The sequence below is a fragment of the Podarcis bocagei genome (assembly GCF_964188305.1).
Source record: "Podarcis bocagei genome assembly, chromosome: 2".
Classification (NCBI taxonomy): domain Eukaryota; kingdom Metazoa; phylum Chordata; class Lepidosauria; order Squamata; family Lacertidae; genus Podarcis; species Podarcis bocagei.
The window spans coordinates 79,417,315-79,489,403 of NC_138126.1; the positions used below are offsets into that span (position 1 = coordinate 79,417,315).

The 72,089-nt window shown below is 42.0% G+C and overlaps 2 protein-coding genes across 9 annotated transcripts; one reads left to right on the forward strand and one right to left on the reverse strand.

The window, feature by feature from the left end:
- Nucleotides 1-10,054: 10,054 nt before the first annotated feature.
- On the reverse strand, nt 10,055-36,720 carry SFXN1 (sideroflexin 1). Of its 6 annotated transcripts, none has more exons than XM_081180130.1 (11): nt 36,609-36,720; nt 28,764-28,940; nt 26,996-27,166; nt 26,100-26,198; nt 23,086-23,161; nt 21,700-21,785; nt 20,811-20,938; nt 20,316-20,365; nt 14,724-14,773; nt 13,269-13,316; nt 10,055-11,240 (listed from the first exon to the last, which is right to left on the reverse strand). In XM_081180130.1, the coding sequence occupies exons 2-11, from the start codon at nt 28,925-28,927 to the stop codon at nt 11,144-11,146; spliced, it is 969 nt and encodes a 322-aa protein (XP_081036256.1). In that variant the 5' UTR covers nt 28,928-28,940; nt 36,609-36,720; the 3' UTR covers nt 10,055-11,143. The 6 variants fall into 6 exon arrangements, 5 of the variants coding, with proteins under 5 accessions (XP_081036256.1, XP_081036254.1, XP_081036253.1 ...); XM_081180128.1 differs by lacking the exon at nt 36,609-36,720 and adding an exon at nt 36,047-36,153; XM_081180127.1 differs by lacking the exon at nt 36,609-36,720 and adding an exon at nt 35,985-36,117.
- Nucleotides 36,721-55,618: 18,898 nt separating this feature from the next.
- On the forward strand, nt 55,619-61,514 carry DRD1 (dopamine receptor D1). 3 transcript variants are annotated; one of them, XM_081184824.1, is made up of 3 exons: nt 55,619-55,752; nt 56,449-57,355; nt 57,465-61,514. In XM_081184824.1, the coding sequence occupies exon 3, from the start codon at nt 58,112-58,114 to the stop codon at nt 59,468-59,470; it is 1,359 nt and encodes a 452-aa protein (XP_081040950.1). In that variant the 5' UTR covers nt 55,619-55,752; nt 56,449-57,355; nt 57,465-58,111; the 3' UTR covers nt 59,471-61,514. The 3 variants fall into 3 exon arrangements, with proteins under 3 accessions (XP_081040950.1, XP_081040951.1, XP_081040952.1); XM_081184825.1 differs by having other exon boundaries at nt 55,625-55,665; XM_081184826.1 differs by lacking the exon at nt 55,619-55,752 and adding an exon at nt 55,852-55,957.
- The last annotated feature ends 10,575 nt before the right edge of the window (nt 61,515-72,089 follow it).

The window sequence follows — 72,089 nt, forward strand, 5'->3', positions numbered from 1 at the left end:
TATACCAGCCTTTAATGGGACGGCCCTTTAAATTATTTATTTTGGTTCTGGGCAAGTTGTATGCCTCAGTTTTATTTTGGTATCTCTTGGACGACTTCATTCGCCACAAAATATTTCCCTGCATGAAATTATAAGATGGGCAGGACAGCACTGTAAAAGAAGTGCAAAGCCAAATTGTTTTTATCTGAAGTGTACACTTGCAATGAATAATTCAAGAGCTCAGAGGCTTTGGAAAGCTGGAAAAGTGGGTGGTTAGAGGTGCCTAATTAATTTCTTTCTCTCTCTCTCTCTCTTATGTGCTTTCCTATGCTGCCACTGCCGTAACCTTGACCGCCCGCTGCATCAGAATGCCCTTGGTGCTGCTTGGTGTTGGTAAGGAATTTGAAGACCAAAATGACCAAATTAAAACTTGCCCTCAAAATTCTTCTTCTGAAGCCCCCTGCCCCAACTTTCAAGGCAAAGCCAAAACCAGTAATAATGGCACACAGCCTGCACTGGCAGCAAGGGGACAACAGGAAGGCTTTTCATAATACTATCGTCCCACTGTGTATCTAATTGCAGTGTCAAGAAGGAGCCAGCAAAATCGGCAAGAGCAGTGAAGTGCTGCCCAGAGAAGAGCAACAATGGAATGTCAGAACACTGGAAACTGCTTTGTAGCAAATCAAACCATTGGTCTGGGATTTGTCTACTCTGACTGACAGCTGCTCTCCAGGGTTTCAGACAACAGTCTCCCCTGGCCCTATCTGGAGACACTAGAGCAGGCATAGGCAAACCCATCACTTCAGATGTTTTGGGACTACAACTCCCATGATCCCTAGCTAACAGGACCAGTGGTAAGGGATGATGGGAATTGTAGTCCCAAAACATCTGGAGGGCTGAGTTTGCCTATGCCTGCACTAGAGCTTGAATGTGGGGTCTTCTACTTTCAAGACAGAAGCTCTACCATTTAGCTATGGATTTTCCCCATCTTGTCTCATCTAGCAAGTGCTATTTCTTAGGTACGGATATTTTTTCAGGGCTGGTTCATGCACTAGGTCTTTCCCAAAGAAGTGACACTTTCCCTCAGTATATATATATATATTAGACTGTTGGGTCTTTTTAGCTGTGGCCCCATATTTGAGGAATTCCCTCTCTAGGGGCCACATATAGACCTACTTTGCTGCCTTTTGAACAGACCTTGGAGACCTTATTTTAAGCAACTTTTAATTAGTAACTGTGGGCCTCTATTTATTTTAAACTGCTGATGTTTCAGTGCTTCAGTGTAGCATTTGACTCAGAGGAAATCAGCTTCCCATGTTCTCAATTGCCTGCCTATTATATATTTGGAATATGTAGGACTAACATTAACTCTTGCATTTTAAAATAGCGTGGAAATAAAAGAACACATAATTAGGTACCTTCAGCTAATTGAATGAACTTCAGCACTATCTCCTATTTGGAATACGACAGATCCTTTCCCTGCCCTGAATTTAACAACGAAGGGTATTTTAAGCACTCAGATGTAAAACATTATTGAAAACGAAGCCTTTACAAGCATCTTCCATCAACACCAAAGTATCCCAGCCTCCTTGTGCTCCCCCTTTCTTTCCATTCCAGCTGGTCATTGCAAGAACTCTGTAACTAAGGAATCATGTCTGAATTTGGTGCCCCCCCTTTCTGTCCCAATCCCTTTCCCCTTTTGTGTCATGTCTCTTAAATTTTAAGCCTAAGGGCTGGGGCTGCCTTATCAATGACATTTTTTTCTCTAGGGCAGGATAAAACAAATAACCCACTCCCCAGGTTTGCAAGGCAAAGTGACTTAGCCCTTAAATATAAACCCATATGCTTTTACGAGTCTGAGCTTTTGCTGGGCACATAAAGAATCAATGATAAAGGAAACTTCAGGGTCATGTGACTTTCAGGCTACCAAAAAAGCCAACACAGCTTTAAAAGGCATTTTATTAAACAAAATAGGCTAATAAAAATGATGCTACACGTAATCATTTAGGTTTATGTATTCCCTTTCATTGAAGCTATTATAGTGATAAATATCAGTTATGGGTTTTTTAAATTATTATTGATCCTCTAAGCTGTTTTGCTTTTTTCATTATGGGAGTTCATTTAACTTACCTACTAATACACCCTAACCAGACTTTATAGATGTGGTCTCCTTACTTCATTGTGTTTTAGATGCACAAAAACATCAGGAAGGTATTTTATTCTCCTTACACTTTGAGCATAGCTGTCAACTTTTCCCTTTTCTTGCGAGGAATCCTATTCGGAATAAGGGAATTTCCCTTTAAAAAAGGGAAACATTGACAGCTATGCTAATGAGGCCTCCCACCGCCGGTGCCCTTCCACCGTTTGGCTTCCATTCGTAGACTAAGGTAATGTTCACAAACCAGAACACTACTTCCAGTTTTGCGGAGTTCGTAAACCGAATAGTTCATAAACAGGGCTGTTCAGAAACTGAGGTACCACTGCATAAGCTAAGCAAGCTATAGTTTAGGGCCCCAATGTCTTGGGGGCCCCCCAAAAAATTAAAGGAAAAAACCCTGGGTGTATATTTCCAAAATATAAGATAAAAACCAAATAAAATAAAACTACATACAGTGAATGGCTTTAGATACCTATTAGGTCCATAAATTACCATATAGCATATATTCAACACGAAAAACAGTGACAATTTGTTGTTGACAAAGGACAGCTGGACATATAAAGGGCCTCATAACCTTCAGTCACTAAGGGCCTCATCAAACCTAAATCTGGCCCTGGGTTGGGGTAATGTAAAGTAAGGGGTTTTTTGGGGGGGGGCAGGGTGTGAAGGGAGAGAGCTTGGCCAGGTGTGAGGGGGGCGGTTGGCAAAGCATTTGGTAGTGGCTGGTAGGCTGCATTTGTGGGCAATGCAAACAGTTTGAGCTGCCCCTAGTGGAACATATTTCTCATAGGTGTCACCATTCTTTCTTATTCTTATTATTCAGAATATCACCTCAATAAAGTCATGCAAATGCAGAATGGCTGGATTGCGTACGTTGTCAAGCAGGTCATTTCTCCATCTGGTGAACATCAAGCACAGCCTTGTGAATCACTGGGCTTGTTAATGCAGTGTCAGAGATGTTTCTGTAATGCTATTAAATTAAATCATTTGCCCTTTGAGGAAATGGCTATTGTAATTTTGGAAACTATAAAGAAACAGAAAATCAAACTAATGGGAGAGAAAACTGAAAATGACTCTCAGGGGGAAAGCTTCTAATTTTTTGGTTGGTATGCACAGTTTAAAATGGTAATGACCCAAGTCAGTTATTGCCTTTGTTATGAAGTTTCCATGCCATATAGGATGAGTCTTTCTCTGTATGCCCGCTGCAGGCCTGGCACACAGGAAGGGCAGTTGCTTGCATGGCAACAGTTGTAGGTAACAGCTGGTTTTGGGAGCCCGGAACCTGATGAGAAGCTTTGCATGAGAATCTAATCTATCCCCCAATGATCATCTGCATTTTATATAATTCTGTTCTCATAGAAGACCAGATGATGCTGAAAAATGTCTTCAGACTCGGGTTTAGTATTATTCAAAGGGGCTAAACAGCATGAGCCTGTAGTATATGCATGCCTGTTTTTGCTGAACTGACGTTTCCTTAAGGTACAATAAAGTGGGCTCTAAATCTTCCTCTTCATCAAAAAAGCTAAAGTGGTCTTCAGGTTAAGAACAGTTTCAGGTTAAGAACGGACCTCCGGAATGAATTAAGTGCTTAACCCGAGGTACCACTGTAGTAGAATTAAACTAAGTCTTGAAAAGCTGAAAGAATAAGTGGGACATGTATTAATCTCTCAACTTCCTTTCAGCTGTATGTAATTTTCAAGGATGAAAAAAGCTACCCCCCCCCCCATTTCCAGGACTAACCTGAAACTGTGAAGCTCCTTTGTTGTTTTTGCTATGGACTGCTGCATGTTGCTTAAGTGATCTAGTTAACGTTACAGTATTGAATTGTGGTTGTTTGTATGTTATTGTAATTTTTTTTGCAATATTAGTAAGAAATTGTTACCATGTTATTGTTTCGCTATATTGTTATGCAAGAGTTTTTATGTTTTATCGTTTAAAATGTATTACTGCTTTCTTCATTGTATGCCACTTCAGTGTGGTTTTTGTGTGTGGAAAAGTGAAGTAAAAATGAAGGAAGGAAGGAATGTGATACAGTTACCACACATACGCATCAGTACATGCAGAGGACTGTTTTGCACAATTCCATCCTCTCAAAATGCAGGGGATAAAATTAAATGAATTAAGCTTGCATCCATGTGTAAGTTTCATACTACCTTGTGGGGGTGGGTCTGCAGTACCCATTTTTCCATGAAGCTTCTCGGATTCACATATTGGGTGAGCATGAGATTTGGTCCTCCAAAGAGAGCAGTGATGAACACTTGGGAGTATTATTTCCTTATAACAGAAAACCAGAAAGGGGAGGTGCTGCCACCTAGTGCCCTTACTGAAGAAGAGCACCATGCCTTAAATGTACAGTGGTACAGTGGTACCTCGCAAGACGAATGCCTCGCAAGACAAAAAACTCGCTAGATGAAAGGGTTTTTTGTTTTTTGAGCTGCTTCGCAAGACGATTTCCCCTATGGGCTTGCTTCGCAAGACGGAAACGTCTTGCAGGTTTGTTTCATTTTTCTTAACACCTTTAATACAGTTGTGACTTGACTTCGAGGAGCAACTCATAGAATGCGGTGTGGTAGCCTTTTTTGAGGTTTTTAAAGACTTTGGTGATTTTTGAAGCTTTTCCAAAACTTTCCTGACACTGTGCTTCGCAAGACAAAAAGAATTGCAAGATGACAAAACTCACGGAACGAATTAATTTCGTCTTGCGAGGCACCACTGTCTGTATAGTTTAAGCTATGGTTTTCCCAGTAGTGATGTATGGAAGTGAGAGCTGGACCATAAAGAAGGCTGATCACCGAATAATTGATGCCTTTGAATTATGGTGCTGGAGGAGACTCTTGAGAGTCCCATGGACTGCAAGAAGATCAAACCTATCCATTCTTAAGGAAATCAGCCCTGAGTGCTCACTGGAAGGGACAGATCGTGAAGCTGAGGCTCCAATACTTTGCCCACCTCATGAGAAGAGAAGACTCCCTGGAAAAGACCCTGATGTTGGGAAAGATTCAGGGCACAAGGAGAAGGGGACGACAGAGGACGAGATGGTTGGACAGTGTTCTCGAAGCTAACAGCACAAGTTTGACCAAACTGCAGGAGGCAGTGGAAGACAGGAGTGCCTGGCGTGCTCTGGTCCATGGGGTCACGAAGAGTCGGACATGACTGAACGACTAAACAAACAAAACCTCGGGTTACATACGCTTCAGGTTATAAACTCCGCTACCCCAGAAATAGTACCTCAGGTTAAGAACTTTGCTTCAGAATGAGAACAGAAATTCTGCTCCGGCGGCACGGCAGCAGCAGGAGGCCCCATTAGCTAAAGTGGTGCTTCAGGTTAAGAACAGTTTCAGGTTAAGAATGGACCTCCGAAACGAATTGAGTACTTAACCCGAGGTACCACTGTACTGTATTCCACATGACAACAAGCCTGAAATAGTAAGTTTCACCAAAGATTTGTGACTTACAATGCGTCTGCACAAATAAAAAATAAGCAGGAAAAGTGACCCCTCTCGTCTCTTTATCCCCTCCCCTGCTTCTCCACCTCCCATAGCTTGCCTGTAGGAACACAGAAGTGCTGCACTATATTCATGAATTATCACACCATGACACTTTTCTTCCTGCCCTAGTTCCTTCTCTTCCCAGGGACTGCATTCATTCCCACTCTGACTTGTGAGCAGAAGAAATTGATTTCCCCCCCTCACCCTTCAATGGGAGGAAAAATGGATTTGAAAGTTGGTTTAATGAGAAAAAAGTGCAGGGGGCTTTATGTTTTGTAGTCCTCCTTCTCCCACAGCAGAGAGAAAGTGATTGTCAAGGCTAGAGATTCCTCTGCTCTAAACTGATGTTGGCAAACAGATGAGTTGCACCCTGACCCATTATCTTCATTTGCTTTGTTTTAGGTAAAAGAATGTGTTTCTGGCATTCAGTGGAATGTGCTGGGGTGGGAGAGATACCTATGCCCAGATGACTTGTTTATTGAGCATTCATCCTGATTTGTTTGTGGGGAGGTTAGATGAAGTTGTGTCAAGGAAATGCTATCCCATCTTTTACAGTGCATCTTCCTATTACTTTTCTTATTGGAAAAAAGCCCAGTCCTTGGGGAAGCAGGCTTCTTGTGCAAGACCTGCCAGTCAACTGGAACTGCACCACTCGAATTTGCTGGTATGTGACTGAATGCCACCTAAAAGCACCAATGTTCTGGAAATGCAGAGAGAGAACACTCCACTTTTGAAGCTCCTATAGAAGAGATTGGAATTCTGAACTGGGCCAGGAGTCTGGAATCAAAATGAATCCCCACCTCAAATTAAGGAGGAGTAAAATGGATGCTATTGTACTTGCGTATTATATAAATTGTCTCTTGTCCACTTAAAACTTTTACACAAGCAGAGGTTTGATCATTTTTCTGCTGAAACCATTAAGGGGGAAACTACAATTCATTCTCAGGCATGCAATACACTTTTTTTTTTACACTTAGTTTGTATCTGGTTGGAAGAAACCATCTAATACACAAGAATATCCCTGTGAGCATAAACATTGCCCTCCTAAAGTTTGTTTCAAACAGAGACCACCACCATTCATGCCAGTCACTGCTTTTAATATTTCATCCAGCATACTTTTAAAATAGTATAATAAATTCCATCAACACTGGCAAGACAATGTGTTAATACTAACATCAAAAATGTTCTTCAGTCACAATGTAATCCAGAATCATTTTCCAAATGTAGAAATATAACTTGGCAGTTTTCCTAGGCATACGACTTTATTGCACTTTATTGGAATTATTTTTTTAAAAAATCTATTTTTACAAGATCAGTGTAAATTGGCTGATCGTAATACTATTTTGTTCTGCTTAATACCACCAAGAAACATGCCACAGTTATTAAACCTGTTTAATTAAAAAAAAAATACACTGCATAATACGTTTGTGTGAATATGCATGTACTTCCATGGGGCAAAAGAATCCTCCTTTATCCTGGTTAAATCTATCAATAAAACTATTTGGGTTGTATCCAACTAAATCATTATGTGCACAGAATGACTTCTGTTGGCACAACAGAACTCCCCCCCCCCAGGTGTCTCCTGCACCCCCGAATGTACTCTGGAGATTTAGGGTGTGCATGTGAGAAAACAGGGAGGGAAGATTCTCCTGCACTCACAAAGTGTGTTCCTCACATGCAGTGATTTAACTGGATACAACTCTGTGCTGCAGAATGTTATTCCATGTACGCCACTCATGAATACCTAGTTTCCCCAGAAACATGGAGGCTACACAAAACGGATCAAACAACTAAAGAGAAGAGCTACTGGAAAGTTTCAGATTTTTGTTTTAAAATTAAAGCAGTTTAAAAGGGGGACCAAAATTGTTATTTTCTATGATTTCTTGGCTGAGAAACACCTTAGCTTGCAATTCATTCAAGAACGGTGTTTAACTGAAGTGCACATTTCTTCTCCCATAGAATTATTTATTGCCATTATTTTTTTCAGAATTCACCAGGAAAACCAGGTCAGTGCAACCTAAGTCAAAGTCCGAAGCCTCTTTGCTGGATGACAAATCCCTAGTTAACTCAGTGGGACTTACTTCTAAGTAGATGTGATACAACCAGGCTGCTAGATCATTTTAAAAAGATTGCGTCTAGAGTGGCACAATTTCACAAGGCAGAGTTGCAACCAGCCTGTACTATCCTTTGATCGTACAGAAGAATTGCCCCTTGTCCCTAACCGCTTTGAAATGGGTGCAAACGCAGTTCCCTGTGGCCACCAGGTCACAGGAGCAGTCTGTCCTCTGTCACATCACTCCTGTTTGAAGGCAAATGATTTGTCACACTATCCTTTTCCAAACTAGTGCTGATGTGTGTCAACAATGGGGAAAGTGCAAGGTCTAAGTAAGCAGCATGAGGTATTTGGCAATACTGAAAAGAAATCGAGGCAAAAAGGTTGTTTAAAAACAATACCCAAATCACACTTTCCCCAGTGTTTCCAATCTCTCTGCATTCAGGTGCTCATTTCCACATGAAATAGCTGTGCTGAAGGAATTTCCCAATTTCAAAAAATTGGGAGCATGGGTGAGTAACCTGTGGCTCTGCATGTGTTGCTGATATCCAACTCCCAGCAGCCCCAGCCAGCAGCATCAATGGTCAAGGATGATGGTAACTGTAGTCCAGCAACATCTGGCGAACCAAGCATTAGTCACCCTTGTTCTAGAGCAGTAGTTCCCCAACTTGGGTCTCCAGCTGCTTTTGGGCCACAATTCCCATCATCCCTGACTACTGGTCTTGCTAGCTAGGGATGATGGGAGTTGTAGCCCCAAACCGGCTGGAGACCCAAGCTGGGGAAACACTGGTATAGAGTACACAGTCAGCTTAGTTCATCAGGGGCTTCAGCCAGGCTTGTTGACCTTCTCAGTACTGTCCCATATGAGCTGAGAGTGAAATTTACTATATACCAGATGCTTTCATTCTTTCTGTAGGGAAGACTGGTAGTGCTTGCTAAGCTGCCTTTCAGGAAAGCTTGTCTCCTGTTATTGATCCTTTCACTGAGAAAGTCATGATAAGCTTCTAAGCAACCCCAGGCCTTACCGGAAAACAGCTTGAAAACCACAGACTTTACTCTGCAAATCCCACTGTTGGTGGGTCTTTCAAAGCAAAACGTTCAGATCAAGCATTAGATCTCCTTCTCCTTTCAGTTCAAAGATGAACATCACCTGCAGCTAAACAAGACTCGGACGTATGGCATGTTTCAATTCTATGTTGTGTCTAACACATCTAGACAATAGTTACCATATAAAGTTACTACCACATTGGTAGGACAACACTCACTGATTGTGTATTATTTTGAACATGGACAAAGGCCAGGGTCTATGCTGGCTAACAATTTTGCTGAGTACAGAGGTAGATCTATTGATACCAGTACAAAGGGGTCTTCACTGTGACATTAAAATTGGTTTACCATACAAGAAAAGATAAGTAGTAGCAATGAAGTAGGTATGTCAGGCATACTGAAATTACAGTGAAATGCTGATGATTGGTGAACAGAGTATTAGAACCTGGGTTCAAATCTTAATTCAGACATAGTCTTGGCCAGGTGGCTTTTGGGGGGTGGGCAGAAAGGTTTGGTCTGCCCTGGTTTCCAGAAATAATAGCAGCCTACCCCTCACAGGATCACACTATAAATAAGGATTGCAAAACATAATCAATAAGCAGTGGATTAAAAGTGCCATAAAACAATGTCTGTGCTTCTTAAAACAGTTGACCAACAACCACCAATATTATAAAGTGACACAACTCATTTGGGGTGGAAAATAGGGCACTCTTGCCATTGTTTTTAGCAGCATAGTGTTTTCATGTGACTGGACTTAAAATATTGTATCAAGAATGTGATTGTCAGATATGAAAAAATAAGGCTAGGAAATAGAGAACTAATACACCCCCAGCTCTGGGGGAAACATGTCAGTTAAGGCAAATGAAACTCATAAATGTAATGCAGAAACCCAGTCCCTTGATTTCCCCAAGAATTTTCCCCAAGAATTTGGCAACTGCCACTAATTAAGCAGCACAAATTAAGTTTGGCAGCCATTAGGATCCTGCCCGACGCTGCAGTATGCCAGGCACCATGACTAACAGTGAATTCACACGTTGAACAGGGTGGTTTTATCTGTACCCAGAGACAAAATAAAAAAATTCCTTCCAGTAGCACCTTAAAGACCAACTAAGTTAGTTCTTGGTATGAGCTTTCGTGTGCATGCACACTTCTTCAGATACCTGAAGAAGATACCTTCTGAAGAAGAAGATACCTTCTGAAGGTATCTGAAGAAGTGTGCATGCACACGAAAGCTCATACCAAGAACTAACTTAGTTGGTCTTTAAGGTGCTACTGGAAGGAATTTTTTTATTTAGACTATGGCAGACCAACACGACTACCTATCTGTAACTGTACCCAGAGAGTTAGCATAGTATACAAACTTTATATGCACACGTTTTAACATGTGACACATTTACCCCTAATGAGAGGACTGCACCATGTACCCTGCGCAACACTTGGATAGCCTCCAATGCAATTTGGAGGAATTTGGTGAGTTTGCACCATCTGTGGGAACTTTGCACACTATAAGAGGCTATGTTTTCTGTGATTACCAGTTTCCTTTCACTGTATTAGTTAGGTGATTTCAGAAGTGATGGGGGAAGATAGCTTTCCTTTGCTCTACATCATTCAAGTTCCCCCACCCATCACACTTCTCCAACCCATCCCCAAATACATGTTACATAACTTTGATAAGGCAACTTATGAATCCAGTATTAAATGCAAACCACACATTCACACTCTGGGCCTTTGAGGAAAGGAATCTGATGGAGAATTACCACCTGAACTGTAGGTATAAATACAATAGCAAAGATGAACTTGCTCTTTGCTTTCCTGTAAGGTAGGGTTGCCATATTTCAAGAGGTAAAAATTCAGACACAAAAAGTTGTTGCGCTTTTTAAGGGTTGAAGCCAGAGCCTGGGTCGTTCACACCGGAGCCTGAACAAGAGCCGCCCGTGCACATTTTTTAAAAACAAAAAAAAAATCCAGGACATTTTCTTTAAAATGTAAAATCCCCCCAGATGGACATGGAAGACCCCCCAAAAGAGGACATGTCCTGGAATTCCCAGACGTATGGCAACCCTACTGCAGGGCAAAATTGAGAAAGGCAGCAAATCTAAAATAGCATTCTGTGATCTCCTTCTGTCTGCAACATTTTCCAAAGGAATCTTATCTTTAGCTTCTTGAGAGTAGTTAATGGGAACTGTTTTAAATATTGGCAGCAGAAAAACAAAGTGGACAGCGAAGTAATGGCATCGACAGCAATTTGAGGCCATAATTAGGAAAATTATATTGCAATGCTTAAATAACCTCAGTGCTAAAAAAAAAAGTGTAAAATTGAAATAATACACTAGGACCGAGTTGTCTTCAACAAGGCTTTCTCACAATTTAAAATAAGTTCACCTAATTGTCATTGAGAGATATTTTGTCTTCTACAAATTATAACCCTTTGTTAAAATACACACGCTCCAATTCAGGGTTGCTCTTTTGGATCTTGGCTTGTAATTCTGGCTCCAGACGAGTTACAGACATGGAACTGAGCAAAAGAAAAAATAGAAGAGACGTCACATACAACCCATGATCAAATTTCATACATGCAAGTGGTGAAGCTTTATGATGATGATTTTTTTTAAAAAATTGTATCAAATATGGTTTTGTACTAAGGGTGCTTCATTATCAATTCTCAAAGTGTTTTCTTGCACTTCAAGAAAACCCTGTTCAACCCTGTTCAAGAAAACCCCCTGTTCAACATTATGAGCCACAGAAGAAGATTTTCAAGTTTTTGCTTAGCTGTTTTGCTTGGCTAAAGTTAACTGGTGAGGTATGTTAATGTGTCAGCCAGGAAAATGCACTTTACATGAACCATTAAGCTTTCATATTATAAATTACCGGTAAACTTGGCCTAACAGTTTGTGTATCACCAACAGGTCTTTAAAACCGATTGGTAACATTTTAATTGCATTCACTCTTAATAATAAAAAACAGTTTAGCATGTGTGAAAACAAAGGCATGCAGTTAAAATCAAAAACTGTGTCACAGAACTCTTTAACATGTCAACACCAGAGAATACCCACCTAAGCGTGATAAATTCTGATCCCTTTCAAGCTAAGCCTGGAACTGCTTTGGCTATATGCAACTCATAGGCCTTTTTGAAGCCAAGAGGGAAAATTATGTTAACAATCAAACTGCTTTGAGTTAAATCAGCATTCATGTGCCAGAAGAGAAGCAGCAGGGGGATTTCTGGTTCCGCGAAAGAACCTTGATCAATCTATGAAATGAAGTTGATATTTATTGATCCCAGGAAATGGGAGTCAAACTTTGTTTATGTAGCTTTCTTTAGAGCTCAATGCAGAAGCAAACATATCCCTTATACAAGGTGGCACAAAGGACCACAGTGTTGCAACAGGGAACACCAAAGCTGTTCATCTTCAACAGAAAGACGTTCCAGGTGCCTCTGTAAGGTTTTCCCCCCATGATCCTATACTGGCTTGCAGGATAAAGCACTTCAGTGTGAAGAAGCTCTTAGGGAATCTATGGCATCCTTCCCCACAGCAGCCCATTAGTAATCTGGCTGAATGACTGTAAAGCATAACCCCAGTGGGGAGCTATAGAAAACAACCAAGAAAATGCCTGTGGTGATGAGAAAGAAAGCAGGAAGATTGCTGCGCTTCCTCTCCTGGGCTTCCTCTGGGTGGTGAAGAGGGAGTGATGATTATATAAGCAACACCACCAACCACTAGGTGGTGGTGTTCCCTGCACATAGTCCTTAGTTAAGGTTTTATGTATTGCCTGTTGTTGCATTGTCTTGGATCTGTTTCTCTAAAGAACAGACCTGTGTTGGAGGTCTGTGCTGTTGATTTAACTGGCAGTATTTTATTCTAAGCTGGTACGGCAGTAACCGGGGTGAGTTTGAGACCACCAATCTACATAGGAGCAAGGTAACCACCCTCTGCTGAAAGTCTCACTCCTAAGTAAAAGGAGTTGAAGAGGCATCAGACTGGTTTCTCATTGGTTGGGAAACAGCAGCAGCATCTTCCCCACATAGTCATGAATGAGAAAGTGTTTCAAGACAGAATCAGGGCTCCCCCCCCCCTCCCAGCCGGAACTCAGTTCCAGGTGGGCGCCATTGTCATTATAAGAGAACAAGGGAGGTGCTCATGGTGAGTTCTGGCACTGCTTTTTCTAGAAAAATAGCACTGTTAGTAACTACAAGTGAATGGGGTGAAGGCGAGGAAAATGAACGTGAGAAAGATCTAATCTTATTATGCCAGGCAGGATTAGAACAGAAATGCTACCTAACCTGCTTCCTCAGAGCTAGGCAATAGCAGACTTTGGGCTGGGAACCTATCCTAAGAATAAGGTCATTTTGAAAATTTCTTACTTCCTTAAATTTCTTACTTACTTAAAAAAAAGGGGGGGTTATGTTCTGACTTCTGGAATGTCTCTCTCTAAATGATGATGACTCCTTGTTTTCTAAAATTTTTGCAATGTGCTCAGCGTAATCTTACCTCTCACCATAGCCCAAAGTACCGGTAATTTTTTTAATATTAAAAACACACATTACCTTTTTTGTGGAAATAATGCACAGCACAGAGGTGTTGCGAACACCAAACTGGAAAAGACAAACATCAAGTTAGGTTATTTGGGGTAACTGTCCTCAAAGTACGAACTGGCCTCTTTCAAATGTGCAGCACCTTAAAATCCTAACTCTGGACGTCAATATTAAAAGCACAGATATTGCAGAAAAAGATTTCATGGGCTAAAGGTCCACTTCATCAGATGCATGGAACTCCCCCTTGTTTCTGTCCTTGGTTCCTGCATCACTTTATTTATGTGCTACATTCAATTTATTTACTGTTCAACAGAGCTGATAGTAATGAACACGGTTCTGATCTGGGAGGCTTGAAAAGGAACCACAGGGAGACTGGTGAAGGGTTCTGTGAGTCTCCTCCCTGCCCAGTTTGAGTTCCAAAACTTGGAGGTTTAAATGGGGAACAGGAGAAGGCTCACAAAGCCTTTTCCAAGTCCTACCATATTGGGGACTTTAAAGGAAAGGCAGGAGACAGCCCTATGCTCTCATTTGAGCCCCTGGAGAAGACGATGTCTTAAACCTTATTGAAGTAGCTGAAGTGTGTGCAAGCTGTTTCCATGGGTGCTTTTGCACAGGCCAGTAATCCCCACACAGCTGATGAAAGCCTGTCCTCCCACCTATCAGCTGACCTCCATACTATGACATGCCTTCCCTTCCCTGGGCTTATATGGCCCCCTGTTCCTCCCCTTTGGTTTGCTCTGTATCTTCCCCAACCAAGACGAAGTCAGCCTATTCCAGAGGCTCCAGGTCTGCTTTTGTTTGCATTGCTCCCCCAGTAGCTGCTTTGGGAAAAGGTTATCATAGCACTTTCTCCAAGTTATTTGCCTTAGTCTTAAAGAGAGGCTTTGATGGCCTCATTGTGCCAAAGTCAAAACTACACACTATGCTTAATGTGTAGCATGCAGGCATTGTCTCTGCTGAACCAGATCAAAGGCACATCTAGTCCAGCATTTGGTCCTCAAAGCAGTGGCATAGCGTGGGGGGTGCAGGGGGGCCGGCCGCACTGGGCGCAACATCTGGGGGTTAGGGTTAGGGGGCGCAAATTACTTGCCTTGCCCCGGGTGCTGACAACCCACGCTACGCCACTGCCTCAAAGATATCAATATCAGATGCCTCTGTGAAGCCACTAGCTTTTCTTTAATTGATTACAGCTGGACCTGGTGGGTTGTTTTTGGATGGGCTCATAGGTGGGGAGGGAAAGGACAATCCTATTCTTTCCACATGTTGTGATCTCAATAGCAATTGCCCCTCCCACCATTGCTGGAATTAAAGAAAACACAAGATACACAGCCATACTGCACACATGAAGCGCAATGTGCAATTCCCCACCTAGGGTTCAAAATCAGCATTTTTCACAGAAGGAAACATTGTTATGATAACCACAACCATATCACCATGAATTCATTTTTATTTATTTTTTTTACTCACCAGAAGCCAACTAAACCCACTTGAATGGGGGCACTCATCCATGGAAACCTCTGCGTTTTAAAAAAAAAATGTTACATGATGAAATGAGATATTTCCTCTCACCACATATGTACTATTCAAGTTCTTGGGTCCAAACCTTTTCAAAGCACATGGACTCTGAAAATTTATGCAAAATGGAGAAGGCATGCTTGAACACACACCTAACTACTATGGGTTCTACAAACATTCCCAGCCTTAGAGTCAGGTGTTATAGCCTCCAAGGTCAATAGCCACCCGCACACCCCGACTCTGCTGACTTGTCCATGTGTTCTTAGCAGCAGGACAGATTTCTAAAAGTAGGGCAGTATTATAATATCAGACACACAGAGTGTTTAAGGGATGAAAACAGCCCTTTCCTGCAATTAGATGAATTACTTTTGTAAAATTCCACTGAAAGCACTGCCATTGCTATAGGGGAAAAGGCTTGGGCCTTCAGGTTTTGAAAATGTTCATTGCTGTTATCCATTAAAACCCTGGGATGGGTGCTTTAGAGGTATATATATAGTTGTAGTAAAAATACACACATCAGGAAGTACTGACGAATCAGTCAGACAATGTGAGCAATGTTAGGACTTTCTACAACAGGTGATCCCATATTGCATTTGTTGAATAATGCAAAAGGATTAATTCCAATGTATATTTTAAAGTTGCACCGAATTTCTTTTTTAAAGAATTGCAAGTGCCACTTAAAGAGAAATTGGGGCACGGGTTGCATTCTGGGGTATTTCTCTATAAGCAAGAGTAATACAATCCTACCCCTACCCTCACTTTGGGGAAAAAACTTTTTAAAACTTCATAAAAACTGATAGACAAGCCTCCCCTTTTCCCATTACCAGCTGTTGTTCCTGTGTCAGTAAGGAACAGCTATTCTTTGGGAATTATTATAACATCTAAAAAACCCCAATGCATTGTTTCACAGCATACAAATCCTATGTACAGTTTATTGTCACATCATCAAGCAAAACTAGTCTTGCAACAATTAATCATTTAAGGGATATTATAAAGATGCTGTGTTAAGACTTCTACCAGAAAGTAAATGCTAATGAAACCAAACCACAGCAAGCCTCTTCTATATTGAATTTGCTTCTGTTACTAAAAACAATCATTCATTTTCATATATGGTATCATAAACAGGATGAAGATTAAAAGTAAAATAGTTAATTGGTTAGAATTACAATGGATGTGTGCAATTATGATTTTCAAGTAAAAAGCATTTGATAAACTGCTATTGTATTAAGGATCAGAATGAAGTGTTAAATAGTTGGAAATAAGCAGCAAATGTGGAACTATAGATTTTGTGCTTTAGATATGAGGTAAAGAGGCAGGGAAAATATTCTGTGCATATTTACTCAGAAGTAAGACCCACTATGTTCACTGGGGCTTACTCCTAGGGAACTAATGTAGATGAACAAGCCTTTAGGATCGGAGTGACTATATTGAACTGCTCGTCAGTTCCCAGATTAGACATATACAAGGATCTTTAACAATGCCTAAATGTATCACACCCACAGATGTGGACAACTAAGGTTACTGGGGCTTTCTCTGCACTGCAGGAATCCAAAGCCACAAAGTAGCTGCCTGTGAATCAGGTAGTCAAGGAACAAATGGCAGCTTTAAACTTCAAGGATGGTGCGGTATGTAATGATGCAGCGCTTACACCTCTCTGGAAACTGAGCAGATGGCAGAACTCCAGCCAGCCAAAGGACTCCTATTTACTTCTTATTGTGCCACAGTTTATGATCAGCCAGACACCAACAGATGCCACCCAATGGAATCATAACAAAAGGGCAGAGGATAGAACTCTGCACTGGAGATGTTCTAACACCGAATGCAAGATGACATTGTATTTCTCAAAGCTGTTGTTCGGAAATATTTCGTTTTTTGTACGATGAAGAGCTTTGTGTAGGGGTGCCTCTTGAACACAAGGGCATTCTAAAGTTTGTTTTAAGTTTGTTGTTACACAGAATCATGAGAAACAATAGCAGGCAGTCTCCTTTTCTAAGCATTTGCATTGGGGCTCATAGCACCATTCAAGTCAGCTACCGTTTTCAGATAGAGCAGGCACACAAAAACATTCCTATATGTGGGAACAAGAGGAGCCACTGATGCGCAACAGACACATGGATGTTTAAATGTATTTCTCAGTTGCATGGGGCCGGCTTATACTAGCCGGAAACCTTTTCTCAAATTTGGTGAGCTTGTAGCACTTAGCTTCCCACAACTGTGAGAACTGGAGCATCTGCGTGGGTGCTGTAAATGGGGCCAAAATTACTCTGTCTTAAGACTCAGGTCTAACCAGGAACATTGGCACCTGTCTTTTAGCAAGTTGGATCACATTGCCTATGCTGATTGGTAGTAACTTTCATGGACTCCAGACAGTAGTCTCTTTCAGTGTCAGTTTGCTGGAGATTGAATCTGGGACATTCTTCATGAAAACAGACACTCTGCAGCTGAACTATGGCCCCACCTCCTATTACTACCTTTAATGAGATAAAGTCAGCATGAAATGGCTTTTCTGCTTGTTCCTTCCTCTGTTCCCCAGCTGAGGACAAAAGCAAGTGCTGCCAGGCTGCTGCTCAAATTAAAATCACGTATTTTTCTCAAACTTGCAGTGATTAAAATGCCTGGCATGTTTGGGGCTGCTGTCATTTCTTTCTACTATGCTGCAGCCAACTCCTCGTGCTCCATATTCACCACTGCTCTCAGGTGAACTGTCTGCTTTTATTTGGGGAGTCACATTTGGAAAGTTTCAGCCATTTCCATGACTCAGCAAGATTCACTGCAGTTATATTTAAGGCATTATGTAGTGAAGAACAGCTAGAAGGACAGCCACCTGGAGCTAGAAACATATAACACCGGTCTTGAAAGACCTACATTGGCTCCCAGTACGTTTCCGAGCACAATTCAAAGGGTTGGTGCTGACCTTTAAAGCCCTAAACGGCCTCGGCCCAGTAAACCTGAAGGAGCGTCTCCATCCCCATCACCCAACCCGGACACTTAGGTCCAGCTCCAAGGGCCTTTGGGCAGTTCCCTCACTGCGAGAAGTGAGGTTGCAGGGAACCAGGCAGAGGGCCTTCTTGGTAGTGGCACCTGCCCTGTGGAACGCCCTCCCATCAGATGTCAAGGAAATAAACAACTATCTGACTTTTAGAAGACATCTGAAGGCAGCCCTGTTTAGAGAAGCTTTTAATGTTTGAAGTTTTACTGTGTTTTTAATATTCTGTGGGGAGCCAGCCAGAGTGGATGGGGAAATTCAGCCAGATGGATGGGGTATAAATAATAAATTACTATTATTATTATTAGAAAGGAAGGCAATGTTTCTGTGGCAGGATTCAAAGAAATGAAGACCTTCACACAATCCCTCTTTTCCTTCTCTTTGTCTGAACCTTTAAAGTAAAGATTTTTTTTCTTAGACTGAGTGAACAAGAGCTATTATCTGGAATGGTGGGGAAATGCTAAAGCCTGTATGCATTAATAAAGCAGGTTGTAGATGGTGTCAGAGTAGTATAAGAAATGAACTTTAAGCTGACATGCCGAAGCTGCTTGTTTTATTTAAAAAAGAAGTGCAGTTCATTGCTCAATGGATCCAGGGCTGATCAATAGCAAGTCTTATAATTAACTAGCTGTAGAGCAATGATTCACCTGCGCTCACAGTCCAGGAGGCAGAGAGGGGGCGGGGAGGAGCAGGAAAACATAAAGGGAGTCATGATGGTGTCAAAGAACACTGAACAGTCACTGAAGGGCTCTTTCAGATATGCTGATCTGAAAAAATTACAACATCTTCATGTTGATTAAACTACATACACGCCAATGGAGACTTTGCTTGACATATGGCATTCTCTTTTCATTAGCCATTGCAAGAAATATAACTGAAACAACAGAAATGCTCATCACGTAACTTGTCACAGTCAAATGCAAACAATGTTAACTCCAAAATGTGTAATATGCTTAAGCAAACATCCCTGCTTCTTCTAACGTATTCAAGTCCCCCACTGGAATTCTACAGAGAATATTTCTTATTTGCTGATGGATGGGGATAAATACACTTACACATTATGTTTCCATCAAAATAAAAAAAATAATCCTTCCAGTAGCACTTTAGAGACCAACTAAGTTTGTTATTGGTATGAGCTTTCATGTGCATGCACACTTCTTCAGATCCAAGGAATTTTTTAATTTTGTTTCGACTACGGCAGACCAACACGGCTACCTACCTGTAACTAGAATTATGTTTCCATGTTTGCTTTAGCAGCCCAGAGGATTAGACAACATTTCATTGTGCAACACAGCGCCCAGTGTGCTGGGGGCTACATGTGCTAGAATGTACCTCAATACATTTGTGAAGTCCAGTGGATTTTAGCAAATAAATATAAGTGACTGACTGACTCTTCGAACATGATGCATTGAATTCCACATAACCTATTTCAGCTAACACTTCATATCAATCTAGGAGACTTGGATCAAACTCTTTCTAAGTCACTAGGTAACCTCAGGCAAGTAGCCATCTGTCAGTGGGGATAATGATGGCCTATATAGCATAACTGATATTTAATGAACTATGTCCCTAGAAAATTATTCTCACTTCAATGTTGCAAGAAAAAAATTATGGGAGGGATTCACTCTTGAACCCTGTCAGCAGAAGCCCTGTGCTTGCCCTAGGTGAGATTAATATCTTACAATGACACTGAAATCCCCGACATACAGAATGTTACATGAAAAGAGCTGCTTCTTGTGGAATTGCATAGGTCATCAACAATGTGTAGTGCTGGTAATATTCTTGATGTTTAGTCCATCAGCAAGAGCATAAGAAGCATGGAGGCCACTTTAACAATCACTCCCTGTTGCCACTTCAAGCCACTTATATGCACAAAAATCCAAGAAGAGCCCTGGTGGATCAGGCCCATCTAGGCCAGCATCCTGTTCTCACAGTGGCCAACCAGATGCCTGTGGAAAGCCTGCAAGTTGGACATGAGCCCAGGAGCATCTGCCCATCTTTGATTCCCAGCATGTGGTATTCAGAGGCATACTGTATTTCAGGCAGGTGACTCCAGGCCACCACACACCTCTCAAATAAGCAAATTTGCAGCAGGATGGAAAAAGTCATCTGACTATGTAGGGAGCTGCCATGCAATACTCGATTTATGCATGACAGCCGTTGCCATATGGATCAATTTTAACTTAAAGCAGCTTCCATGTGACAGCATACTTCATGTACATCAGCTTCGAATTAGGTCCTTGCAGGAGATGTCATGCATCTGAAAATAACCCTGACTTATAGCATAAACACTTTAATCAACATATATCTCCTTGTTACAATTTATGAAAGCAATGGTGTGGATCTAATTTGCACAATGGAATGAAGAGCTTTCACATCCCCCCCACCCCTGGTTTTATTCACAAACAAAAATGTTCCCTAGAGCAGAACAGGGAATAACAGCAGGCTTTCTCTTTTTCTTTTTATTGCTCTGTGAACAGCTATTTCATTAAAACTGATCTCTTAATTGTACTGGCTGTAAGAAGGAAATTAATATATCTTCAGGAGCTTAGGCTTACCTTTAAAAATGCCTTCTTTTCCAAAGAATTCATTATGAACGGGGGAATGGCTACAAAAACAAAGAATGAAATGCTTAAACCTTAGCAAACAATGTATACAGAACAGTTTCTAATAACAGGTATGCCTCAATGAGTTTACTGGTAGTGTATGGCTTTCCTGAGGCACTCTATTAATATGCATAAATAAATTAGCAATGTATGGAGATGAAAAAGGGCTATAAATAGATGATGGAGAATATGCACATGAACTTTCACAATAGATATAATTAATTTAAAAAAGATTTTAATAATATTTGATGGTCAGCTAGAGCAATGGCTACAATATCAACAGTGCATTGCAGATACATTGTAAAAATAAATAAAACTCTGCCATGTTTCTCTACAGTATCTTTTAAGTGTGAGCCATTAGCTGTTCAAGTCTAATGTACTGAAGCCAAAGTTCTTAGAAGAGCATGATTTCAATCACTACTTATGCTTAGCTGAAGGTGAACTAACCCATGCCAGGAGCAGCCATAAGGATCCGTGAGATAACCACCTGCACAATGGCCTGTTGGGCAGCTTTGGACGATTCACCCAATCGGTTTCCATTTTCGTCTGTAATGGGAATACCATACTTTAGTTCCCTGTTGGGTTTTAAAAAAAGAAAAGAAAAAAGCTGAACAATTGCGAAAGGTTACTCTTTAAGGGTATGCTCAAATTGTTTATGTTCCTCAACTTACGTTCCAGAACATTTGTTAATCATTTGTAAACTTCAACAACGGCTCTGCTTTGTTTTTCATTACATTCATAGGAGCTGGTTTGCACATGATGCTCAAGCAATGCTATGGCTTTGTGCAAATGCTAGAGATTGGATTGTGGCCACTGTGCTCCTCTCCCAGTCCTCCTCCTGCTGCACCACTGAAAGCTAAGCCATGGGTTGGTTTAGCACAGGGTGGGGAATCTTTGCTGGCTGGCGGGCCAGATCTCTATCCCCCCCACCCCTGCCTGGCCAAAGTGTGAGTGTTGAAGGCACACTCTGATCCACCCATCAGCTGTGGTGTGGGTAGGAACTTACCTTCCTGGATTCAAGGAACAATTTAGGAGTTTTAAGCTCTCAATTTCTCCTTTGAAGTCCTTTCCCTTACCTGCTCCACACCTGCTGTCATGACATCAGGTGTGGGGTGGGTAGGTGTGGCTTCCTGAAAGTGGCTTCCTCTGCAGGAGTCACATCCAATTTCAGTCAAAGCTGGAGAAGAATTCAGGACCATTTAAAGCTTGTGCCAGCTTTGAAATGGGCTTTAATGAGCCTCTGAATTTCTTTTCAGAGTCTGGCTTAGAACAAATTTTGCAGCATCCCTCCTACGCCAAGAGGTGCTCTGTGGCACATGCTAGATTTTTATCTTACCTTTGCCTCATTAATGGGATATTTATGCAGTTAGCAGCAGCTACAGCAGCAAAAGGAACAAAACGTCCTATAAGAGGTGAGACATGCTGTGAAAAAAGAAGTAAGAGTCACCTGAAGATGGACAAACCTCACCAATCCTCAGCCACTCTAAAATATCATCTTAAGTCTTGTGGGGTGCTACTATTTTGTGAAAAGCTGATCTTAAGAATCTATACCAACACATCAGAGAATATATGTGCCTGAAGCTAGAATCTTTTGAGAACACTGGTATAGATTGTACCTTTTAAAAAATGAGAGTGGTTTCTCAACTGTATTACAGTGACATAAAAATATTTTAGAACAGAAATATTGGGTTATAATCACTCCCAGAAATCAGGTTAATTTTTTGATGAAATGCCATTTAGGGAAGCTATATGATCATTTATTTTTTTAAAAAACCCCTCTATCTTTCTCTTTGAAAAATGGTTGCAGTCATTCTGAGAAAGCTTTTTGAAGTGTAGCTATCTTAGAGTATGTCAGCAAACACAGCAGGGTGTCTCATGGTTTCTTGAAGATTTATTGCAGCAGAAGCTTTCCCAGGCAAGATCCTACTTCATCAGATGCACAACATGAACAGTGAAGATATGCACATGTTAAATGTTTTGGGGTTGGAGATAAAAATGACCTTTAAACACCTCTTTAAAATGTATACCAAAGCTTTATTTTTGTTTTGTTCTGCACATCGCTCAGTTTTTATTTGTGATATACAATCCCATTTTGCTTTTATCTAGCTTTTAGGAAAATGTAATATTATTTTATTTGTATTAGTTAATGTTGTTTCATTGTTTCTATGTAAACTGCTTAGATTTTTATTATACAAGCAGTATAAACTATTTATAAAGAAATCTAAAGTGGATTTCATGCAAGAATCAGAAACAGCACCTTATCTGAGTATCAGTTGCAAGAGACCTCGCCCTAGAAACTGAGACTATATTTTCAGTGAGGTGGTAAATCCAAGCCTGAGCTCACATAACTGAATACTCTTCCATATAAAAATATTGTTGTACAAAGCAAGCTGGAAGTTCCAGAAAATGCTAGGGAAAATGCTAGGCTAGAACACTTTTCCCTGACATCTAATTTCTGTGTGCTGACATATTCAAAGCTATAAAAATGAATTAGTACTGAACTGAAGCAAACAGGATTCAATCACAAGAGACTGATAAACCCACAGATGAAAAGATTAAGTGGGCTCCTGAATGTGCAAGGTCATGTCACAATAAATGCACTGGTTTTTAAGGTGCCACAAAAGCCCTTGTTACTCCTTGTGCGTATGGAAATCATTAACTAAAAGTTTCCACAACAATCAAAACTCTTTCTCAAAGCAAAAAGGAGGACATGATTAAATACCTTTGTTAGTGCATTAAGTCCTAGAGCAGTTGCAACAGCACCTGTGGTGGCAGAAACATAGGCTGTTCCCAGCTGGCTAAAACAAAAATAAGAACGTTTGTGTGTGCACAATAGTCGTATATGTTACATCGCACATGTTCCAATTATGTAGGCGCAACTGGCATGGTACTGTAACATGTTCTCCTGGCTGAAAGACAAAACTGCACCAGAATATAATGTCAGGGCATCTAGTGGGGTTACAAACTTTCCCCTTTCCCTCTTATGATGCTAAGTGGCTGACTCCTAAGTGATCTATATGTTCTATATCCACAGTTGGGAGGCAGTATGCCTCAGAATGCCAGTCGCATGTGAGGAGTGCTATTGCCCTCAGGTTCCAGCTTCTGGCTTCCCATAGGCATCTGGTTAGCCATTCTGATGGCAGGATGCTGGCCTCTGACCCCATCCAGCAGGACTTCTATGTTCTTTGCTACCGAACTGACAGTTGGGTGGTGTACACCTGTACTCTGATGAAGGACTCAGTGGAAGCATCGTGCTTAGACTGAGAGCTGAGATCTTATAGCTGAGTGGTAGAGCATGTGGTTTTTGTATGCAATGCATCCTAATCTCAGTCCTTGGTATATTCCGTTTAAAAGATCTAACTCGGAGACCCACTGTCAGTCATGCCATATGATAGTAGGTTAGACAGGCTAATGGGCTAACAATATAAAGCTGCCTCATACGTTTGACAGTTCACTATGTTTGGAAGCATGATAGAATATCTAGTGGGTTGTGGCTTCAGATATACTTGTAGACTCTTCCTCTGCAGAATGAGCCATGGCTTTCTTTTTGCAGCTATTTCCTCTGCCAACTCTACTATATGGTGAACTATGCCAGTCCATTTATCAGAGAGCAGGAGGATCTAGGTGCATGGACAGACTGTCCTTTTTCATGAAGGAGAAAAGATACAAAGGGTCCTCAAGGCACTAACTTTGGAGCTGGACCCTTAACAAAAGTCTAACAACGTTCATCATCTCGGCCCCCAAACAAGGTCCCCCACCCCAATTAGGTCTAATGCCATCATAAGCTGCCAAGGAGATTGAATAACCTTGAGCCATCTTCACCAGAGGCAGATAGATCACCTCAGAATATCTTGGGAAGTAATTCGCTTCATTTCTTACATTTATATCCAGCTCAGCACCACATACACAAGGCTCTCAAGTGCTCTCCCACCCAGGCAGTGACCAGACCCAGAGGTGCTTAGCTTCAAAAAAAGTTGCTTCGCTGTGTGCCTTTACACTCTGATACCGGTCAGAAACTGGTTATACCAAAAGTAACTGGAAGGATAAAGAGCAGCGGTGTGGAACCTCAGGGCCCCCAGATATCGCTGGACTCCCACCAGCTCTAGCCAGCATGGCCAAGGATCAGAGACAAAGGAAACCACAGTCTAACAACATGTAGAGGGCTTCAGGTTCCTCAGCTCTGATGCAAAGACTTCCGAGCATGTAATTATGGTATATCTGTCTGTCTGTCTGTCTGTCTCTCTCTCACACACACACACAACCTCTGAGTGTGCAGGCTTAGGATGTCAAGCGACACTGAGTGGCTGTACTGACCACCTGTCTCCTACTGGCAGTTCTGCTCCTACATTCAAGAACATCACCTTTGCTCTGCTCTTGTCACATCTGGGCAACATCTTTTGATCTTCTACCTCAATGTTTCCCAGATGTGCTCGGCCAGATGAATAATTCTCAAGACATTTAAAAGACCCCACCAGAACCAGAAAACTTCATGGACTATAGAAGTGAAGCACACATGCCTGTTTGAAATGCTCTGATCCCATACCAGCTGCAATCCATAGTAGATGTCTAGAATGCATTAGTAGCCTAATTTAGTCATTCAAATTATGCAGATATGACCTTGGGTGATTATCTACATGCAAATAACTTGTTTTTAGTACCAGACAGAAGTAACTAGGCAGTCATGCATCTAGTAATATCTCACATATATTACTGAGGCGGTGTACGTGAAGTGCTTGGAATGCTCGCTATATGCATGTTACATATTAATGTTATTAAATTAGCATCACTTCGATTTCCCCATTATAGTTTACCTTGTGCTTACATGTCGTCACGTCAAGCCAGTCTATGAAAAACCACATTGCAAATTTAATAATAGTCCAAACTAAGCAATCGGGGATCCATTATTATTACAGCTGCTGGAAGCCATTCAGAAGAAGCAAGGGACCTCTCTTGCCTTGGGCATGAATTCCTCAGAGCAGGGCAGAATACAGGGCTGTTTCAAATATGCAGGGCCTGGCTGCGGCTCAAAAACTAAACCTTACTGCCGGCTCCACAACCAATTACCACCCTCATCCCAAGCTTTAGGGAAGATGATTTAGGGCAGGGACAACTAGCCCCCATGGTTTGGGGCGCTAACCATTTTTTTCTGATTGGGCAAGGCCCCATCAATTTGATGGCTGCTATTAAAAGTGGGGGGAAGCACTAACATAGACCCAGTGCTGGGATGGGCAGAGCCCATCACTGTGAGGGAGATGCAAGCAGTCTCCTCCCCAGTCCTCAGACTGATTGTTTTAGGAGCGCAGAGAGGGAGATGACCACACCCCCTCTGGTGATCACAGATAAGGCGAGTAAGGGAGAGTGTGTGCTTTCAAACATGTTGGACTGTGTGTGTGCATGTGAGAATGTGGACTGGTGCACATACTGCTGGCACGTGGCCAAGGGTGAATGAGGCTTCTTTTCGGGGGGGGGGGGGACAAGTTAGCCACCCCTGCTTTAGTGACTGGTCACTCCATCTGTCTTGTGAGCTATTTTGGCTTTCATCAAAGATAACACTGCCTACATATCATATTACGCTAATTAGAGCATAATTTTAACTCATAGAGATTATGTGTGCAAAATATTAAAGCATTTTCTCAGGCTGTTCACACCATAGCACTGAATTTAGGTCTAAACTAGAGCAGATATTGTAATTCAAGATTTTTGAATTTTCTGCCTGGTGTGGCTTAAATACCTTACCTGACAGTAATGGGAGCATCTCCACTCCTGTTGGTGTAATTTACGATGGCATTGAACGACTGGTTAATCCACTGCCAGAAGACCACTGCTGGAGTAGTTCTTAAAAACAAAAAGTACCATCAATTTTATTCAAAGTGATGAGATTAAGTCAATCTAATGTTGTTGGACTGATTATTCTTCATCACAATCCCTCCAAAGATTATTCTGTAAAGGATCAGCCAAATCAGTCTTTTGAACAGTTTCTTCGCAAAATGATAGCTTTCCTACATGAAATGTAGAAATGCATAGGTCTTCTTGAGGAATCTGTTCCAGTTTGAGTACTGAAATAAGTTAAGATTCTATTAGATGTAGCTGTTCAGTTACAATAATGTAAAACTTGAAGTGCTTTCCCCAGGTACAGAGCTACGTTACTTGACAAACATTTCCAGCTCAGATTTAGAGAGTCACATAGATTATTAAAATGTAAATTTAATATCAGGTGGTTTTTATCCTGTAAGACTTGACAAAAAAGCCAGCTACTATAATTCAAGGGGGAAGATAGCGATAATCATGGTTAAAGGGAAATTTGATACTTCATCTTCCCATCAGTATCTCACATACTGAAGTTCAAGAGTTCTCAGACTGAATTTTCTCCACTTTGTTTTCTTTTGAAGGAAAATAAATAACCAAACCAATATGTGAAAAATATAAGGGAGCAGAGGAAACAAAAAATGTTCATTTTAACTGTTTTTTGAAACATTCAAAGTATACAACATCATTCACTTGGGCTGCAGCAGCACTAAAACCCTTTAGAGTACACAAAGTTGTTACAACCAGTGTCAACAGGACTATGGCCTTCAAAATGGATTTCTCAATTGCATATTTATTTCACTCATGTACTATCATGCATTACTTACCTATAAAAGGTCATCATGCAGCCAGTAATGGTCATGTTCATGGGCACCTGAGCAGACATGCGGCCAATTAAAACCATCTTTTCCCCAGTATCTGGATGGAAGGCTGAATCGTAGATATATTTTGCCCTCCATAGTTCATCTTCTGTTAATCCAGGGCATGGAATTCCTTGTCTTGGGGCAGATGGAAATATATGTGAATATGTAATTATAAATATGACGTTAAGATAGGTCCAAAACTTAAGTAATTATTCACATGAAAGATTGGCACATATCTTCTCTGCACACACAACTGTGCAGCAGCTTAGCATAAGAACCTCTGTGTCCCTTTCCATCATCGTAACTTCTCTTTCTCATGTCAGAATAGTCACAGGAGTACTGCAGGTAGGTCAATGTAAGCAGCTGGCTCACACTGAATTTTGTTCATGCAATTGTGCATCAAAGGGCAAGGCCTAAGGAGAAAATAGTCACTGCTTGTTTGCAAAATTGACTTCTGGCATTCTACTCCAAAATATTTTATCAGTCCCTTACATTCCACCCCATCTTCCCTTCTTCCTCACTACTGACAACAAAGTTTAATTCCTCATTCCTAAATGTTCATTGCAGAAGGCCTTTTCCTCTCAAGCAACCATGTTTAGGAGCACCCCACTTATTGTAGCTCTTGGCACACTGCCTGGATAGCTCAGCTGGTTAGAGTGTGGTGCTAATAATGCCAAGGTTGCAGGTTTGATCCCCGTATGAGACAGCTGCATATTCCTGCATTGCAGGGGGTTGGACTTTCAGCGTTTCTCAACCTGTGAGTCCCCAGATGTTGTTGGACTACAACTACCATCATCCCTGAGCTCTGGCCTTGCTAGCTAGGGGTGACAGGAGTTGTAGTTCAACAACATCTAGGGACCCACAGGTTGAGAAAGGCTGGGACTCACTAGATGATCCTCAGGGTCCCTTCCAACTCTATCGTTCTTTGATTCTATGATCTGACCACACTGTAAAAACCAAGCTAACACCTGGAACACGGTGTATGCCGGCTCTGATCAGCAGTTACAATTCATGACGTGGATGCCTCTGGACTGGTGGTTTATGGTGTTCTGCCTCATATTCTTGACACAGTAATAGCATATTGCTCTCTGGAGGGGTTTATAGCACAACAGAGGCAAGGCAGAAATAAACCAGAACATTTTTTTTGTATATAAAGTTATGGGATTTCAGCAGGCAGTGACAGGATATGACCTGATTGAAAACAAAGTACTGTCACCACCCCAACGTGTTTTCAGGCACAAACAGGCTTGAAAGTGGGAATGCATATGACAGCCTCGATAGCATGAGCACAAAAATAATGAATGCACAATAAAAGGGATGTCTGGAAAGGCTGGTCATAATGCATGAATACACACCCACATCCACACACCCACGTATCACAGAGGCTGCTTCTTAAACTGTGTACATATCTCCCCCCTAACATCAGTATAGAACACCTTTTTGATTATAACATCTGTACACCATGTTTGCAAGAGGGTGTCTTAAAGAGGAATGGGTATTTGCTGGCTCCGCAACTGTGGGATTCTCTTCCCATTTAAGACTTCCTGAGATTCAATCTGGGGACTCTTCTTGACCAGACACTACAAGAGTTGCTTTTTTTGAAGAGAGTGGGGCCTGGGTACCATTTTCTACTGCAAGTGGCTATTTTATTTTACTCTTTTTACATTATGCCTTGAGTATTCTCAACTACCTTGAGATTAAATTAGGGTGCTTTTAAAAAATAAACATTTACCTGTAATCATGCACAATTTTTCTTGCTTTTTCTAGTTGCTCATTGGACAACAAAATATTCCTAGGATCAGTGACGGTGAAGAAATGGCTCGCTCGTCCAATAAACGTACTTTGATCCCAGCGAGGCTCTTTGATATTGATGTTGAATGGTATATCGGCTGACATTTTTTCAAGAACACTAAATAAGAAATGGAGACAGAAGCAGTTTTCAGTTTCACAGTTCTTGGCTTCCTGAGTTTATCTGGATCCCTTTAGATTTCTGGTTCTCTGCCACAGATCTCTGAACTCTTGTTGAAAATCAGAGATAGAGAAAACTCAGCCCAGTGATGCAGTCAAATGCTGAAATAGCACTTGTGCCACATCTCCAATAACAGGATATTTGACCAGAGTTTTCAATAGAAAACCCTGCTTGCAACATGCATGAGATCATGCTAAAAGTAGGTCAAGATGTCCCACAAAGCTTTTGTTGAATGCCCTTGTCTGTTTTGTAAGCTCCCCATCATATTTAATTTTCTATTCATAACAGCAGAAAAGTTTACTGCAGCTCACTTGAGGATGAAACAGTGTCTGCTTACAAAATTATTTGATATATATGCATTAAGGACTGTATTGGATTTTACTTTCCCCTTATAATCTTAAAGATGCAGTTAGCAGAAGGCAGCAAAATAACTATGGGCATGTTGTCCATAGGATCAGAAACTAATCCAACACACAGATCTCACAGACTTCTCATTATATCTCACCCATGCCTTAAAAATGCAGGTAACCTCTGAAGCAGCATACTACACAATTTCTGTGCATGTGTGTATACATGTGCACATGGATATGAAAAATGAAAGCAGGTGCCATTTATTCTTCTACCACCTGCAACAACAATATGCTGAGCTCTCATTCCATCATCGGGGGGCGGCATCAAAAATGCCAGTGGGTACACAAAAGATCAGTGGCAAGGGAAACTGATGGACTATGTGGAACTGGCAAAACGACACATAAATTACATGACAAGGACAACTGTGATTTTAAAGAAGAATGGGAATCTTTTACAAAGTACTTAAAGAAACAACAAAATGAACTGAAAGGCTTGCTGAAGTTTCTAATCTGAAACCTTATCATAGGACAGGATCTCCACTGGCCAATGTTCACTCAGTTAACCCCCCCCCCAAAAAAAAACTCCAAGAAAAAAATAAATCCAATTACCCTAGAGAGTTTAATTGCATTGCTGAACTTGGCTCCAACTTATCTTTCTTACTGTTTTGAAACCGCAACTGCTTATGCCATAATTGACAGACAGTGTGAGCTACCATTTCCCATCTTTAAACCACTGGAGCTGGTCAATGTACTGCCCAAGGTAGGGATCCAAAGAGACGATTTGAATGCCTAGGAATCTTCCTCATGTGCAAAGGATTGCATTTTTTTGCTGATAGCAGAAACCGCTCATGCTCCACTGAATGCTGCTCTAGAGTATGCAATCAGGCAAGTTTAGATTCTGGATGTAAATAACTAGCTCTCTTTAGATAGTAATGTGTATTACTTCACATACTTCTAATAGTGGTGAGACAGCCCAGTTATATTTGGGAACCCTTCTGATTATTCATAAGCACACTTGGTGTACATGTGGAAGCAGCTTTGCAGTTCTCTGGATTCCAGCTGCAATCTCCAAGATTGAAAGCGAACCTCAGAATTAACTATACCTGTGTATTGCATTTGGAAAAGGTAGGGCATATAGGATTTCAATGGCTGTTCCAGAACCGTAAAGTCTTGGGGAAACAGTACAGTGTAAGCATTTTGTTGTAGCCAGGGTTAAACTGGCTGATTAAACTTGAGCTGGCGAATAGCCTGAATGTTTGAAAGGTTACAGGGTCTTACCAACACAAAATGTAGGAGGAACAGTAACACAAGTGTAAAATCTAATCTAGTTTCAAAATGAAATGCAAGTCTTGAACAAAGTTCAGCCAAATGCTTTTAGTATGAAAGAGTACATATAACAGCAAAAAAGGAGACTTTAGACCTTGTTTAAAGGTCAACAATGTACCTGCAATGAAACTCCAGTAGCAATCAAAAATTAGTTCTCTTTTAAAAACAAAAACTTTCTATTGAATAATATGGTTGCAAGACGCAGCTGGTACATGGAAATGCATTATTTCCCACAGGAATATACTGCATGATTAGAGCTGAAAACATTTATGTACATCCTTCTAGTTTAAACTACATTTTTCAGACTGGAGTGTTATAATCAGATTAGTGTGTTTTGGGTATATATGTTTATTGCTTGCCTGGAATGAGTTTTGCTTATGAAATGTCCATTCAGCTTCTGAAGGACACAAGAGCTGACACTGACTCGAGAAGACCAAATAATCCACAAAACCCAGTACCTGGTCATAACAAACAATAGCACTGATGTAGTTAATTGCATTTTTCAAAATGCTTCATGTACTTTATAGAAGGGGTGGAGAACTTGTGGCCGCCAAGATGTTCTTGGACTCCAACTTCCAACAGTCTCAGCCAGCATGCCCAATGGTCAGGGATGATGGAAGTGGCAGTCAAATAACATCTGAAGGACCACAGCCCCCACCCCCCATCCATGTCTTATAAGATTGTAAGGATTACCTACACAATGCAACAAAAAACAACAAGGAAAGCAGCAGTTACCAGCCTCTGAAGCCACAGCAAATGCTGTGATCTCAGAACCACTGGCAGTCATCTTTGAGAATTCCTGGAGAACAGGCGAAGTCCCGGCAGACTGGAGGAGGGCAAATATTGTCTCTATTTTCAAAAAGGGGAAAAGAGAGGACCCAAATAATTATCGCCCAGTCAGTCTGACATCAGTACTAGGGAAGATTCTGGAGCAGATCATTAAGCAAACAGTCTGTGAGCACCTAGAAAGGAATGCTGTGATCACCAATAGTCAGCATGGATTTCTGAAAAATAAGTCATGTCAGACTAACCTGATCTCGTTTTTTGACAGAATTACAAGCCTGGTAGATGAAGGGAACACAGTGGATGTAGCCTACCTTGATTTCAGCAAGGCATTTGACAAGGTGCCCCATGATATTCTTGGAAAGAAGCTGGTAAAATGCGGTCTTGACTATGCTACCACTCAGTGGATTTGTAACTGGCTGACTGACTGAACCCAAAGGGTGCTCATCAATGGTTCCTCTTCATCCTGGAGAAGAGTGACTAGTGGGGTGCCACAGGGTTCTGTCTTGGGCCCGGTCTTATTCAACATCTTTATCAACGACTTGGATGATGGACTCAAGGGCATCCTGATCAAATTTGCAGATGACACCGAACTGGGAGGGGTGGCTAACACCCCAGAGGACAGGATCACACTTCAAAACGACCTTGACAGATTAGAGAACTGGGCCAAAACAAACAAGATGAATTTTAACAGGGAGAAATGTAAAGTATTGCACTTGGGCAAAAAAAATGAGAGGCACAAATACAAGATGGGTGACACCTGGCTTGAGAGCAGTACATGTGAAAAGGATCTAGGAGTCTTGGTTGACCACAAACTTGACATGAGTCAACAGTGTGACGCGGCAGCTAAAAAAGCCAATGCAATTCTGGGCTGCATCAATAGGAGTATAGCATCTAGATCAAGGGAAGTAATAGTGCCACTGTATTCTGCTCTGGTCAGACCTCACCTGGAGTACTGTGTTCAGTTCTGGGCACCACAATTCAAGAAGGACACTGACAAACTGGAACGTGTCCAGAGGAGGGCAACCAAAATGGTCAAAGGCCTGGAAACGATGCCTTATGAGGAACGGCTAAGGGAGCTGGGCATGTTTAGCCTGGAGAAGAGGAGGTTAAGGGGTGATATGATAGCCATGTTCAAATATATAAAAGGATGTCACATAGAGGAGGGAGAAAGGTTGTTTTCTGCTGCTCCAGAGAAGCGGACACGGAGCAATGGATCCAAACTACAAGAAAGAAGATTCCACCTAAACATTAGGAAGAACTTCCTGACAGTAAGAGCTGTTTGACAGTGGAATTTGCTGCCAAGGAGTGTGGTGGAGTCTCCTACTTTGGAGGTCTTTAAGCAGAGGCTTGACAACCATATGTCAGGAGTGATCTGATGGTGTTTCCTGCTTGGCAGGGGGTTGGACTCGATGGCCCTTCCAACTCTATGATTCTATGATTCTATTCTCTAGCCGTTTGACTTAGCCCCTGCAGGTGCAGGACATTGTCTTTTGAGACAGATTAACACCAACAATTTTTTTTACAAATATAGTGGTGGGGATTTAGTAGTTTGCATAAAGCAGTCTAACAAATTCACTGCAGGAGCAGGATTCCAAGAAGCAATGGGCACACTCTGCTTAGTTCAATTCAAAATGAGCTCAGTTATTTAAGAGCTTTCTTGAAGGATTCTTAGAAGAAGAAGAAAGCTTATCTCTTTTCTGAGAGTTCTCTTGTGGCTTGCAGCCAAGAAGTCTTGCTCATTCATTTTTCGGGATGCAAGGATACATTAATCACAGCCAAGACTTAGCTGTAAAGTCCCCCACCTCATATACCGTATTTTTCGCCCCATAAGACACACCGGCCCATAAGACGCACCTAGTTTTTTTGGGGGGAAATAAAGGAATTTTTTTTTTCCCCAGGTGCGCTGCGCTAATCCCGAAGTTTGGGGCGTGCGGAGCTCAGCACGCCCCAAGCTTCTGGGTGCCGGCAAGGTCTCCGCTAGCTGTGGGAGAGCCGGGCACCTCTCCCAGGGCTAGCGGACAGCTGCGCTAATCCTGAAGCTTGGGGCGTGTGGAGCTCAGCGCGCCCCAAGCTTCTGGGTGCCGGCAAGCAGTCCGCTAGCCCTGGGAGAGCCACGCGGCTCTCCCAGGGCTAGCGGACAGCTGCGCTAATCCCGAAGCTTGGGGCGTGCGGAGCTCAGCGCGCCCCAAGCTTCTGGGTGCGCGCAAGCAGTCCGCTAGCCCTGGGAGAGCCGCGCGGCTCTCCCATGGCTAGCGGAGCGCTGCACTAATCCCGAAGCTTGGGGCGTGCGGAGCTCAGCACGCCCCAAGCTTCTGGGTGCGGGCAAACTCTCTGCTAGCCCTGGGAGAGCTGGGTCTCCCACAGCTAGCGGATAGCTTCCTGAAGCCTGGAGAGCGAGAGGGGTCGGTGCGTACCGACCCCCCTCGCTCTCCAGGCTTCAGCGAAAGCCTGCATTCGCCCCATAAGACGCACACACATTTCCCCTTCATTTTTGGAGGGGGAAAAGTGCGTCTTATAGGGCGAAAAATACGGTAACTGATAAGAACGCTTCCCTAGCCCCACCCACAGTTTAACTACAGTCACATGGACAAAAGTAAAAGAACATTTTACTGCTGAGGGCCATATTGCCTTAGGATTAATCTGTCAGGGGCTGTATGTGGTCAGAGAGTCATGGAGGACTGCACTTTGCCCCCTGGGGGTCCCCACCCCTGAACAAGTTGCTGTAAAAAGCTATTCCAAGTATGCCAACCAAAGAGCAAATTACTAAGAGTTAATAACCACCTTGAAGGTATCAGTGCAACGCACTACAGCCACGCGGAACAAGCAAGTCTAAAATTAAAGTGATGAAATTCAACACAAACACTCATACCCTTTCTGCCAACTACCGGTACTTTTCTGGCCATCTTGTCACGGCAGGAGGGTTCAGGTACACTGGCAAGGTTACGCAGAATAGCTCAAGAACAACAAGCATCATGCAATGGGACAGGTAGCAAATCCACCAAGGTTCCTGCCTCCTCTGAGCAATTTTAGTTTCTCCCTCCCCTGCTTCTAATGAAAATCAACTCGTGGCATTTCTAAAGAAGGTGCCATTCAGAACTTTGAGGCTACGGGTGTCAGACTTCATTTGCTTCACTTGACAAAACTGTGCCCTGCCTGCAGCTCCAGTCTGAGAAAACCGGCAGCCCAGCTGATGGCTGGGAAGGAGGACATCCATCAAGCTAGGAAGGCAAACAGGCCGACCCGCCAATGTTACTTTCACTTAAAATCAGCTTGCACTGGCATATATCTGCACCAGCCGCTTTGTCTGCAATATACACTTCCCCACAGTGCGCTAGGAGGAGCCTACGAAGCAAAGGAAGACAGAAGTAAGGAAGAGGGTCTGCAACATCCATATTACAAGATGCAATTTATTGGAGGGTGGGAGAAGTCCCCACGTAACCTAGCAACAAAAACTACAGCTCCCGTATAATTCCCACTGCCGAGGCAGCCTGCACAGCAGCAAAGCAGCCATCTTTGGTGTGTAACTTAGCGGGAGATTTCATCATTCCGCGCTGAAGTCACCTCCAGATGTTCGCGGTTCACAGCAGTCCCTGCCAGCGCAGCAACTTCACACGAAAACCTGTTCTCCGCAGTGACACATTTCTCTTAGCCGAGCCCGGACAGCCTCCTCGACGGCTTTACCCTTTCTTTTCCTTATGCAACTGCAGCAAACGAGGTTCCTGGGGAGAATGGCCGCGTCTTTCCCCTTCCTAACAATGTGGCCGTGGGAGATTATTAATTGTAAAAGCGCACACACCTTAACCCCGTCTACCTCATTCTCAAAGTATTTATGAGGTCCATTTAACGCAAATTCAGGCAGCTGGAAGAAGGGAGAAAGCAATCAGTACCCAAACGAACGTCTCTTTCTCTTATTTATTCTTTTTTTTTTTTTTAAAAAAAAAACTAAACCAATACTTTTAGATCCATCTACTGGGAACCCACACATAACCGAAAGGGACATTTTGGGTTAGTCGCTGAGCTCACTGAATAGATGCACACGCTATGCAGGATGACAGGAAAAGTGGGTTAACTAAACGGGCATTGCGATGCCACATTGCATCAAGGGTGCCAACTTGAATAAAATATTGGGGGGCCCAGGTAAGCCCCGCCCCGCATCATCGATCACAAGACACGGCGCACGCGTACCGTTTGAGTGGAAATGCCCGTCAACCGGGGGGGGGGCACTCAAATATTTTATTGGGAGGCCGAAGGGACCTTGGCTGCTATGTATTGTATTTTGGGGGAGAGGCTACTATTGTAGGCAAATGCACCCTGGGGGAAGAGGATGCCTCTAGCGCGCTCGAGAGACGGGCACCGGGGAGAAAGGGAGGCGTAGCTCTCGGTCATCTGCAGAGACGCAGTAGCTGCGGGGCGCCAAGCCGGCCTCCCTCCCTGCACCCGCTCCGGGGGATGGAGAGCGAGGAGGGTCACCCCCCACTTTGGGGCTGCTGGCTGGGTGAAGCGCCGTCGAAGGAGCGCCTACCTCCCGAGCGGCCAGGGATGGGGAGAGAGAGGTGCTTCTGGTTGCTGCCCAGGGTTACTCACGGCGCCCGCTGCGCGCCCCGCTCCACGGCTGCCTCCCGCACGTCCGCGCCGGCTCCAGTCCGATAGGCGCGCCAAAGCCCGCCGGAAGAAATTCAGGAGGCAGCGAGCGAGCGGCGGCGGCGGCGGCTGCAGAGCGGGCCAAGCCGGGGTGGGAGGGGCGAGCAGCGTCCGGACCGCCCCCTCGGGAGGGAAGGGAAAGGAAGAGGAGGGCGCGCCAGGGGAGGAGGAGAAGGGCGGCGAGGCGGCGCCGTGGCGGAGGGCTGCCTTCGCTCGCTCCAGGCACCCGGGCCGCGAGGGAGAGCCGAAAGGTGAAGCGGTGCCCGCCTCTGCGGTGCTCCGCATGTGGGGAGGAGGGGCGGAATGGAGCCCGCAAGCCCCACCCCCCGACCGGGATTTTAGCTGAATCAGCCCCCCCGCCGCGCCCGGCTTCTTAGAAAAACATGTGAGGGCCGCACTCTGCCCGGTGTTTGGAGTGGGGTAGGGGATCGCCAGGCTTCTCCATGGCAGCTTGGGCCTCAACGTGCCCCGCCCGCTTTCTCTTTCCTATTTAACGCGGCCTTACCCTTCCAGCAGTAAATCATGGGATTGTGGAGTTGGAAGTGACCCTTAGGATCATCTAGCTCAACTCCCTGCAATTTCAGGAATATGCAGCTGTTCCATATGGGGATCGAACCTGCAACCTTGGCATTACCAGCACCATGCTCGATAACGGCTAACCAACTGAGCTATGCGCTGACAAATATGTTGCCAGTGTTTGAGATGTCTCCGTCATGGCTCGTTTTCAGATTAAATTCCCGTTGGGAAGTGCTCCTGTTTTCGTCCGGAAGCTGTTTCTGGCAAGGGCATCTTTTAAGTGTAAAAAGTTAGAAATGACTTCAATTGTAGTCATTTGTAACTTTTTTACACTTAAAAAAATAAATAAATCAGAGTGTCTTCTGTTCACAGGGGATACATAAGAAATTATTGGGCTGATTTTCACAATCCTATTTGAGGCCAACGGAGTGAATAGCTTCATAGCAACATTGGGATTATTGGTTTCTTTGCTGAGGCATTAAGTAGCCTGGAGATAGTCCGATGAAAACGACAAAGGGAAAGTCAGGACAAAAATGAGTATGTCAGTCTTGCATAAGCTCATCTCTTCTTTTGTAACTAGTTGAAAAGGTGACGACCCTGTTAAAGCTAAACAAGTGTGCTGAGCTTGCAGATTTCGGTTTAAATGCTGCTTAACTCTGCCGAATTTATAGTAAATCAGAAAACCAGCGCTGCTGACCTAAGCACCCTGAAGATTGCAATGGAATTTGCTTTTAAGTGTTAAGGCATAACGCAATATACACATTCACTTACCAGGCCTGTGGTTTGATATGTGTGTGAAAGGCCACATTTTCAGGGGTATCTGAGTAAGGAGATGCTGAATAACAACTCTGGGATGCAGGCCTGCCGTTTGCGTTTATATCTCTTTAGAACTACAGCCTCCCTGGCCATTGTAGCTAACATCCATTTCTTCAAGATGACTGACTCATGCATAGAAGCCCTGGCATTTCAAATAAACTATCTGAAAACTCTATTAAGAACATAAGACAAGCCCTTCTGGCACAGGCCAAAGGCTCAACATCTTCATTTCACAGTGACCAATCAGATGCATATTGGAAGCCCACAAGCAGAGCTGGCACCATTCTCCTCACCTGTGATTCATAGCAACTGGTATTCAGAAGCATACTGTCTCTGACATAACCACCCACGCTGAGTCTGTCAGCCATAGACTGAGCAATCTCCTTTTCCATTATTCTCTTACTTTCATCTCCTTGTTTAAATAAGGGCTAACAAAGACTGCCTTGCTGCCTGCGTGAATCTCATCTTAATTGGCCCAGTAGGTCTCCCTGCCACTCATAGCCACCTAGATCAGAGTCAGCAACCTTTTTCCGGCTGTGGCCCGGTCCCTCAGACCATGTGGTGGGCAGACTATATTTTGAAAAAAAAATATGAGTGAATTCCTGGGCCCCACAAATAACCCAGAGATGCATTTTAAATAAAAGGACACATTCTACTCATGTAAAAACCACGCTGATTCCCCGACCATCCGCAGGCCAGATTGGGAAGGCGATTGGGCTGCATCCGGCCCATGGGCCTTAGGTTGCCTACCCCTGGGCTAGATTAAACTTCCTAAATATGAAATGTTGTACCCTGAGTCCAGTAGTGGATGGCATGGTGAAGGGCCACTGCTCACCTGACAGTGAGTTGTGGCGCTGCTGCTTACCAGGAGGGGGAGGTTGGTGGGGAGATTGGCATGGTACACACACCCTAACTGGAGCACCAAACTGGCTCCACCGGTTGCTGCACACCACTCTCGCTGATTCCTCGCCCTGTTACCTCCCAGTAAGCAGCAGCCACACACCTGACCAGAGGTCAGGTGAATGGCTGCACTCCATCATGCTGTTCCCTCCTGGCCTATTCATTTGCACCTCTAAACCATCTCAAGAGTCAGTATATAACCTGTTCAACAGTTTATTTTGATCTCAAATCATCAAATAAATATAATGAAACAGCAGCAATTTCCTTGTTTATTTTTCTGGCAATAAAAAGTGAGGTGTTGCTACAAGGTAGAGTGGATGGGGATATTCGCCTTCCTTTCTAGGAGCATGGGATGAGGCAAAAGCTGGGAGATGGATTTACAACTGCTGCTGCTTGTAGTGGCTGTCAGAACCAGAGGCTACTACAGGTTCAAGGAGACTTCTCTGTATCCCCCCCCCCCCATGAAAGATGGTAACGTGACCATACACAATTACATAGTAATTGAGTGCATACAAGTCTAACCCAACAGCAGTATTAATAAAGCAAATCTAAACCCACAGACCTTGTTTGTCTGCACCTACCTTTAAGAAGGGCTTTGTTCTTTAAAGCAAATGAACAGCTCATTCTGAGCTGTTCAAATCAAGTTGGAAGGCAGGAGTCGAGAAACAAGGATCTACAATGAGAATCATTTGCCATGGAGAATTCAACCCAGCAATTGCCTGAACACCTTAAGAAATAAGATTGTTTACATACACTAACTTGAGATGAAATCCAATGAGCTGTCACAACTAGCAAGTTAGCTTACTGAATGTTTCACACAATGAAATACAGTGGTACCTCAGGTTAAGTACTTAATTCATTCTGGAGGTCTGTTCTTAACCTGAAACTGTTCTTAACCTGAAGCATCACTTTAGCTAATGGGGCCTCCTGCTGCTGCTGTGCTGCCGGAGCACGATTTCTGTTCTCATCCTGAAGCAAAGTTCTTAACCCGAGGTACTATTTATGAGTTAGCAGAGGCTGTAACCTGAAGCGTATGTAACGTGAAGCGTATGTAACCCGAGGTACCACTGTAGTTGCAGTGAACGGCAGCATATCACAAACGGTTTGTTCACAGTTACTAGATCTATCCTGTAAGTGGCACTACAGGACTAGGTTTTAACAGCAACTCAAAATGACAGATGAAAAGTATTTTGCTTTTATTGAAAGCCTGTATCATATATATATATAGAATGTTACTAGGGAATTGGTTGAGTTTTCTGGTAATAAACTTTGGGGATACTTTGTTTCCTTTGTTTGCAGTCATGAAAGATTAGAAGTGGCACAATGCACTAATGGATATCCCTCCAGTGAAAAGCATTGCTAAATATTGTAGCTCAGTTCTACTTTGAGTTTAGTAGTTTGGATGTTCAGGCCAATATAAGTTTAGTTCCCATTCAGCATTTGAACTGATTCTGTTTTGGTTCATGTTACAAAATATACGTATGATTCATATTACAGTGTTGATTTCTATATTTCTATTCTAATGGAGCTATAGTTTCTCTTAGATATGTAATATAGATAACAGGAAAAAGATGAATAGTAAATGGGTATGTATGTATTATAAATTGCATATATAAAACACTAGCAGCCTCGTACCTGGTGTTGTTTGGGAATTCTAAGACCAAAAAAATCAGTGCAGTTTTGGAATCAGTGGTAAAGATCAGTGTAGTTTTGAAAGGTTTGGGCCACCATCTTGATTCAAAATGGAGTCCAATTGCACCCAAACATAGATGGATTCTTGCTCCTTGATTTCAGGAACCATAATGCAAAATTATTATTCTACTTATTTACTCATTTAGTTGCTTTTTTCAGAAAGGTGAACCCAAAGTGACTTACAAAAACAAAACAAATTTGCTTACGATCTGTTCTGAGATGTCTAAATGCATATTAAATGGACAAACAGCTTTCCAAAATATGTAGTAGATTCAGGAAAATAATAAAAAGAGGAAGGCGCTCCTAAAAACGGTTACTGAAGCACATATCACAAATCCTGCCTTATATGCAATGTGAGACCATTGGTTAGGATCTGAATCAATTTACAAGGAAACGGATTTAGACTTAGGAAGTACTTCCTGACAGTATGAGGTGTTTGATTATGGAACACACTGCCTCAAAAGGTGGTGGTCTGCCCTATTTTAGAGGTTTTTAATCAGAAGCAGGATGGTCACATATCAGGTAGCCATGGGTTTCCTGGCTTGTTTGGGGCTAGACCCTTGAGACCCCTTCTAGGTAAACTAAGGAGCCACATGACTACAGCCCCAGTGATGAAAATGATAGGAAAATTGAGAGAATTCATCTAAAAGAAATTCTCAGGGGGTTCATTGCTAAGAAATGGACAATCTGCAGCTACTGCCTACTACCGCCTGAATGCTCACCCCTGCATTTGCTTATGGAAAATTTCAAAGACAAGCTGATTTTGCCCCGTGGGCTGCTCACTATTGTCACTCTAGGATGAGATTTTAAAACACACATAGAGATTGTCAGCCCAGCAGCGCAGACACATTTCAAAATGGCTTTGAGGAACTGCAAGTGAAGATAAGTCTTCAACTCCTTAGGGGAATGACTAAGGTCTTTGAGAAAGCTCAAGGAAAACTACAAATTGCTACAGTTTCCAGGGAGGGGGTTGGTTGGTTTGCTTCAGCAATAGCAATAAAGAGTCCCATGACACCTTAAAGACTCCATCAAATTTATAATGGTAGAAACTTTCACGGGTAAGAGAGGCAAGGAAGGAGAGGAATTCCCACCGTGCATTGCATGCAGCCCATAATTTACTTTCTGAAACCTTCCTGCTAATGTCTCAGCAGACACCAGACAAGTAGCAAAAAAATAAATTGGATTTAAAACTGCATGTTTATAATCTGTTATAGCCCAGGGCCCAGGAGATGGGCATGCACATAGCAGTTCATAGGAGTGGGCAATGGCTCCCAGTACTAGTTAAAGAAAACGCAAATGATACCTTAGTGATGGAGGAGAAATCTGATTCAGTTTACATTTAAAGGTGAATCCATCAAACTTGAACTTGAAACAATATGCAGACCAAAACACAGCCATCCTTCAAAACTCACATTTCAGGCATGTGAGATCTATTTGCCTTTTTACTAGAACTTTAAGTCTACTAACCAGAACTAGTTGCAAATTAATGACTTATGGCAGGCGTAGGCAAACTTGGCCCTCCAGATGTTTTGGGACTACAGTTCCCATCATCCCTGACCACTGGTCCTGTTAGCTGGGGGTCATGGGAGTTGTAGTCCCAAAACATCTGGAGGGCCGATTTTGCCTACGTCTGACTTATGAGGACTTGGAGGGCAGTGTGGGACCTGGCACCTCTGAGATAATACGTTCTCAGTACACTGGTACCTCGGGTTACAGACGCTTCAGGTTACAGACTCCACTAACCCAGAAATAGTACCTCGGGTTAAGAACTTTGCTTCAGGATGAGAACAGAAATTGCGCAGTGGTGGTGTGGTGGCAGCGGGAGGCCCCATTACCTAAAGGGGTACCTCAGGTTAAGAACAGTTTCAGGTGAAGAATAGACCTCCAGAACGAATTAAGTTCTTAACCCGAGGTACCACTGTACCAGAACTAAGCCTGTTGCTCTTTCACAGAGAACTCCATTACTGGTTTTCTCCCAGACTTTCTTAATTTTATCAATTTAACTTAAAAGGCTTGTCATGGTGGCAGAAACCCTTTATATTGTTGCTATTGTTAAAACCACCGGGAAGTGGAAACTCTTGTGGAGCTGCTACAAATCATGGAGATACATACTTGCACAACTACCTTTTGCTGGCTACAAGTGTAAATGCACAACTTTACTATTCTAGATTATGAGGATGTGTTCACAGACCTGTTTACTGTGCACTCACTGTGTTTCTAATGCTGGGTCTTTCATCCATGTTCACACAACCTTATCCAAAATGCATATGTATCCTCTACTTTTTAATAAGATTCTACCATTTGATGTGTTCCTCAAACCAGCTTCACACCGACTGAAGTCTGTAAACTGTTCCTAATTTGTCTTTAGCCAAGGTGTGAACACCACTGCAAATATATCATCACCCTGTCAACGCCCCATGGCAGGTGCATAAACAGAAATGAATCTGACACTAATGAAGCCATGTTGATGTAACCAGCTGGTGGTGGTGGGGGGGAGGTGGGCGGACGGGCAGGCAGGCTGTGAAACAGATTGAAAAAAACAACTTCACTCTGCTCTTAAGGTAGTAATGTGCACACACCCTGAATGAATCTGTTTACCATTAAGAGTTCCAGAGCAAGCAACACGAGACAATTCTGTGATATCAGAAAATGCCGTCCCTGACGTCTTATGAGTCAGATGTGAATAACACTATGATGAAAGAGACCCACAAAATATTTCCAGCTCTGGGAAGCTGTGTGTCTCACAGAGGGACGCTCATAAGACTTGCTCAGAAACAACAAATAATTCATACAGCAACTGACAGAGGGAAGAGTGTCAAGGCTATCAAAAGACATTGTGACTAGCTGGATTTCATTAGGACCTCATTGAGATGAATGTCTTCTAGCCCTGGGACTGTTCAAAGCCACAGAGAAATCACATCCAGAAAACAAACTGCTGGTAGCTATGGCTTTTATTTTTATTTTATCTTTTGTTAATGTAAGAGAGAACAAAATCAATGCAAATTTGGTGTGTGTGTGTGTGTGTGTGTGTGTGTGTGAGAGAGAGAGAGAGAGAGAGAGAGAGAGAGAGAGAGAGAGAGAGTTCTGTGACAGTCATTTGGCAAAGAAAGGCAAGCAATATTCCTTTTGTTCCCAGTCTCATCAAAATCATTGTGCTTTATTCTGGTTCTGCACTTATAGCTCTTAACAAAAATTAGAACAATCACTCAGTAGGGCACCCTACTCAGGATAATTCACTGTAGATAAAATAGACTTTAACAGACTTTATCCTTAGTATTGCACACAAGGCACTGAATCAAATCAAGCTACATGTTGTATTGCTGATGAACGATGACAATGCAGTACACAATCACAGCAGTGGCAATGATTGCAAAGCCATGTCAACACAAAATTCCATTAAATACATAATGAAACATTCAAAAATAAAGAAAGATCTCTCCTATGCCCCCAAATAGGCCATCTCCCTTATGGCAAAAGCACATTCTGTTAAATAAATGGATTATTGCTTCAGCTGATACAAAGTTAGCTCCTCGCTTCCTTTAACATTTAAGAATAGCTCTACTTTAGAATTTAGAGACTAGGAGGAACTTTGGTCTTTGTACAACTCAATCAAACAATTCCTTTCTGATATATTAATATAAATGCATGATGGATGGCAGATACTGGTGGCATAATGGATCTATCTTGCTTTTAAGAGGAATAATAGAAAGCTGACTAGCCAGGCTGTTACTGAAATGGTTTGCAAACAGAATAGTAAATGACCTCCAGAATTTGCTATCCATGTAGCAAATTCTCTCTCTTGGATAAGAATCACAGTGGAAAAATAGAAACTTCCCACATAAGCAAAATTGTTTGGAATTTCCATGAGTTCTAGGCCTTAGCTAAGATTAACAGTTTAATTCTAAGCATGCTGGCATGGAATTAAATTTCACTGCTTTGAGTGGAGCTTAGTTCCTTGCATATGTTTATGATTGCAGTGTGCACTCCAACAGGCTGAAAGAGTTTAAATATGCAAGGGAGAAATCATGTAACTGAGCAAATCTGTTTTTATTACAAATCCAAATTGAAAGGATGGAATTCGGGTATTGCTCCATTTTGTTAATCTTAACTGCTCCGTCTTAAGTGTAGTTTAAATCATTATAGTATTTATTTCTGATCATTTTCAAGTTTCTGAATTTTTTAAGGAAACCCCATATTTCAGACCAAAAAGGAGCTGATTCAACCTTAGCCTTAAATGCACTGTGTTGGTTGAATCCAATTAAGTTCTACACAAAGCAGACCCGTTTAAAGTAATGAACCTGAGTTAGTTGTGTTTATTAACCTCAGTGGGACTGAGTAGGACCAGCAATGATTCTATTGAGAGCAACCAAAGAACCACCTTGCCAAGACTTGCAGCTGTAGTCATTCAAGCCAGGGGTCTCCTGGAACTTGGTTTTCTCTCTCTCTCTCTGACATTTTAAATTTAATTTTGTGTAGTTTAAGACTGCAGCCTTAGATAAGCCTTAGACTATAGACCCCGGTACCTATTTATTTGTAGGCTACATAGGAGCTAACACCATGTATTATTCAGCGAACTTGCATCACTTACATCTCATGAAACAGATGGATGTCAACATCACTAGCATAGTGTAGTGGTTCGAGTGCTGCACTAGGACTTGGGAGATGAAGTTGTCAGATCCCCACATGGCCATGGAGCTTGCTGCCAGTCAGTGTCTCAGCAGAACCTACCTCACAGAGTTGTTTGCGAAAATAAAACAGAGAGGGAAGAGAACCATTTATGCCACCATGATCTCCTTGGAGTGAAGGTGAGATATATATGTAATAACAACACACACACAAACACAAAATCAGAGGAAATGTCAGTTCTTCTTGTAATCCTAGTCTAATGCGACTTGTAAATTGGCTGAACTCCTGAGCCCAGAAGTTAAGATGCAGGACTGATCTGAGACATTTTGCTGTGTGAAGTGAAGGCCCAGATGGTAACCACCCTTGTTCAATTTACAGAAACACAAGGCCAGGCTTGTTTGCAGAGCCATACTCCCAGTCTACACATATTCAGATTAATGACAGAATACAGCAAGAATGGAGGATCTGTATCCCTCCAGACGTGGTTGGACTGCGACTCCCATCAGCCCAACCCCCACCCAGTATGGGGTCAATGCTCAGGGATGATGGGAGTTGTAGTCCATCTCAACGACCACAGGTTCTCCACCCCAGTAGAAAGCCTCCATGCATTCACTCACATATGCATTTAGGTTCTATGCTCATTGCTAATCTGAGTGTGTAGTGGAAACACTGAATGTGACCCCCCTGAATAGGGTTGAGATGGCTGCTTTCTGGGTCATTCCATGTTGTATACAGAAAATTACAAATCAAAACATGCAAGGACTCTAATAAGTTTTGTTTCTGATACAATGATTTATACATTTATATTCTATCCATTTCTACCCTATGGGCGGTACATGAATTATGTTTCTAAATATTTCTAAAGAGTTGTCCTTCCATGCCCTTGCCTTTATTATTTCACCTCATTTGTCCCAATTAACCTGCTGGAGCCAGCATTTTTTTAATTTCCTTCCCCTCTCACTATTGTTTAAAGGACCTGGCCTGTTATACTGAGCACTTCATTTGGATTCATGCATTTACCACTGAATGCTCACCAGTGTCACTCTGATGGGCTGAAAATGAAATGAAAACCTTTGAACGATCTGTTTGTAAGAATATTAATAACATTATTGCGATTTTTTTCCTCCCAGAGTGCCTGCATTATGTCAGTGCTGTACATAAACCCCTGATCCCCAGGCTTGCAAACAAAAGGATGAGACTCCGATCACAAAAGGTGATAGAAAATGGTGGATGGGGAAGATTGGTTTTGACAATGTCGGAACAAAAAGGAGAGTTGTTAAAAGGCATCTGCATTCAGCTGGGGCCAGACTGATAATATTTTCTTAGTGTTCATGTTAGGATTGTATTTCCCAATTGGTTTGGGTCTTCTGAATGGTTATAGGGGGACCCTTTTCTTGCTTCTGCAGTAACAAGACAACTGACAATGGAAGCAGATGTCTTTCAGGATCAGAGAAGCAAGCTATCTTGAGCTGCTCCTTCTTGGCCAATGGCTGGGGTCAGGCTGGCCTTCCTAGTGATGTGGTACTCTTTTTGGGAAGGTACCCTGAAACTAAGGATGCAGTCTGATGAAGCATTTTGAAAGCTGGCCAAGTGGGTTCTGTTGGTGTTTGTTTTCTAGGACTAATACTTGTCATGGATCCCTGAGCTCTCAAGGATCTTCTCCTTTGCGTGTTATTGTTGCAGTTTCTACATTACCCACTCTTCTGAATTGCTCAGCTGGAAGCCCTACTGTACTTTCAGACTTTCGCCCTCTTCTTGAGAACTGTCCAGCCAGTAGCTACTCCTCAAACCAGATCCTGCTTTGGGTGCCTATTTTGTATAGCTGCACCCCACAATTCTGCTAGGCCATTGCCTAGCCATTGCCTGGAAATCGCAGCTTCACCCGTTATTATTTTTTATCTACCCTAATGCTGCAGAACCAGTTCTCCCTCCCTCTGGTATGTGCCTGACATATCCCAAAAGGATAGGTATAACAGTACAACTTGTCTCTCTCTGTGTCTCTAAATTTCTCTCTTCCTCTTGGCAGCATCTGCTCCATTCCTCTTGCATGTTGAAGCATCACTGTGATGCTGCTTGTCACCTTACTTCTCTATCTCTCCCTTTCTAGCAGTTTGCCTTGCAATTGCCTCTTACTATTCAATCCCCTCTCCCCTTTTCTGATCCTGTCTCCCCACCAACCCCTCTCTGCTGCTGTCGGTTACTTTCTCATGGAAATCTTATGAAGGCACCCAGTTGATTGGCAAGTCCTGCTTTGGATAGAATTCAGCTGCACTATAGAGTTCCCAATCAGAAGTTCTGTAGCATAGCTGATCCCAGTGGAGCTTGACACAGGAGGGTGTGGTTTGGAGAAAATGGCCTCACATGCCAAATTGGGACTGATGGTGGGTCTAATTTAACTTATGGGTTGGAGGTTCTTCACCACTATCATTTATGCTGATCTAAGTCAGACTATGCTGGTACCCTCTAGATGTTTTGAACTACAGCTCCCTGACTGTTGGCCATGCTGGATGTGGCTGATAGGATTTGGAGTCCAAAACATTTGGAATGCACCAGGTTGGGAACGGCTGACTTAACTGAAATGAAGGTAGTGAATTCTTATATTGTTCCTACATTTCATGCAACATTTCATAGACTCATAGAATTGTACAGGAACCCTGAGGGTAATTTTCTTCAACCCCTGCAGCACAGGAATCCCAACTAAAGCATCCATGATGGATGGCCATTCTACCTCTGTCTTGAAACCTCCAAGGAAGTAGAGTCCACCACCTTTGAGAGGGTGTGCTCCACTACTGAACAGCTCTTACTGTCATAAAGTTCTCCCTGAAGTTTAGTTAGAATCTCGTTTCTTGTAACTTGAAGCCATTGATTCAGGTTCTAACCTCCAATGCAGGAGAAAACAAGCTTGCTCCATTTCCCACGTGACAGCTCTTTATATACTGGATTGGCTAACATATCTCATTTCAGTCTCCTCTTTCCCATGCTAAACATACCCAGCTTCTCCAACTGTTCCTCAAGGCTTGATTTCCGGACCCTTGATCATCTTGGTCACTCTCCTCCGCATACATTCCATCTTGTCAGTATCCTTCTTAAATCGTGGTGCCCAGAACTGGACAAAGTACTCTAGGTGTGGTCTGACCAAGGCAGAATATAGCAGGACTATTACTGTCCTTGATCTGGGCATTATACAGTACTTCTGTTGATGCAACCTAGAATAGCATTAGCTTTTTTGTTGCTTCAACTCATGTTAAGTTTGTGGTCTACTAAGACCCATAGATCCTTTTCACATGTACTTCTGGCAAGCCAGATGTGCCCCATCTTATATTTGTGCATCTGGCTATTCCTGCCTAAATGCAGATCAAGGTTAGTCTTTGTTTGCCAAAGGAAATGTTTGATATATCACTGAAAAATAATTGATCCTTGAACTAGCACATTGGGGCACATCGACAGGAAAGTTGAGTCTAAAGCTGTGGCTAAATGATTTCCAGGGTTCCATCAGTCTGACATGATTCCCCTGCTCTGAAGTCACTTAAATATTAACAATGGGATTTTAACAGCTTTCATTTTATTACTCACATGGGACAAATCAGTTCTAAATCACATTGGTTCTTTAGACCGGCAAACGAGTTGCAGTGTTTTATTAACAACATAGGGCTCACAATGTATTAAATGCTAGAATTTAAAACCTGTTGAGAGGTTTACATAAGTTTTACAGATGTTTCCCAGTCATTCTGAGTTGTCGTGAATGAAGCATATGTACAGCCATATATTGGCTGCTGACAGGCAAGTCATCAAAATGGAAAAGAAATAGCCTGTGATTGTGTTGCACAATCCCCTCCCCCAGCAGTCAGCAAGAGTGCTGTCATCTTGACATGCAGTGCTATTGGGATGCCTTAGATTTAAATGGAAACTTTCAAAAGACCTCATTTTAAATCCAGATTTATCTTGATGGGCTTGTTCTGTTGCAAACACTTTCAAAAGAATAATTCACACAACTTGAAAGCTGCGCCCGTTGTAGGGTGGCTGTTAAAATCCTGCAATATTGCAATGCAAAATGCAGTGTTTGTAATGATTCCATGACTGATGTCCCAGCTGGAAAAAGGAGGTCTGTACTTTGGGATTCAGCCCATCTCCTGCTTCTCTCCCCCCCTTACTGTTGAGAATTTCTATTCCACCTTAAGGAGCAGACGTGTGGAACTGTTGTGTGTCACATGTCTGTTTACATTCCAGCACAGCTTGCTGGAAACTTCCGTTGTGTGTATTGCTTTTGTTTTTCCTTTTCTCTCTGAGAAGATGAAGAGAGAGCTGGCATGTTTCTTTGTCCTGATTTATGATTAATAAATCTGTAGTTGTAGTATGCTTTCACAAGCCTCATGCCTATTCTGTGTGCACAGTTTGATATGCTGATTGTGTGCCCTGGCTTTGAAGCCTGGGTCGCTGATTTATATCGGAGCAGAGGCCAATGGGTCTTCGCAGCGGCTGGAAGGAGATGGCCCAGCTGGGGCTAGCCAATTGGCCTTCTGGCCCTCTGCATGTTGACACTTACACCTGGCCAGGAGGTGGCGTGACTTATACTAGAGACATGGGGGATAGGGCAGTGATGTGACATAAGAATCATAGAGTTGGAAGGGACCCTAAGAGTCATCTTGTCCAACCCCCTCCAATACAGGAATCTCAAAGCATCCATAGCAGATGGCCATCCAACCTCTGTTTAAAACCTTCAATAAATGAGAGTCTAAATAAGAAGCATGGAAGGCAGTTGCCTACACGTTTTTGCAACTGATTTTCTTGCTTTTATCACCATCCAGCTTGTGAAGGAAGCAGGGCCCTTAAATGAAGAAGTTCCAAACTGACCACTTGTTATTGGTGGGCTCTTCAGCCTGTTTCATCTATCCTTTTGCCTTAAACATTATACTAGTAGGAACATGTTATCATTTTTATTCAAGCACCCTCTTTAATCACATCAATGCTTCACAGATTGATTGCTGTTGCCTTTACTGTAGAACAGAGTTCTTCAACTGGGTGCTGTTGAACTACAACTCCCATCAGTCCCAGCCAGCATGGCCCATAGGCAGAGAGGATGAGAGCTGTAATCAAAAACATCTGGAGGGCACAAGGTTGAGGAAGGCTGTTCTAAAAAAAACAGTGGAAGCCGTTTAAACAGATACGGCAAAATGGTTGAGTATTAATATAATCTATTTGTGTGTGTGTGTGTGTGTGTTTTAACAAATCCCACTAAGCAGCACATAAAGGCTCTCCTGGTGGCAAATAATTATGTTTTCTCACCTCCTTGCTCCACATCTTTCCCCTCAAGGATGAAATGAATAATGTTTAGAGGATGGGATAATAATAAGCCGTGGGAAGGGAAGCTTGCGGTGGTACAATTCCCCCTCTCCCCTTGGTGTGTGTGTGTTTGGGAAAAGAAACCCAACAGACTGTAACGTGCATTACTGTTAGCTGCTCAAGGTTAGCTAAGCATTATCTGTCGTAACTGACATTAAGAAAAATTATAGGTGGCATAAAAGCAGCTCTACAAATGCTAAACCCTAGGAAATTAACCTTTGATTCTGCCTGACAGCTCAGTGAGTCTATTTGTTCTTTCATGACAGTTAACCCTCCCTCCAACGCCCTGCCTTAGATTTCTTAAGTCTTCATTTACAAGCTTTACCGGAGAACAGTTTGTTATGCCAATATAGGAGATTTATTTTTAACATTGCAAAACTTGCACAGGTTTACTCAGAAATAAGTCCCACTGAGCTCAATGAGACTTTATTCCAAGTAAGTAAGCATAGAATTGTCGCCTAAATAACTATTTTACTGGCCTTTAATAATGTATACATCAGGGTTATAAATAATTTGCATTGCAGGGAAGAAAGGAAATGAAGTTTCTTATTTTGGAACATTCAAGAAACCTGAAAGATGCTTTTGTAGATCAGAATTATTATTATTAATGAATAGCTTGGGACCCAAGCTGTTCCTTTGTTTACAAAAGAAAGTGCAATTCTGCTAATTCCTCCTTCAACCAGCAGTTCCTGTACCATAATTAACTTTATTCCCATAGGTATTTTAACCTCCAGAAGCAGTTTTTTTCAGAGGGTGCAGGATGATCAGGAAGGTAGATAGGAATCCTTCACAGAAAGAAAGTTGGGAACTAAAGCAGTGTGATTTATTTATTTAAAAATATTTATAATTTTCATTTATATACATTCCAACAATTATCTAACCAAGTTTTAACTTTTTCAATTTCAATCAACTTCCTTCCCCCTCTTTCTGCGATTCCTTACATTTGTTTCCATCCTTTCCTACAAATTGCATTCCATTCCTTTCTAAAAAGTTTGTTATCTTGATTTCTTACTCTTCTGGTAAGTTTTGCCATTTCTGCGTACTCCATTAGTTTCTGCAACCATTCTCCTCTTCTTCCTTCCACTTTTGGGCAAATAACATTCTTGCAGTTGTAGTCACATACATGAATAAATTTCTACACTGTTTGGGTAGTTCTAATCCTATAATTGCCAAGAGAAAAGCTTCTGGGTTGTTTTTTTACGAATGTTATCTTAAACATCTTTTTCAGTTCATTATATATCATTTCCCAGTAAGCTTTAATCTTATTACAAGACCACCACATGTGAAAAAGGTGCCTTCTTTCTCTTTACATTTCCAACACTTATTCGACTTTGATTTATACATTGTGTTAGGTACCATCTATATAGCATTTTCATATAATTTTCTTTTAAACCATAACACGTTGTAAATTTTATATCTGTATTCAATAATCGTTCCCATGTTATGACCAATATCTATTGCCCAATGTATCACTGAAGATTTCATTTGTTCATCCTTTGTCACCCATTCCAATAACATTTTGTACATTTAGACATCACTTTAACATTACAATTTAACAGGTCTCTCTCTAATTGTGATAGTTGTTCCTCAATCCCCCACTTCATATCCTTTTAAAATGTTTCCTTCAAATGATGATATTGTAACCATGTTGTTAACATTCCTGGTAAATCCTTAAACTCTTTTAATTTAAATTCTCCACCTTTCTCTCTTAGTAAATTTCTAAAAGTTGCCCAACTTTCCACCATATTTTTCTTTTTCATTGCTATGGCTTCCAAAGGTGAAAGCTAAAGTGGTATTTTAGTTTCCAGTAATTTTTTATCTTTATCCCATATGCTATACCATTTTTTCACAATTATATGGTTTGTAAAACCTTCATGTACTTTCACCTTTTCATACCACAAAGAAGCATGCCTACCAAAAATATTATTGTGAGCTTCTAAATCTAAACAATGCAGATTCTACAACAGCAACCGTTCCTTCAACCAGCACAGACAAGATGCTTCATAATATAATCTCATATCTGGCAGGGAGAAACCTCCTCTCTCTTTCGTGTCTATCAGAAAATTGAATATTGTGTTTGCAATATATTAATGTCCTGTTTCACTATCTCTTTTCATGGGGAAATTATTAATTCTTTGTCTTTTCTTTTTATTTCTTGTAAAATTCTTCTTTTTTATCTCTCTTATCTTTCTTTGGTACGCTCTTTGTTGTATAAAGAAACCCCGCATTACCGCTTTACTCGTGTCCCAAACCACCTTTAAATCTGCCTCTTGGTTTACCTTAATTTCAGAGTAATCCTTTAAATTTTTTGCCCCTTTCCCTAATATTTCTTGACCATTTAATAAATTTTCATTTAGTCTCCATCTCATTGGGAAACTTCCCTGTTCCTAATTCCACTATTATAGAGTTGTGGTCAGACAATGTTCGTGGTAGAAAAATCTCTAGATTTTAAGTCCTTTTACCATATCCAGATTGGTCCCAAATCCTTTTCTTTTAGAGAGGTTGCAGCTTTAATGACGGATCTCAAGGCTTCTTGCTGTAGGGTCTCGATCATGCCATGTGTCTGTGCTCAATCTCAGAGCCTCCCACAGCTCTTGCTGGAGCTTCAGGAACTCCATGAGAACATCTACCGATGCCTCTGGATACTCCAGAACCCGAACTAAAAACCTTTGGACTTTTTTTAGAGAAGATGTGTTGCCCTCGCTACCTTCCTGTCTCCTCACAGCAAGCAGGTCACTTAGTGCGAGCAATCTCTGCCATGAGCCATTGCCCACGGCAGACCCGGAAGTCCTAAAGCAGTGTGATTTAAATACGCAACAACTCCCTCCAAGAAAAGCACATCAGGATGTGCAATCCACGCGCTTGTATGTGTACTGCCATTTCAGCTTTTAGGAAACTCTTCAATCACATTTCTCTGAACTACCTTGACCACAGTGGGGTGTCAAGGTTTTCTTTCAAATAATGAAAACAGATTATCCTAATGAGCTGATCACAAATCTTGCTTTCACAAAATCTCAACGTTTGAAAAGCCTTTCATTATGTTATCAGACTCTTCATATCCATCTCTTTCTTTAGAGCTTTGCAGATTAAACAAAAGGGCAAACAGGTTCTTTCTTCATGCTGGAGTGTTTGGAAAGAAAACCCCCCCTCAACATTTTGAAGTTTCTTTAAAGCTTAGATATGCCTACTGGCACCAAAATGGAGTTTTAATATCTATCATTTATCTATCCATTTATGTATCTATTTTTTAAAATCTTTTCTTAACGTGTTACAAATATAAGTCAACAAAATTCAAAGAAACACTGGAGTACCATGTCAATTCCCAACCTCTCTACATCTTCCCATGACTGTTGCCCATTATTTAACTTGTCTCCATAGATCAGGGTTAGGAAACCTCAAGCCCAGTTGCCAAATGCAGCTCCACCCAGGTCTCTTGATTTGGCTATTGGGATTAATCCCAGTCCACACTCCCTTTTGGGCAGCAGTGTAGTGGCAAAGTCAAATATGCAGGGTCACTTCATGATAGTCACTGCAGACATGTCCCCTCATACCTCCTCTCCCATCTAAGACTATACAAGCTTCTAACATTATTTAATAATCTTATAATCATACAATAATCATAATAAGGCATGCACTGCAACAGCAAACATAGATCTCTGTGTGTTGCCTTTGAGCTAGATCTACTATTTCTGTGCACATTCATGGGCAAATGATTTGGAGTGCTCCAATATCTGCTTTTGGAGTGACTTACATTGTGTTTCCATTGACGTTCCAATGTATGAAACGGCACTTGCACACCATTCTCTTGAAACTGAAGCACTGTGCATTTTCAGTGTTCCTAAACGTTTAGCTTTGGAGCATACAGAACAACTCCTCTATGGTCTCCCCACATTCCTTCTCCAGAGTGACCCTAGGAGTCAATCCTCAGTGGCTGTCTCACTGCTTTCACTCTGAGACCTCTTCTCAGTGGCTCAAAAGCTCTCCTTTCATGCTGATTGAGCACCTCCAGGACACTGGAGGCAGGTATATTGGTGCAGAAATAGCCTTTGACCCCTAGCAACTGCCCCTCTGCTCTCGCGCCACATCTCTCACTTGGTCAGCATCCTTCTGAGTCTTTTGCCTCCCTGGAATTTCTTGAACTCTGATAATTATTGTTGTTTGCCTGGAGTCTCCTCTCTATGGTGAAATGTTTTGAATTTCTTTTGAATCTAGAGCCACTTTTTCCAAATTGGTGCCAATGCATATAAATTAGCACACACGCACATTTTATTCAAATCTGAGTGCTTTTTTGGTGACCAGCCTAGCTTCCTCCACATGGGAGAATGAAGGCTACAAGTGCCTAGTCAGTGTGGTGTGCCAGAAGACTTGGTTATACATTCCATGCCATGCCCTAAGACTGTGCACCAATCACTTTTTTGTGCATTGATCATATTTCAAAGTAGCAAATGCCATCCTGCCACATTGTGTTCTCAGAAGTCCTCTGTGAAGAGGGTTAGGCTCAAAGACCAGCCAGTGAACATCACTTCTGAGTAGCTGTTGGAACCAGATCTCCACCATCTGGGGAGGACCAAAACAGCCTGGATGTCTGTGAGAGTTCAGGATTGCTTTTCTTGTTCATGTAATCAATAAAACAGTATCAAGCAGTTGCAAATGAGCCTTTGTGCCTCTCTTTTAGCTAGTCATATTTATTTGGTCCATTTCCCTATTAGGGCCAATTGTCAAACTCCTTTAAGCCAATTTGATAAGGGTGCCTTTTCCAAGTCTTTCCAAAATTGGCCTATAGACAACCAGTAAGGGATTTAAATGAGATATCTGCCTTCTTTGCCAGGTTGGATGGCCCAGGGCTAGAGACACCATCTTCTTTAGTTATTTGAGGGGGCCTGGTGTGATGTCCAGGAGCCAGGGACAGAGCCAAATGTCCTTTAAACATTGAGGGGGCCCAGTCCCCTAAAAAATTTGCGGCCTCCAAAACTGCTTTGGCCCCTAGGAGTCAGTGCCTATGCCCAGGGGCCAAGGCATCAGGCAAGAAGGAAAGCCAGGAAACCCCACGGAATGGACCCCGACTTTCCTGCCTGGTGCAGGGCACTTCTTTGCAAACAGCTTCTCAGAGAAGATGCTTGCAAAGGAGCAGCTGCAAAATTAATCCCTCCTGCTTTTTGGTAAGGAATGCAGGGCAAGGGAGAGCAATGTCTCCTTCTTCTGCTTGCCTCATGCCTGTATGATTAATTAGGGGTTTTTTGTTGTTTTTTTAAATGGGGAAAAGTGGTTGAAACTGGCACATCTATACCAGACTACTCCTTTGAAGCAATGAATGATTAGGCCTGAAGTTATGCTTAGAAAGACACATTTTCTATTTAGCTGCAGGTCTGCTTTAGGATTTGTATGTACTATATATACTAGGGACAAGGGTTGTGTTCCCCGTGACTCTTAACACCCCCTCCTTGCACAATTACACAGCCACACATAAGGGACACAAAGCAAATAATGGCATCTGTTAATATGGGGAAGTGCTTCTCTTTTCTGCCATAAGAGGGAGCCAGGCGCACGCAGAAGTCTGCGACATGGGACGTTCGTGAACACAGTGAACTGCAAAGAGAAAGTGGTGATGTATAGTGGGGGGTGGGGGGAGAGAGAAAGGAGGACCAGAAATAAACCAGCAGGAAAAAGATGAGGTGAGCGTTGATCTTTCATCTGGGAGCAACAGCCACTACACTCTGCAACAGCCACAGCACGGTGGTATAAATGACTTCTCTATGTTGGTAGGTCCATGCCAGAGGGCAAAGATGAGTTTCAGATCTTGGTGTCAGCTTGGATTATGTGTGTGTTTTCGTTTGTGGGAGCTGGGGTTGGTGGCAAGGCGGCAGAGTTCATTTGTGGTGTTTGCTTGTTATTTCTATAGCGCTCTGGTTTTAAATACAGAGGGTGACTTAGGAGAATTGAAATGCCTACATTCTTTTGTGCTCGGTATGTTTTAGATTATCTTTCAATATTCATAGACATGTGTGGCTGTGCACAGTCACAAATAAAAGTGTATATGTATGCCAAATGGCATTGCTAATCAGGCATCTCCCGAGTCTTAGGTCTCGGGGGCTCGCTTGGTGTGCACTTTCATGGACTATTCCAAAATAATTTAATTTGTCATCTATGTCCGTTTACTGTCAGGATAAATCAGCACTCCTTGACTTTTGGGATGATTGTGAGATAGTGCTCCTGACAGCAATGTAGTATTGGAGAGTTTAAATTAATAGAGCATGCTCAAAATCTGAATATTTGGGTAATTAATCTCCCGGTGCTTCCTGTTGTGGCTGCCTGGAGAGTATGGGGAAAGAGTTTTGTGTTTTCCTCCATGCTCTCTACAGGGGAGGCTGCTTTAATTTTAAGGGCAGGCAATCTGAGGGGCTCCTGCTTGTCAGTTTCTCTGCCTCATGCTTGGCTTTCCCTCCTCTGTGATTTAGGAAAGAAACCCCGAATATACAGATCTTTTCTTGCATGGCAATGTTGCTGCTTGCCACTCTGGGCAAGAAGGATCGTGTGCCGTCAGGGTCCCTGGCTCAGCCTGCTGAAGAAAGAGCACCTGGGATCAGAGATGTAAACCCGGAGGTGGAGAACAGACGACCCTGAGGAAGCTGCTGTTCCTGGATGTGTTTTTAAGGGAGAGGGACTGGCTACGATCTGATCTCTGGGATGCCACAATCTTGAGCTGTAGGGAGAAGGTGGATGCTCCTCAGAGAAACAAGAGAAAGTCGCCCAACAGTGAAGGACCTCAGCTTCTTCACAAACTCCAATTGCACATAATAGTCGGTGGCTGGGAAACTACATCAAGGGCCAAAGGGATCTGCACTCAGGTCTTTTTCCTACTCCTTCCTTCCCTCCCTCCCTTCGTCCGATGACGGCTACAAGACAAGCTGAACTTTTCCCAGATCTTTGCCAGATAATTGGAAATATTGTGCCTTTGCTTGGGATGATTTCATCCTGATGGGCCACTTCGACGGGATGTACAAAACGTGACTTGGGTGATGAGCACCCAAACGGGGACTGACTTGATGCACAGAGTTTACACATGAATCGCAAGGGAGCGCTGAAAAGGAAGGAGCTCGTCCACATCCTCAGAAGACTAATTTAGAAGGAGAGATCTCGAAAGTTAGGGCTGGTGGATTTTGCTAATAATAATAATAAAATGCACACCTGCAGGTCCACATACCTGCCTACCCTACATAACGTCAGAAGATTATACCTGATGCAATGCAGCCCGGCAGCTGCGATTGTTGTCTTTTTTGCTTTGCTATGCAATTCAAATTCTCAATAAAGTAGAAAGGAAAATGTTCTTCCCTGGACAACACTAGAACATCAACAGTCAAAAAGGTAGGACTTGGAAAATTTCTACTTTTTTATTTTTAAAAAAAGACAAATAAATTGTGATCTCTTAGGTATTGAATGTCTTAAAATGTAAATTTATTTTCTTTGCCTCTAGGACTGTGAATCTTAAAAACAATGTGGAACAGTATGAGAAGCTGATTTCTGAATCTACTTGTAAAGACAGAACTGACATTTTAAATTTTGGTAGCAGAAAGGGACAAAGTCTGAAAGAGTATGTATATAAAAATGTCCCGCCAATGGAAGGGATGGAAAATTAAATCGGAAACAAAAGCACCTAATGTGTTCTGCTTCAATAGAGCTGAAGGGCTAGTTAAATGGACACTGGACAAACTGAATCAATAGCCTATTTAAGGGAGAATCCACGTAGGCTGGGGAGTGATTGTGCCCCTGGGATGCTGAGTTTATTTGTACAGGACTCTGAGGATTTTTGTACTGGCCTGTTCTGCTTAAGAGTATTCCATTTTAGGCTGAAATTCAGGAAGGATTACTGGAGGGGGAAAACCATGACTGTGACAGTCAGTTTCAGATACTTGCCACAGAATGCCTGATGTTTCTTAATGAGATTCCTAAGGATGATGGGATCCCTCCTGAGAGCGAAGAGACTTTAGCACAATCCTTAGTGGGGGTCTGCCTGGTGGTGAGTAATTAATGGACACCTGATGTCTCTTTTGCAAGCTCTGCAAGGACATGAGCTGATGTCATCGCAAGCCCCCATGATATGATCTTGCCTTGGGAGGAAACATGATTTGGAACAACACCACTATGGACGGGGAAGGGATGCTTGTGAAAAGGGATTCCTGCTTTCGGATCCTCACCGGCTGCTTCCTTTCCTTGCTGATTCTTTCCACGCTCCTAGGGAACACACTGGTCTGTGCTGCGGTCATCAGGTTCCGCCACCTGAGGTCCAAGGTGACCAACTTCTTTGTGATCTCTCTGGCAGTCTCAGACTTGTTAGTAGCCGTCTTGGTCATGCCTTGGAAAGCCGTGGCGGAGATAGCTGGATTCTGGCCTTTTGGGTCCTTCTGTAATATTTGGGTGGCATTTGATATCATGTGTTCCACAGCCTCCATCTTAAACCTGTGTGTCATCAGTGTGGACAGATATTGGGCCATCTCCAGCCCATTTAGGTATGAGAGGAAAATGACCCCAAGGGCAGCCTTCATTATGATCAGTGTGGCATGGACTTTGTCTGTGCTGATCTCCTTCATCCCAGTGCAGCTGAACTGGCACAAGGCTAAAACCACCAGCTTCTTAGACCTGAACTCCACTTTCCAAGGGGTAGCTATGGACAACTGCGACTCCAGCTTAAACAGGATGTACGCCATCTCTTCCTCCCTCATCAGCTTCTACATCCCAGTGGCCATCATGATAGTCACCTATACGAGGATATACAGGATTGCTCAGAAGCAAATCAGGCGCATTTCCGCCTTGGAAAGAGCAGCTGTGCACGCCAAAAACTGCCAAACCCCCGCCGGCAATGGAAGCAGCATGGATTGCCAGCAGCCAGAAAGTTCCTTCAAAATGTCCTTCAAGAGAGAAACTAAAGTCTTGAAGACTTTGTCAGTGATCATGGGGGTGTTTGTGTGCTGCTGGTTACCCTTTTTCATACTGAACTGCATGGTGCCCTTCTGTGAGCCCACCATACAATCCAAGGGAGCAGAACCATTTTGTATTAGTTCTGCCACTTTTGATGTCTTTGTTTGGTTTGGATGGGCCAACTCTTCGCTGAACCCCATCATCTATGCCTTCAACGCAGACTTCCGCAAGGCATTCTCTACTCTCTTGGGATGCTACAGACTCTGTCCCGCTTCCATCAATGCGATAGAGACGGTTAGTATTAACAACAATGGGGGCATAGCCTTTTCCAGTCAGCTTGAGCCCAGAGGGTCCAGCCCCAAAGAATGCAATTTAGTCTATCTGATCCCCCATGCTGTTATATGCCCAGAAGAAGACGACATGGCAAAAAAGGAAGAGGAGGGGGAACTGTCTAAAACGTTGGAGAAAATTTCTCCAGCCCTATCAGGTATCTTGGATTTTGAAGCTGACGTTTCTTTGGAAAAGATCAACCCCATTACACAAAATGGTCAGCATAAAACCTGAGGTGTGAAAGAGCTAGCAGCCCATCAAAATGCAGAAGGAAGATTTGTAAGGTGTTTCTCTCTCTTTTTCTTTTGTAAGAAAGTGTGCTATCGCGAGAGTTTAAAGCCATCACACAAAAGCCCAGAGCTCAGTTAGCTGCTGTTTGACAGAAGCATCCAATTTAAAACAAAGAATTCCAACTTGCATAACATTGTATTTAGAGATTGTTCTATGTTGTTCATCCTGAATTTGAAACAGATCTAAATTGTAGATACTGCACAGCTGCGAAGGAAATGGAAAATCCGCTTGTTAAATGTTTGCAGAAACAGAACTGGGGGGAGGCTAATGAATTTTATTTATGAACAAAATGTATTAAGCTAAGTATGAGGTTCCTGTTTGACTTGCATAGTTGTATTTGAGTGTTCATAGGTTGCAAGTAAAGTTTGGTGACTTTTGCCAGGTTAGGTGGATGCCTTTATAAATGATTTCTGAACATCAATAGAGCCTTATAACAAGAGTGGAATATTTTTAATAGTAGGAAGACAATGTGTCAATACTGGCTTTATTTATTTATTATTTAAATGGCTATTTTTTCATATGTTAAGAAATCTAGCTTTATTTATCTTATTTTATATATGTCTAAATAATGGGATATTTCTGGGCTCTCATTCACTGCATTTTTGACCAGTTTACTAGTCAGCACTTTATAAAACAAACAAAGGAACAATTTTGGAAGTGAGCTTTGCCTGGATAACTATGTAACACGTAGTTGTTCAAAACACAGGAGAAGCTGAAGAATCGACAAAGTTGTGTGATGGTGATGATGCAGTGTTCTTGTGGGGCTTTCTGTACCAAAAATATAGGACCAGAGTTGACTGAATGGCAAGATGCAAAAGTTGTGCCCTTATAAGAAATGAAACAAATTGCCATAAATTTATTTTGGAATTTCCTGTTATGTTGACTTTGCTTGACCGTCAGCATGTGAAACTGTATATAGTACACCTTATATATGAATACAACTTATAAGATGAATTGAGCTAAGAAGAAAACCATCTTAGTTAACCAACAGTGGGTATTTGTCATTTTGTAAGATAAACCACCCCTCTCGGACTTTTTTTTAAATGTCAGATTTTGACTATTGTTTCTTGGGGGGGGGGGGCGGAGAACTCCCCCTCCCATGTAACCAGTAAAATGGAGAATAGATCTATCAATAGCTATTATCCATGTCAGCTAGAGCCTCCATTTTCCGAGGCAGTATACCTCTAAATAAATACCAGATGCTGTTGAAGAACCACGAGGGAGGGCTCTTGCCCTTGGGCCTTGCACATGGACTTCTTGGAAGCATCTGTTTGGCCACCATGGGAAACATCCCACCCTCACCCTGGTCTGGCCTGTTGAGGTTTCCTTTGCTCTTATGAAACTGGTAATAAAAAATGAAGAGATAAATAAATATTGATGTCATCTGAAGCTGCACGATTTGCTACTGTACCCATTCAGATTGTCGGAAGTGAGATACTGCGATATAAATTTTAGCTGTCTTGGTTGGCTTCCCTCATGTAGAAAATAGTGCCTCATTCCTATTCTGGATGCCGACACAGTGAATGGAGAAGCAAAATCCCCCACTATCCCACAAGTTCCCCAATATTTCTTTTTGACTACCTACGTAGAAACCAAAATTCCTGCGACATTCCCTTGAAGATATAAACTAAAAACAATGATGATGCCAATCCCACCAACAGACACCAGCATTGACATACAAACACATTCCAAGAGAATAATCTGGGGGGTTCCTTTTGAGAGGGGAAGGGAAGAATGTTAGGAAAACCCAGACTTTTGCAGAAACATACTCCTTATTATAGCATTCATCCCGAAGTGTAGTCAGCAAAAGAGGACTGGGAGAGATCAATTAGAAGCCTAATGAAAATATACACCCTGAATCAGGTCTGTGTTATTTAAGTATTGTGAATGTTTTCATAATTCTTATTGCCTGTAAGCTGCTTTCATACATATAATAAAAATTATTTTGTGAACATAAGGTCAAATAAAGCAATTTACATTACGTTTATTAGATAAATCATTGTGTTTTATTTGTCATTGTGTTTTTAATAAGAATAACAATCTCTTTCCTCCTTTTTTGCCTTTGTAACCTCTTGCTGCAAAAACTATTGAGACATTTAACTTATGGCGTCAGATTGGAACATATCCCATTGAAATGTTTATTTGTTTGGTGCCCGTGGAAACTTGAATTCAGATTGGACTGATTTCTATCCTCCTTGAAATGGTGTGAGAATAGTGGCAGAGGATCTCCTTTGTATGCACAAGGTCCCAAGGTCAGTCCCCAGCTTTTCCAGGTAGGGCGGGGAGAGACCCCTACCTGAAATTTTGGAGAGCTTCTGTCAGTCAGTATGGACAATACTGAGCTACATGGACCATTGATCCGACCTGGTATAAGGCAATTTTCTAGGTTCTAAATAAGAAGAAACCCTATGGGTTTGGCAGAAAGAGCTGTTTGTGGTTTCTTCTCCCACAGTTATTTATTATTGCAATTATATCTATAAGCAAAAGAGTAAGCACAAAGACACCTTTAAGGTGGTCATTTAAGATGTCCACACTTTTATGCCATCACCAGTGTTTATAATTCAGCCACTGCTTCATCTCTTTGCTTGGAAACTTCTCCCATTTTGTGGTTTCTGGTCTGTAATATCTCAGAGGTGGAGAATAACCAAGAATGGCTTCATTTTTCAGAACCTGATTGCCAATGCCAATTAAATGGATGCTGAATTTCATCTTCCAGTGGGTCAATCTTGTAATTCCAAGATTCATAATCATAGAGGGCATTCTGAATATGCAATTGGTTGTATAGTTTAGGTGTCTCAAGCAATGGACAAATCTGACCTCCCCCTGAGAGTCTTCTTTTGTTGGAGTTGGATTGAGAAATGCTGTGTACTTCTGTTAACCTGTGATCCACTGACGTATCAGTGCTGTTGAAGAATATTTGAGTCCTTTGAAACATTGCTTTGATGTTAGTGGGAGAACTGGTTGAAACCTGCAAAAACCTTGTTGTCATCGTCATGGAGGCTGTAGGCTTAAGAAGTTTGCTATCACAACATGTGAATATGACCACTAGCTGAAGGTATCTTTAAAAGGGGATTAGACGTGCCCATGGAGGATAAGGCTACCCATGGCTACTGGTTAGGATGGCTATATATTTCACTCCATATCAGAGACAGTGTGCTTCCGAATACCAGTCACTGGGGATCATGGGTAGGAGAGTGCTGTTGTGTATATGTGGACTTCTCATAGCCGTCTTGTTGGCTGTTGCTGGGAAAGAATGATGGACTTGATATAGACCTTTCATCTGATCTAGTAGTTTTTGTTATGTTCTTATGTCTTTAGTGCCTTTCCCTGACAGTTAAAATACAGTAATAACAAATTAAAACAATAACCATTTGTTACCCTTTAATGACACCCAAAATCAGGCAGTTGATTTTGCCTAATGGTAGGGCTGGTCCTGAGTGAGCCCTGCTTGCTCCTCAGGCATCTGGTTGGCCAGTACTGTATGGGATTCTTCAAGAGGATGATTACCTGCACACCCCTACTGAGCAGCAAGCCCAAGTTTACCTCGGTGTACAATGTGAATAACATCTTTTCCCTGTTACTCCTAACTATAGGCAATACTAGCTAGATGGCTATAAATATGGTATCAGAGGTGGTATACAATTGTGGGATTTTCTGCCTCAGCAGCCAGTTTACTTGGCCAGTCTTGGGTGGGGATTTGGTATTCTGCCTCAGGCAGCAAAACATCTTGGGCTGGACCCTATTTGTAGTCCTTTCCCTATGTGTCTTGAGATTAACTTGTGAACAGAGCTCATGCGTGTATGACCTGTTTGTGCATAGGCTCTGTACGTGTGGCAGGACCTTGCTTTCCACAGTTTCTGATCAGATGGGGCCTACAGATGGAGAGTTTAGATCACATAGGCTCTGTCCAGATTTCATACTAAATACCTGTATGAAGAAGAGGTTGCTCTCTAAGGTAGTGCACCAAGTTTGTTCAGGCACAGCCCTGCTGCAGTCAGTCATTTTTGACCATACAATAGGATACCTGTCTGGCACCCATATCTGACATTATATTGTGGAAATAATAACACAGCAGTGGGATTTCCTGGCTGGCTTTTAGAGTTCTTGAGCTTTGGCTGGGTCACCAGCTCAGTCATTAATGAAGGGAAAGAGCCTGGCTACTTTGCCACATTCTACCTCCACTCTCAGAAGCAGTATACTTCTGCATACCATTGAGTTGCGCTCAAATCCTGCTGGCAGGCTGCCCATAGACATCTGGTTAGCCACTGTGAGAACAGGATGATGGACCATTGGTCTGATTCAGCAGGGCTTGGCCTTCTGTCCCTAATCTTTTGGGCACCACTCAAAGACCTTTATTTCATTCTGTATTGGATTTGAAAATGTTTGTCTATAGTACCTGGAATTGTTTTTTATTGTATATATGGAACATTTGCCAATGTTTTTACCATGAAATATTTTATGGGAAGTGATTCATAAATGGAATTGATCAATAAAACGAACAAGCAATAGGCTAGAATAGATTACTGTCAAGCACTCTTTATGGGTCTGCTCTTGACAAGTATTTGCAGTTCAGTAGCTGCAGCAGGTCCAGAACATGGCTGCCAGAAATTGGAATGGTTTAGTCAGCAGGAACCTCACAACACCAAGTCCAGAGAGTCTACAAAGCCCAATTCAAAGTGTCCACATTGACATATAAGTCACTAAATGACTTGGGATTCAACTATCTGAAGGAACACCTATCTCTGTGCCATCCTGCCAGGGCTTTAAAACCGGCTGGCAAGGTATTTCTTGTTATACCATCTCCAGGTAAAGCATGTTTCTCACTTACCTCAGAGAGGGCCTTCTCAGTGGTGGCACCCTGGTCTTGGAATTCTCTCCCCACCAGCTCAAGTGTTACTGGCACTTTCTTTACTCTGTTTTAGGTGCCAGTGAAAACTCAACTCATTACTCAGGCTTTTGGTGGGGAGGGATTGTGAGCAGGGGCAGCCAGTACTGGTTATGTTGCTGTAGAAACAATTAGGTATTTTGTATGGAATTTAGTTTCGTTTGTGTGATATGATAGATATGTATAGCGTGCATTGATTTTATTATGTGACCCACCACCGCTGTGCGATGAACAGCAGGATATAAATTCAATGAATAAAGAAATTAAGAAATATAATAGTGATGACTATGTTTTACCTCAATTGTTAGAGATAGTATGCTTCTGAATGCCTGTTCTCATGGAGGGAGACTGCTTAAGCCCTGCTTTGGGGCTTCCCATAGGCATCTGGTTGGCTACTGTGAGAACAAGATGCTGGACTACATGGGTCATTGGCCTGATCTAGCAAGTTCTTCTTAAGTTCTACTTTATTTCTTATCGTGCTGGATGTTGGAGATGGGGGGAACAATTGCAGAGCTGAGTAGGGAGTAGGGATGGAGGAGGAATTTGCTTCAGTACCATATTTAAAGCTGAATATGTCAACTTGGCACTTTCCAAAATGCCACCACCATTCAAAATTTGCAGGTATTTTCTTCAATGCTTACAAAATTGCATATATTTGGGGAAAGAGTACATAAAAATGAAAATATTACACACAGAAATATTGGGGGAAATTGTTTGTAGAAACGAGTACATTAGTCAAAGCTGCATAGAAAAATGTGTGTTAGGAGAAAGTTGCACTAAAATGCCGATAAATTTTCAAGAGGATTTTTTTTTTTTAAAAATGAAGTTCACAGCAAAATGTGGAGATTTGATTGTAAAAATGAGAAATGGAGAAAAATGAAACTCCTTGTAGGGAGTGAAGGACTCTTGGCTTAAACAAAATAAAAGTGGTTCTTCTCCTTCCTGGCTTACTTTTCAGCCTCATAGCTGAGTTTTGAGGGAAACTTCCCTGGCCTGGTTGCCTCGAATCTTTAAATGCTGCCTTCCAACCAAACCTAAAATCTTTCTCTCTCCCACAGCTTCATTTTAAGGGATGGTTTTGGTTCCTTGTTTGGGCTAAGTAAGAAACAGTTGAATCTCAGAAGCAGGAACGGATGTCAAGAGTCATCCAGCAAGTGAGGCTGGTATAAACCACCGCTGAATATTTTTCTGACCATAACCACAATGTGCTGTGTTGAGCCTAATTGATTTATTTTATTTTTTGAAAAAAAGTAAAATGTATTTTGCTTCATTAACATGTAGTCTACAGTGATAAAAATAGCAGGAGTCACTTTGTGGATGGTTAGTGTTAATTTTATGACTGGCAGTGCTATTGCATCCCCAGAAAGCAGAGGAGGAAATGCTTCTTGGCTGTGATATGCCATTTTACGGGCCATGGCCAAACTGTCACCCCTCCCCTGAAGACCAGAAGGCTCTTGGCCATTCTTCCATTCTGCAAAGCAGCCTGTGAGTAACCAGCTTTAACGTCACTTGTGACAGGTGAAGCTGTGTTAAGCGTAGGCGATTCCAAGTGGAAGCGGAAGAATGGCAACAAACCTTGGATTCAGCCTTCATCATGTGAATATATGTGACTGGAGTCAAACGCAGTGTTTTGGTTCAATCTTTTTCGAGAAACAGGGTCAGCTTTTGTAAAGGAAAGATAACACACAAGGTCAATAGCTGATAGTTTGAGGGCTACGCTAGGCAAGGTCCCACTCATGAAATTAGCAATCTTCTATTGCTATGCCTTAACTGTGAGCCACTTTGAGGACATCTGTGTGGAATGAATGATAATAATAATAATAATAATAATAATAATAATAATAATAATAATAATAATAGATTGCTAATTATTATAGCTGTTGTATATTTATTATTATTATTATTATTATTATTATTATGCTCTTCTTTGGCTGATTTTTTTATGATTCTTCTGCATCTGAGTTCATGGAAGCAATAGCGACTTCAAAGGTTACTTGAAAGTGCAGAAAACAAGAAACTGGAGCAGTTTGTGTTTCCTATTCTCTGCATTTCTTTGTAATGTGATGAAAAAACTGAGAAAAACAAAAATTGCCATATTGCCCACCACTTTGCTGAAGCTGAGTAGGTTTGGGTATGGGCAGGGAAACCCCCTGAGAACAACATGCATGGCACCTTGGGTTCCATGACGAAAGAATGATAGGATATAAATGTAAGAAAACAAGTCAATACCTATAATTTGCTTTTGGACCATTCTCTAATCTTGTGGCTAAAAGTGAGAAGGTAATAAATTGGAGATTGGAACAATTTCTTCATGAGATAGGAAGTGGAAGATTCACTTGAACAAGGCTGTGACGACTCCTTAGATTATTTATTAGCGATAGATATAGATAGCATATTATCTTCCATGTTCTCCTTCCATTGTTGGAGGAAGAATGTTTCTCAGTACCAGTTGCTGTGAATCCCACGTGGGGTGAGCCATGGTTCATTTAAGTCCTACGGTTGGGCTTCCCATTGGCTTCTGGTTAGCCATTGTGAGAAAAGGAAGCTGAACTAGATAATTCTTTACTATGACCCAGCAGTGCTGTTCTAATGTTTCGGCATACATGAGGTTTCCAGGTGTCATTCTTCCAGACCATAACCCTCCTTAACTTAAACCAAGTGGCTACATCCTATGTCCTTAGACATGTCCTGGGGGTAAATGTATGATTTAGACACAATTTGCTCAGTTCTTAGCCAATCTTATGATTCTGCATATCTTGCTATTTCCTCTCAACCTCTCTCTTAACATATAATGAATTTTATCACCTTGCTCTAATGTTGCCTTCCTTGACGCTATAAAAAATATTTATTGCCTGATCCAAATATGCACTTATTAAAGAGCCAATAACATATTTATGGTGCAATTATTCCACACAAACCCCAGCTCTGCTTTTTCTAAAAACGACTCTTAAAAATCATCATGATGCATTGTCTGTTTATTCAGGTCTTCATTTAAACCAGGGAGATGTAAATTACAGCCCACAAATTAAAGTTTGGTACATAAACTGAAGAGGTTACTTAATATATGTAGTGCAGTTCCCAGTGATTTTCCTAGATTAAAAAACAAATGAAACACAACATCCTAAGAGTCAAATATGATGCACTTTGTTTAAGCCTCGCCATAGGGAAACTGGAGGGCATATTTAGCATGCTTAAATGTAATGTAATGAGGCTAGACTATGATTTTCCCTAACCATTGTTTAAAATGGTCAGGATTAATAAGCCTCTTTACTCGGGATGTCAGATCAGATCAGTTTTGTTTTTTGTTTTGTTTTTTACTAAGTGATCCAGTGTTTTTGATAGCTGTAAAACAACGACAAATTCCATAGATGAAACTCTCTCTCTTCATCCCCCCCCCCTCCAGAATGGAAATGCAGGGAGGAAAAAGCCAGACAAAATCCTTAACAACAGCTGCCAGAATGACCTTGTGGTGGTTCCTGATAAGGGAAGGAAGAGCTGTTTAACTTGAAACTGTTAGGAAGAGTAAAGCCATCCTTTTAAAAGCTGATTTTTCACCTGCTTTTACTGAACAAGGAAAGGGGGGGATGAACTAAGAAGGTAGAGCTGAAAGGCAAATATCTCCCGACTGCAGAAATACATAAGTTCTTGAACTTTTGTGAGAATCGAGTGCTTACTTTTTAGAGGGATTCTCACCCTAAAAATTATGTGGCAAGAACATGACCGAAGGCTCCTTCCCAGGCCCCATTCAGTACCAACCCTCTTAGAAACAAGGGCAATGTTTGTCTGGGAAGAAGCTATAGTGCAGGCTCCTCTCAAGGGCTTTCCTGACATTAGCCCAAGAGGAAGCCATGCTGCAGAAACTCCAAAGGTGGGTGTCCATGTGTCCTACTATTTCAGAGTGGACATGATCCCTGTTTTGAGGCATCCTGTATTTGAAAGACTGTCTGGTCCAAGAGTTTAGAGAGAAGGAAAGAAGCCTAGGAAGGGAGAGCAGGAGCCCATCAACAGTTTACCCCGTGATAACAGGCACACACAATCTTCCCCACCATAGTGAGATATACAGCATTTCTGACCTGTGATCCTCGGATGAAGGGTGGAATAGGAATTTAATAATTAATAATTACAATAACTTCTACTTAATTTATAATCATTTTAAAATGTGCTTCTATGCATAGGGACCAGCGTATGCAAAATTCATGCTGTTGTATAAGTGGCCATCTTAGACTGCAAAGGTCCCTTTATGACTTTGCAAAGGGAATCCACTGTGTGAGGAAAGGCTCTGATACAGGAATGTGGAGACACATGGCAAGAGCTGGGGGGAAAACTGCTGGATATGTAGGAGAGAATAAGATCCCTGTGCAAAGGTGCTGCTTAAAATACAAGACCAGATCATTCCCATATTTACTGGAGTCTCCTGTCCTGATGCCGACAAAGGAGAGCATAGGTTTTTCTCATGGTTGCTTTTATTCATTTAGAGAACTGAAATCAGGCCACTAATATTGCCAGAAGCCATCCTTTCCCCTGGTTTAAATACACAGACTATATATTTTTAATGATGCACTCTGCCAGTGGGGCTGTGGAACTCTTGTCCCAGTTTTGGAGCAATGCACAGCAGGCAGGGGGGAAAGAACAACAAATAGTAATAAAACAAACAAATGAACAAAAAAGAGAGCAACATTCAGGGCACACACACACACTGTGTGGGAGTTTTTTCAGGACGGCATGGAGTTGGAACAAATGATAGGGTGAATATGGGTTCACTTGTGATGGAATTGAAATGTGACATCATAAGCTAGTGACGATTTTACATCATCGTATTTCAGTTCAGATAATAACCTTATGTATTTATTTTTAGGGTCTTTGCATTTTCTTTGTAACTATCACAGCCAAATTTTGGGTAGTCTCTTGAATAGCTGACAGATATGCAAAAAACCAAAAAACAAACAAACAACAACATGAATCTGTTTCAGTTTACAATTTTCCATTCTGGAGTATCTTTTTGGAATCCATGGATGTTTGAGTAGGTATGTCACTGGCAAGTTTCTATGATGTTGCCACTTTACCTTAAACTATAGCTGCATTTTCATGAGGTTTGTATTTCAATGAAAAAGTAGCCATTTTATGGTTGTGCTGGTGGTAAACCCCCTATCTTCCACCCTTTTATTCGCTTTTGTGCCTATTTGCAGCTCTTGTTTCCCTGATTTTCTGATGCTTTGAGACAATTGTATTTAACCCAAAAGGTCTTAAGAACTTAAGAAGAGCCTTGCTGGATCACACTAAAGGCACTCCAGACTCACAGTGGCCAACCAGATGTCCACAAGAAGCCCTCCAGCAGGACATGAGTGCAAAAGCACTCAATCCACCTGTGTTCTTCAGCAACTGGTGTTTATACTGAAGTTGGTACACAGAAATCATGACCAGTAGCCATTGATGGCCTTGTCCTTTGTCTAATTCCCCCTTTTAAAGCCATCCATGTTGGTGACAAATCACCGTGGTGGCAAATTCCATATTTTAGCTATGCACCATGTGAAGAAGTACTTCTTTCTGTCTGTCCTGAGTTTCCAACTTTCCAACTCATCAGATGAGCCTAGGTCATTCAAAGAAACAGAGAAATGCTTCTCCCTATCTGCTTCTTGTTCACAAGGTTATCCTAGCTAATCAGGAATCACATGACATCACAAACCACATTGAAATGCGGCAGCATCATTGTGGACAGACAAAGCTGCTTCCATTTTCCATATTCTGAAAGAGTGGTGGTAAAGAGGCAACCTCATTTCCTCCTTGTGCTGCCCAGCAGAACTGGAACCAGCTGTGGCCCTCTGTCACATCCAAATACACAGTCAAAGGAACATCCCATTAAATGTAATGCATCACAGATGGGTTACCTCCTCACCTGGATGATATTCTGTTGCTCTGCATTACTTTCTCTACAGTTCTGAATGTGCATTTCCATTGGCAATGTTTGTAAAATAACACTGCTCCCCCTAATTTTGGGCTGGCCGTATTTTGACACACCACTATTATTGTGATGCTGTTCTGTGTCCAAGTAGAGGGCATCCCTGGAATACAAATGCTCTTCCATAAGAAGGGTTTATAACTTGTCCCAGAGGTGCCACTCAAACCCTCTCAAAATGTGAAATAGAAAAAGGAAAGCGCAGCCATTATTTTGATGGATTTTTTAAAACAAGAAACCTACTCTTATATTGACAGATCTTCCGCAGTAGCTCCGAGGTATTTTACATTGCTGATGAAAGAAATATGGCATTTAACTCTGCTCAACCTCCCTGCTTAGGAGTTGGCTGCACATCATGATTCTCCAATCAGAGCAACAAGGTTAGAGATGCGGATTAGAGATTAACAGCTCTGTCTGTGAATCATAAACCCAGCTGGGAATATGATAAGCTAAACTGCGAAAATAATACCTGGTGTATTTTTCTGTTCACTAAGGTAAATGAAATCCATTCATTCAAATAGAAAAAGATATGTATGATATAGCCATATTCAGAAGGTTGCTTCCACCTTTGGGGGGGGGGGGAGACCACTATGGTTGCTCTTGCCCATGAAGCAAGAGTGTGGTGTTTCTGTCCTGACAGCTGCAAAATGTCCCAAAAGGGGAGCCTCTTTGTGGACAGATGTGTGTATGTGTGCAGGCTTCTGTTTTCAGTCACATCACCACATAAATGGGTATCAAGGGGGAAAGGCTAGTGGGGTTTGGAAAGTTGGAGTGGGGCCAGCCGGCATTCCCCCCCCCCCCCGCCCAGTTAGTGTATGAATGGAATTGACCTTCCGTAAAGGCTTGTGTCCTTAAATGTTCAGTTCTGCTGCCTGGGAGCCAGCTTTCACTAAAAAAAAAACCCCACACCCCTCAAAGTCATGGTATGATAATGTCTTTATTAGAACGAACCGAAACATCCCAATCCTGAGGAAGCTTTTGAGTTCTCTGGAAATAAACGAGGGAACGGAGCAGGGAAGAAAAAGCTGGGCAAGGTGTCGTTTGCTTGAAGCTTTGTCGTTTATATAAACAGTCTTAAAAATGGAACACAGAGGAAGTTGTGCAGACATAATTGGATTAGCATCGCTAGGTGCAAGACAGATTGCAGGATGCACCCAGGGGTGCTGGGACAAAGAAGACGTCATGGCTATTCTCCCATTTGTTTATTTTTTTCAAAACCCCCACATGAAATATAGTAAAAGCTAGAAATTTTGTAAAATACAAAAATACAGCTTTTATTAAAAACAACAGTTGGTCCTACCCAGATGCTTAGAAAGGCTGGTGTGAATTTTAATCTGTTTTAGTATTTTAACTCTTGTATGTTTTAATGTACCATTATTTTTTCCTGATGTTAGTGTGTGTGTGTTTTTTCCTAAACTGCTTTGAGGGTTTTTTGTTTTTGATTTTTTACAATCAAGCAGTGTATAAATCTTATGAAATAAATAAAAGTTTTTGCTCTCTGCCTAACCAGGGACCTATGTTTCACTTAAGGCATAGGGCAGGTCTGAGTAATAATGTGGCTTTGCTTTCAAAATTGCTTCTTTATGCTGGAATACCAGGTGGGTAATTTGAGCTTTATTCAGCTTGCAATACGCACCTTGGAACTGAGGGTAAAAGTTGATCTTACGGCTGCAGCATCCAGACTAATTTTTGTATCCCCCCCCCTTATTTTTCTTCATTTTCCC

Bases quoted from the DNA above. Each gene is read 5' to 3' on its own strand.
- SFXN1 (XM_081180126.1), bottom strand. From the start codon at position 31,142: ATGACCAGGTACTGGGTTTTGTGGATTATTTGGTCTTCTCGAGTCAGT. The intron at 26,199-26,995 runs GTAAGTAATGCA...TTTGTTTTTAAG, and splicing joins TGCATGATGACCTTTTATAG to AACTACTCCAGCAGTGGTCT. The intron at 20,939-21,699 runs GTAAGATAAAAA...AAAACCCAACAG, and splicing joins ATCCCATTAATGAGGCAAAG to GGAACTAAAGTATGGTATTC.
- DRD1 (XM_081184824.1), top strand. From the start codon at position 58,112: ATGATTTGGAACAACACCACTATGGACGGGGAAGGGATGCTTGTGAAA.